This window comes from Chenopodium quinoa, unplaced genomic scaffold (genome assembly GCF_001683475.1).
Source record: "Chenopodium quinoa cultivar QQ74 unplaced genomic scaffold, ASM168347v1, whole genome shotgun sequence".
Classification (NCBI taxonomy): domain Eukaryota; kingdom Viridiplantae; phylum Streptophyta; class Magnoliopsida; order Caryophyllales; family Amaranthaceae; genus Chenopodium; species Chenopodium quinoa.
Genome location: NW_018743331.1, coordinates 1,950,065 through 2,022,153, shown reverse-complemented (window position 1 = coordinate 2,022,153; position 72,089 = coordinate 1,950,065). Strand labels below are relative to the sequence as shown.

General features: G+C 37.9%; 1 protein-coding gene and 1 long non-coding RNA gene across 3 annotated transcripts; both read left to right on the top strand.

The window, feature by feature from the left end:
- The first annotated feature begins 56,419 nt into the window (after nucleotides 1-56,419).
- LOC110737732 (RNA exonuclease 4-like) lies at nucleotides 56,420-62,658 on the top strand. 2 transcript variants are annotated; one of them, XM_021918063.1, is made up of 9 exons: nucleotides 56,429-56,733; nucleotides 56,835-56,907; nucleotides 56,995-57,073; nucleotides 57,716-57,800; nucleotides 58,627-58,735; nucleotides 59,151-59,239; nucleotides 59,345-59,409; nucleotides 59,591-59,669; nucleotides 62,234-62,658. In XM_021918063.1, exons 1-9 carry the CDS (start codon nucleotides 56,656-56,658, stop codon nucleotides 62,399-62,401), a joined length of 825 nt encoding a protein of 274 aa, XP_021773755.1. In that variant the 5' UTR covers nucleotides 56,429-56,655; the 3' UTR covers nucleotides 62,402-62,658. The 2 variants fall into 2 exon arrangements, with proteins under 2 accessions (XP_021773756.1, XP_021773755.1); XM_021918064.1 differs by lacking the exon at nucleotides 57,716-57,800 and having other exon boundaries at nucleotides 56,420-56,733; nucleotides 58,617-58,735.
- Nucleotides 62,659-64,501: 1,843 nt separating this feature from the next.
- Nucleotides 64,502-66,903, top strand: LOC110737499. The gene is made up of 2 exons (XR_002514414.1): nucleotides 64,502-64,733; nucleotides 66,479-66,903. It is a non-coding gene; the product is annotated as an uncharacterized LOC110737499 (long non-coding RNA).
- The last annotated feature ends 5,186 nt before the right edge of the window (nucleotides 66,904-72,089 follow it).

The following is a 72,089-nucleotide window of genomic DNA, read 5'->3' as shown; positions in this document are numbered from 1 at the left end:
AGACTAAACACAAGTTATGTATATGGCACATAATGAGGAAGGTACCTGAAAAGGTTGGAACTCAGTTTTGTAATGAAATTGAGTTCTTGAAAAAGCTAAGTGCAGTAGTACGTTTGGGATAGAGAAATGATCCCCATGTATTTGTTGATTGCTGGAACAGTGTTATGGAGGAATTTAACCTTGTAGATCATGAGTGGTTTGCATACATGTTCAAGATTAGGCATCTTTGGATCCCTGCATATTTAAGGGACTTGTTTGTGGGTGGGTTACCGCGTTCTACTTCTAGGTCTGAAGGTGAAAACAGTTTCTTTTGTAATTTTATAAACCCCCATGTGACCTGTGTTGAATTCTTTGTCCGTTATGAAACTGCTCTTGATGCTCAAAGGCATGAATAGGATGAGTATAACAGGCTTAATAAATCTGAGCCTCAATTGCTTACTCATTTACACTTGGAAAAGCACACTGCTGTTGTTTACAATCGTGCCATCTTTTATGATTTTCAAGAAGAATGCCAAGCAGCCTGTTTGCCATGTGGTGTTGAAAGTTGTAGTTTTCTATATGGAGATGGTGTGGAGTTTTCTGTAATTGTTGATCATGAGAAAAGGAAAAACTTCGATGTAAATTTTAACTTGGCCACATATGAGTGCAACTGTACTTGTAAAATGTTTGAGAGTCAAGGCATCTTATGTAGACACATTTTGTTTATTATGAAAGGCAAGTCTATACGTGAAATTCCTTATCTTTATATCATGAATCGTTGGAGAAAAGACATTCTGAAGAAAGCTTCAACCATAAATGTTTTTCTGGATGATGCTTCTAAGTATGATAAGAAGAAGCAATTGGTGAGTGATGTGTGGTCCAAGATTTTTAGTTGTGTGAGTTTATTTGAGCAATCTGAGGATGATTTATCTGAGCTTATTAGGACATTATTATCTTCATTTGAGGAGCAGATGCTAACAAAGAATAATCCTGCAACTAGTTCAAAAGAGGTTAAAGATGCTGATATTCAGGTTTTGGTTGGGTCAAATGAAGTAGATGTAAACATCTTGCCTCCAAATCAGTGTCTTAATAAAGGTTCTGCCAGAAGTTCAAAGCAGTTGAAGAGTGCAAAAGAAACAGCTTCTGAAGAAAATCCAAAAAGGGCAGAGTCTGTAGAGCTTGTGGGCAATCTAGTGTTTCACATGACAGTAGAAATTGTCCAAACAAGTAGTTCTTTAGGTATTTTACTTTTACATATGTTCCATTTACTTTAATCTGTTATTTATTTATTTAACATTTAAATTGATTTATTTTATATTTTTGTGAAGGTGTTATTATACTTGTACTTTTTTTTAGGTATTTTACCTTTGTACTTTTCTCATTTACTCTAAGTTGTGATTTATTTACTTTACATTGTAATTTTACTTTAATCAGTCACTGATTTTTTTTATGTTTATTTTTGTGCAATTATTATAATATTTGGAAATTTAAAGATGTTTTGGAAGATCAAGATTAAGATATACTGAAGAAATATTAATGTTTTTTTTTATGTAATATTTTTACATTTACTCTAAGTAATTGTACTGTAGAAATAAAGTTCAGTTTATTTACTTTTACCTATTATACTTTAACTTTATGAAATATTTCATTTACTTTATGATATTGTTTTTTCCTGCCTTTCACAATGAATAATATATCATATGAACTGTATTATCATGTAATGTCCTTCTTATTTACAAAATTGAAGATAATATCCTATATTACTCCCTTCGTCCCAGAATACTTGGCACGATTTCCATTTTCACCCGTCCCAAAATATTTGACACATTTCTAAAAATAGCATGTGACCACATTTATAACATTATTTTTTTAATACTCCCCCATGGTCCCATGGTAACAAAACTTGTTAAACTTTTTTCTTTTACTTTTAACTTCATGTCTTTACTTTAACACTAATTCGCTTTACTTTTAAATCGAACATCATATTTTTGACTATTTTTTGAACTTTTTTTCTCTTAAATTTGTTCCTTTTACTTTAATGATAATTTCATTTACTTTTGGATTAATTTTTTTTTACTTTAACAGTATTTTTCTTTACTTTAACAGTATTTTTTTTTACTTTAACAATATTTTTCTTTACTTTAACAGTATTTCAGAAAGACTTCATTTTCTAAATTTTTTCTTTTACTTTTAACTGAGTTCCTGTTACTTTAACATTATTTTCATTTACCTTTTGATTGATTTCTTCTACTTTTATATCTAGCACTATTTTTCACACAGAATAATTCTACTACTTCAACTCAGAGATATAATATGTATTCTTCATACAAACATACTACTTAAACCTTCAAACTAATGTTTAGGATTAATACTATACAACTTAAAGTACTCTAATGTCTATGATATATTCAAATTTATTAAAAACATTTACAATTCTTCACATGCTTTTTGTGCTTTCTTCTCTTTCCAATCCTTAACATTTGTTAGCAGTTTCTCTTGCATTTGATTGTTATCATTGAGAAGTAGGTCAAGTACTGTTTTTATATGATGGTGTGTCAATCTTTGAAATTCCTGTAAAAAAACAAAAGATTAACTTTAGTTTTAATAAATTATGCTCTAAGTAATCCATATAACTTAAAGAATTTAAGGACTTCAGAAATAAGTATGGTAACTTACCTCTTTTATGGTTCTTAATCCTATCCCATTAACACCATCATACACCTTCATGTGCAGCATTAGATAGCTTCCTGAGTAATTTTCTTGTCTTTCTTTTTGGAATGGAAGTTCAATTATTATCAGCTTGTAGATTAACATATCATTTGCCTTTGGATGCTTTCTTTTTTTAAACAACTTCTGCATTTGTATAATCTGCAATGGAATGAATATTAATATAATATACATTGAAAAATGAATTTAATGACATTTTGTTAATCTATTTATGCTTTACCGTTTCTAAGATAAAACTATGTATGTACAGGCTCATATTCATCAGTGCTCTCGTATAAAGTGTTGTCCAAATGATCAATTGTTTCATTTTTGAAGTTTATAAGAACAAGAAAATAATGACTTCCTGCTTCAGAGGTATAAATACTTGCACCTAAAAAATATTTACACATATTTACTTTAAAGCTGTTTTTATTACTTTAAACATATATTTTTCTACTTTAAATATTTATTCTATATCTTACACATTCATGTTGGGTTTCGTAGTGTCTGACACTACGCGGAAGAGAAACCCACCCAAGACCCGCCCACTAATTAAAGCAACTAAACATGCAATCACATAATTAACAACATAAGAGAGAGAAGGAGAAAAGACATTCTTACCCTCGACGTGTGCTTCGCTCGTTTCACGAGCTCTTACTTGAAAGTTTAACCTCGCAAGTGCGAAGCCTCCTACGACTCGCACCCTCGACCCGACCCGAGCGGTCTTTATCCCGAAAGTTAGTCGGGACTTGACCAAATAAAACTAGAGTATTACGAACTTAAAGGTTTTCTCACTAATGATGAGATACCTTATTGAGTTCAACTCAAGTGATTTTTCCCAAACCCAAAACTTGGGTATTTATAGGGAAAGGAGACTTGATCTCCCTTCTCCCATCAATGTGGGAGATTTGCATTTTTCCTCAATTTTATTTTAATAAAAAACAAAATAAAATGCAAGGCAATCAACAAGCTTCAAGTGTCACATGGAGGGAGAAGTTGGTGAGGACCACCAAAGAGGGGACCAAAACACCTTGCTCCCCAAGCCAAACACCAAGAAAATGGTCCCCTCCCTTGACCAGGTTGACCATGCCACTTGGCTGGCTGCCAAGGCTGCCAGCTGGCGCCTAGCACCAAGGCTGGGCAGCTCAGCCAGCCAGCACACGCATGCGTGCAGCAAGAAGGCCACACATGCGTTGCTGCAATGCTGTTGCTTGGTGCTGCTACGCTAGCACGCACAGCCCAACACGCATAGCACGCTGCTGGATGCACGTGCTAGCGAGGCCCAGCAAGCACTTGCGTGCTGCTAGCCTTGCGATGCTGCGGGCTGTGCTGAGTGATGGCGCTGCTGCTTGCATAGCTTGTGGCTAGTGCGTGGCCCAGCACACTAGCACGCTAGCATGCGCTAGCTGCTAGCATGCTTGCGGCCAGCAGCACTAGCCATGCTAGCATGCTTGGCCTAGCACACAATGCATGCTAGGCTTGCGGCCCGCATGCTTTGCGATGTGCTTGGTAGCTTAGGCTAGCCTAGCATTCGCATGGCTAGGCCAATGCGAGGCTACGACCTAGCTCGAACTTGTCGCTTCCTTGATTTCCTGTCTCGTCAAATTCTAAACTCGACTCGACTTGCGACGCTCGGTTTCGATGCTCTAAGCTCAACATCCGACGTCTTTGTTCGTAATACTCTAATGACTCATCTAATCCTTCGGATTGATTCGTCGTCTCGAATCGGTTATTTGATTGGGGTGCGACCCGAAGGGTTCAGTCAAGATTAAGCTGTAACACTAATTATACATTAATATTACTAATCGGAAGCGGCCTCCACCTATGTATTCCGATCACTTGACCTCACTAAAGAATTAGCTTTTTAATAATTCCGAACCCTCTATCGGAATAATACACTTGTTGGAAGGACACCATTCCTTTTAATTCAGCTGTATCCAAGTCTAATGATTTTGATTTTGTCCAATCAATCCATAGTTTTTGCAGACTTGTTACTCCCTTTTTCCCATGTGCATTCAAACACATAGTTAAAAGCATCCTGTAAAAAAAATTCCCAAGTTTATTTCACATATTTATACAATGCATAGTTTTATATTATAAAAGTAAACGTAAAAAACTTACCATAAAGTCAAGTCCAAAGAAGAATCTGACCATGTCATTTTCAGACCTCTCTTTTTGCCTTTCATTGTTATTGAGGTGGTTTGACCAAGTAGTGGTCAGATTAGTTGAAGCTTTCCATTCATTGTGCAAAGTGTTACAATCTTCCCTTATTCAATTGATTCTCCAAACCAACTTACTACTTCGCTGTAATGTTAAATTATATTTTAAATTAAATTTATGCCAAACAATTTAATATATTATGCAATAGGAGTATTAGTTTATTTGCAAGTATAACACATACCTCTTGTTTGGAAAGTTTTCATCATCATTGATTGCTAAGTAGTCAATCACTTGGTTACATTTTAAGCTCATGTTTTCCATGACTTTCTTGTGTGTTTTCAAAAAATCAGAAACATATATCATATCTTTCACCTCTTTATCCTGCTCAAGTTTTCTAACTACTCTGAACCTTGAAACTTTTTCCACAAGACTTTTTCTTTTAGTGTTTATCTCTGCCAAAGCAAGTGCAGCACAGATTTCTGCACGATACACCTTTCTCCTATTTGCTAAATCAAGGTTAGAATCAAAAGGGTCTCCAGTAAAACACAACATATGCATCATTGTAAAAACACCACAATCAAGTGTATATTTTGGTGTTTTCCACTTGAACTTAACTTCATCAAACTCATAATCTAGTATTTCATCAGCTTTTTCATGATTAATTCTCTTTAGGAAGTTTGACATTTCCTCTACCTATAACATTTGTAAAGCAATATATAAGTAAAACAAATTTATAGTACATTACTTTAAATAACATATGTAATACTTTAATGAGAACATCATTTACTTTATATTTTATCTTTTTTTTTTTACAGGCATAATAATGTATACTTTTAATACAAACTTATTTACTTTAATAGTAATGTTATTTACTTTATATTAATAATAATTTACTTTTGAGAAATTAAAAAATCTTACCACAAGAGATGCAAGAATTTTATAGAAAGGCTTATGCCTGTCATCATACTCCCTGTTATCCAAGTAATAAATTGTCTCTTTCAACAAGTTAACCACTACCAAATTAAACTATAGTGGTTACTTAGACAGATTGGAACAAAGATCTGTCATTAAAATTACACTTATTAGTCTACAAATCCAAAATCATAATGCCATACAATGTAGTTTAATTGACATGAATTATAAAAAATACCAACTGAGCTGTCATAATTTTCTCCTTTACATCACAGAGGCACATCCAATCATACCATGCCTGATTCACTTCTGCCGCGTGTGTTGAAGGAGATGTTATTTCTTTTTCATCTGTTTTTAGAGTTGGCTGGGAAGGATCTTGTGACATGAGAGACAGCTCTAGAGGTCTCTGTGTATTAATGAGGACATAAAACATGTTATTTAATTAGATCATATACATTTAATTATGTATTTAGCTAAACATCTAATTTAACGCTTACATTGTGGTCAATGCCAAAGAAAAAGCATGATGGATCTTCTTTCAATCGTGAATCATTCATAAGAAATGACCAACATTGAACTATATTGGATTTTATCATTTGAGGGGGGGGGGGGGCAGTTGGAGCTAGGGATACTGTGTCATCCCTTGTTATCATGAGAGGAGCTTCATATTTCATAAGCTCTTCACTGTGCACATTTAAGTGTTTATAAAGTAAATTAAATATTAAATAAAGTAGATAGAATATTTTTTAACTTAAAAAATTTCATAACTTACTGTTTGAATGCACTATATTTCACAAAGCAGTAATCAACCACTACTTGATACAGCTCTGGCATTTCATTCATTCTTGATTTGTTGCTTCTCATCGACTTTGAAACAAAATTAACTTCAACATCTTTTTCTCCACAATCTACATTGATGTTTATCTTTGAAGCTATTTCTTGTTGAATGTTCTTAAGCACAATGGTTTCTTCTGCAACAGGTTGTTTATCACCATCACCTGAAATAAAACAGCAGATTTAGTTTCAAAGAAATCATACACTATCTATTTTTAATTGATTTGTATTTACTTTTATACAATATTTACTTTCTTTTGTTAACAACTTACGTTCAATTGTTTTGTCTGTTGCTTTCTTTGTAAACATTTGGCTGCTTCTCTTGAACAACAGTATCCTTTAGGATACTCTCAATGATTGAGCTTACTACTAGGGGTGAGCAAGACCGGGTACCCGGTCATATTTGCAATACCCGGATCCGGAACCGGTTATAACCGGGTCCCAAGAATTGGAACTGGTCCCGGAACCGGTTAATACCAGATCCAAATTTCTTGGAACTGGTCCCGAACCCGGTAGGAACCGGTTCCAAAACCGGGTACCCGGTATTATTTCAAATCAGCTTGAATTTGAGACATAGTGAGATAGAATATTGAGTATGAATGCAAATCAGACACTTCTACATACTGTGAGTTTAAAGCTATAATCTTTTGGACTATAGTTAGCAAGTTTCTGCATCATACTATATTAAATTAAAGTAAAATCACATCATAATGCTATAATCACTCTCACGTTCATATAAATGCGCAATATCAAGGAATTAAAGTAATGCAATTTTTTATTTGTTAATTCTTCATCTGACCGAGAGAATTAGGGAGTTGATTCTTTAATAAGGCATTACACAAATACACTATACACACTAACTATCGCCAAAGAAAATGCAAGCAGCAATAAACAGTACCAGAGATCTACATATACAAAATGAAAGAGATCGTCGTTCGGTACCGGAGAACACCGAGAGAATCAAGGAGTTGATGAGAACGAAAGAGAGGATGAGATTTTGAGGAGAACGAAAGACAGGATGAGATTTTCAGAGGAGAACGAAAGAGGAGAACAGAGAAGATCGAGAGTGAACAGAGAAGAACGAAACACCCTAGAATGAATGGATGAAATGAGGAGCTGAGTGGCTGACAGAAACCCTAGCAGAAATGAATTGGATAAAATGGGCCTAATGTTGTACTGAACTATGGATGTTGGGTTTTTTTAAAAAAGAAAAAATTTTATAACTAAATCAGTACCGGTTCCGGGTACCCAATTTGTTAGGATCCGGGACCGGTTACCCAGAACTGTAATTGGCTTAAACCGGGTACCCAGTGGGTATCGGGTCTGAAATTTTAGGACCCGGTCCTGGAACCGGTTACAACCGGGTCCGACATTTTGGACCCGGTCCCGAAACCGGTGAGACCAGTTTCGGGTCCGATACCGGGTACCTTGGGTCTTTGCTCACCCCTACTTACTACATTAGTGAGGTCTTCATTTGGTTGTTCATCAATATCACCACCATCAACTGGCTGGTTTGCAGTATTTGCATCAACTGCTACACTAACTTCAGCTTCCTTCTCTTGTTGCTTTTCATCCTTCTCTTTCTCCTTCTCATCTTGCTCTTTCTCCTCTTTGTTTTCTTCCTTCTCTTCTTTATTTTCATCCTTCTCCTCTTCGTTTTTGTCCTTTTCCTTTTCCTCCTCTTTTTCAGATTCTTCATTTTCATCATTCAGATTAATAGCGTCATGTATAAAGTTTGAAGTAGCATCTGCACCATCTTAATTATCTCTATCATAATCTGGATTGGTGTCAGGATTTTCATGCTGCTCCTCCCATGTTGATAGAAACACATTAGATACATCTCTCAAATCATCGAAAATCTTCACTATTTCATCAATAGCCCTTTGCACTCTAGGGTCTTCTATCAGCTTTTGTGTTTCAGAAAATAGTTGAGAATCCGATGTAGACAAACTCGCTTTCTGCTTTTTAATCCTGTTTGTTATGCCAGTTTATACGCTCGACATGTAACATTGAAAAGAGTGTTGAATCTCTAGCCAAAAAATCAGATCTTCTTCAACTTCCCTCAAATAAATAACAAAAATTTATTATTACAATACTCTTGATAAATAATACTATTTACTTTTAAAGTTAATTTATTTACTTTGCAGTGTATTTTATTTACTTTTTGTTTAGCATTTACTAAACATTATTATTACTAGAAGCAGAACAAATAAATATATCCTATGAAATTGTGACCAATATCTATGGTATTTTTGGGTTTTTCAGTAACTAATTCTAATTCCTACAAGCAAGCTACTAGTTATACTATTCTTTTCAAGGTTATCACTTAAACAATCTTATAAGCTATTTTACTTAAAGCCTAACAAATACATAGCAAACAAAAATGTTCAAGCAAAATAGCATAGCAGCAGCAGGGGCAGAGCAGAAGTAGCCAAAGAAAAGCAAAATACATATCAAAGTAAATATAAAAAAACCTAACAAGTCAATATACAAGAAATCTTTGCAAGCTAGAATAATACAAGTTGGAGCTAGAAAAAATACTCACATCATGTGCAGCCTCAGTATCTCATTGTCTATCATAACACCATCTGGAAGGTTGAAAGAGACTAATCTTCTCTCTTTGTCAGCAAAATTCCTATATGCAGTCTCAATAACATCACCTAAGTATGATTGTTGACCTCCTTTTCTACAAACTGGATACACATCTTTCTGGATTTCTCCTTGACCAAATGATGCTTTTGATTCACTTGCAATTCTTTTTCTTACTTTCTCATCTGTCCAAAATGTTTGATCAAGGGCAATGTTGTTGGTTCAGGCTTCCCTCTAAATGAAAGGTGATGAAAGTATACAATCTGAAGAATTAGGACACATCCAATGATTCCTGTTCTTGATTCCTTATGCTTGTTTTTCTTGAAGCTCCCCACTGCTTTGCACAAGTTATTGAGTACATAACCCCACCAATCCAGGTTACGTATTTCTTTTACATTGTCTGCATAGTATATTATCTTGTAATCTATCACTCTATTTGCAACAGGGGCCAAGAATGTGCTGCAAACATACATCACAAAGAACCTTTTTAAAATCATCCCCTCCTTCCTTTAGACTCTTTATTTTGTTCTCCAAATTATTCACAAAGATGTCCTCACTATCTTGAATTCCTAGCTTCTTCTTCCATTCCTTTTGAATCACCATCTTTGCTATAGGTTGCTTCCTTAACTGATAAGTCAACTTGTTCTCTGTTACATTTGGAAGCATGAAAATATCTTGAACATCATAGGAACTTACAGAGAAATTTTTCATCATGTCAATCTTGAGCATACAACTATTTTCATTGAAAAGATGACAAAGCCATGGAAGCATCTTTGTTGAAACTTTTGTCAGTTTTAGTTCAAGCAGCCTCTTAATCCAACACTTATGACATCTAATCTCTATGTCTCACTGAAATCCTTAATCATATCAAATACTGAATTTGGTCTGCAGTGTGTTTTCTTGATGTCCAGATTACCATCATCATCGTCATTTCCTTCTTTAACCTCTATAACTTCTTGTACCTCCTTATCTGAACTATCAAGCTTCATTTACTTCTTTAAATGAGCTTTTGTATTTTTTCTATCTTCTTATAATGATCCATCAGATTCTTCATTCTTATCTTCTTCTGGTTCATAATTGATATCTTTAACTTCAGCTTTTGTTCTTTTTTTGGTTCCTATAATTTGTTAAACTAGAAGATATTAAAACATTTACTTTTAAAATTAAAATATTCAAGAACAAACAACCTAATTCACAACATATCAATCTAACTTTAAATCCTAATACAATAAAATTTTATAAACCTTCTGAAGGTTCTAGTTCCTTAAGCCTTCTCTTTATCAGTATTTGCTTTTTTGAAATCCTTTGAAGTGTAGCATCTAATGCAGTTAAGTTTAACAATGAGTTTATGTTAATACAAGGAGTATATACATATAAAACATGTTAAATAACTTTAAAAACATATATATTTACTTTATAAGCATTTTTATTTACTTTATTTAACTTATCATTTACTTTTATGATCAATCATGTAGTAGTATGCATCATAATATTTATATTGATATCATAGACTTATAAAGGCAAATGGTTTACTCTATAACTATTTCTATTTACTTTATAAAATGAATCTTTTTCTTCAAGATAATATACCTTTAATTGGAGATTGCTTTGAATTTGCAGGTTTCTTTGGAGTTATCTTTTGTGCTACAGGAGCAGCTTTCTTGGCAGCATGAACTTTCTTTGCTGTAGGAGATTCCTTTTGAGGTTTTTTTGCAACATTTTTCTTTGTAGTTTTCGTCATTTTAATCAGCATGCAATTCAAAACAAAAATGAATCATGCTTTCACGATACACTGCCTGATATATATACTTTCAAATCAACTCTTGTTATTATAATAACAACTACAAATGATTTCTATACATGCAACCTTTCAAAACAAAAAAACCAATCCTCCATTCAACCACATCAATTTCTTGATTTTTACACAAGCCATAATAGCTACAAATCATACAATAATTCATTAACTTTAAATCAATTTAAAGTTACTTTTAGCCAATTTCTATCTACTTGTAAAAATAAACCACTCAAAATTACTCAAAGGAAACTACTCTAAATTCATGATTTTATTTTGTTGACTTTTAATTATTTTATATCAACTTTTATTTGATTTCTTTTAACTATTAGCAACAATTACTCAAAAATTAACTAAAATTACTCGAAATTAGTAGCAATAGAACCAAATTTACTTAAATTTTTACCTATGTTCTTTAAAAATAATCTGATACAAATTTATACCGAAATTCATAAAAAAAAATAAAAATAAAATTAAAAAAAATCTAAATTTATGGCAAAATTCGTAAATAAAATAAAATAAAATAAAAAGAACCTTTGATTCAACTTCTAGTTATCTTCTAATTAATTTTAAAATAAATTACAACAAATTTAACCAGAAATTAAAAGTAAATCAAACGAAATTGGAACAAAAACAAACAAAATTCCGAAAATACCTGATATCGAACTTTGAAACACCAAAATTGAACTTCGAACTACTCCTGTTTCGGGGTTTTCTGATGTCCTGCGGGAGAGTTACAATTCCGAGACTGGAACCGGACGCCTGTACCTGCAAAATAACGGAGACTCCTGAGAGCTCCGCCTCCAACGGTCAAGTTAGTACCTGATTAAGGAGTAATTAATACGGAAATTAAAGTAATAAGGTCTCTCTAGGTGAGAGTGCTTAGTGTTGGTAATCTGCTTTGTTAGCGAGATCAGCCGGTTATTACTGTGTGTAATTAATGTATTTTTTTCTTCTATCTCTTCAACTAATGAGGATTAGTTAAGTATTTATAGCCTTGAGAAGCGTGCCACTCTCTAGGTTTAAGGTAAACCTAGGGCTGATCGGGCCTCTAGACTGGATTGGGCCTTGATGGCCGGTTTTCCCATTTGGCACGGGTGGACACGTGGCGTGTCTCAATTGGTCCGCAGAGGACGAATCTGTGATTGACACGTGGCAGGCTCCTATTGGCCTACGTGAAGGACACGTGGCGGAACCTGGTTGGTCCACTTGTCAGACGGTGATTGGAGGATAAAAATCCCCTAATCATTTGCCCCTCACAGGTGGCACGTGACTGGTCACGTGTTGCCTGTGACAGGTGTCGCACGATGACAGGCGACGGCCTGCTACAGGTGTCACCTTGCAAACGGCCGAGAGATTTTCCCGCCCAAATTTTGAATTTGTAAGCGACCCTTCGCCTTCTCACTTTGCCTATAAAAGGAAGTGTTGACTTCGGTCATTTTCACATTTGAGAACTTTGCGAGAACATTCGGACCCCTGAACTTGCTCTGACATTTCGGACCTTTTCTGCCTACCGCCTGTTCTGACAAGCCGACTGCACCGGATTTCCAGAACTTCATCAACCGTCACTCGTTCAGGTAACTCAGTTCTCTTACTCTTAATTTTCTTTTTATTTTTTGAAATGGCACCACGGAAGCACACGACACGACCTAAGTTAGTGATCAGCCGGTCACCGGGGACGGCTGAATCTAGGACTAGGAGTGCCGCCTGCCCTTTTCTGGACCCATCTTTGCCCTTTATACAAAGTCCGACTGTATCTGTGTCTATGCAGAACGTGATGGCCAGAACGAAAAAGACTGCTATGATATCAAACTCAGACGGCTCCTCCCAAAGGGTGCTCCTTAGTGAAACATCTGACCAGGCGCCAGATGTAGAACGAGGCGACTGTCAAGCTGACAGTTCTGAGAGAGGGACCAAGGTGTTCCCTTCCCACCTTACCGTGGACATGTCTAATTTTCCTTCTGCTCCTTCTAAGGGAGAGGAGGCGGGCCCCTCTAGGAGAGGGGAAGAGTCGTCCTCTTCGGACTCGTCAGGGGACGAGTCCGAATCCAGCTCTTCTGGCCACAGTTCTTCTGGCTCAGAAGAAAAACATAGCCGCCTACAAGAGGCGAGACGTTCTCATGCAGTTGAGAAGGGGGATAATTGGGCAGAGCCGTCCGCCTCTTACAGAGAGGAAAACGCCCCCTACTACTGCAGGGTACCCCGGGGCCGGATTGCAACCATGCAAGACAACGTGGCGAGCTTTATTGCTAACCACAAAATGGGCCCGGAGTTTTTACTGTTTGTGCCGGATCCAGAAGATACTGTCGTCTGGCCGGCTGGTACCAGCTATGGTGACGGCTGCTTTGGCTGCTATGTGGCGGCCATCAAAGCTGGACTGCGCTTCCCATTACATCCGGCTGTTCAGCGGATTTTAGATGGGTATGATCTGGGGTTATGGCAGTTAGCCCCCAACTCTTGGGTAAACGTACTCGGCTATGTGGCCGGGTGCGAACTGAACGGGGTGGAGCCAAGTTTTGAGGCTTTCGCCCACATGAACTATCTCAGCCGGACCCCTAAGTCGGGAGGTACCGGCTGGTATCAATTAACAAGCCATAGGGGTTACCTCATGACGAGAGGTAAGGCAAACAAATGGAAGGATTGGCGGAACACCTTTCTTATTATCGAGAGTTCAGACACGGAGCTGAACAAACGCTTTAACAAGTGGAATAGGGATCCGCCTCTTCTCGCAGGCGGCCGCAGCATGCCGCCTGTTCCCCCAAAGGCTAAAAAAGAGATCCTAGACAAAGGACTCTTCAAAGTAGAGACTAGGGTGAACTCTACTTCAGGGGTACGAGAGCAAGTACCCCTAAACTGCGTCCCGAGCTTCAAGTGGCTCTATGACGAGTACTTCTTGGCCGCCTGTGGCCTCAGCAGTCGGTGCTCTAGAGGTAGCCGGCCTGACGAATACTCTGTTTTTTCACGCCTTGTTTACTTGGGATTTTTACTAACTTTGCTGTTTATTTCTTTCAGCCGACGCCATGAGTAAAATAACAGCATCTAAGACTGCGGCGGCCATGCTGCGGGTCTCGCTAATGAAGCAGTCGTATGCCGACTCCCCCAACAAGGAGGCACCCTTGGTAAGCTTTGAAAACTCTTCTCCTTTTAGTTGTCTTATGCATATACTAACTCTTTTTGTTTTCAGTCTGGCACTCCAAGGGCTTCTTCCTCGCAACAGCCGGACCCCAAGGCCCGGAGGACGACTGTTGCAAGCTCTCCTGGGTCTTCCAGGAAAACAGTGGCGGCTGAGAAGCAGCCGGCCACTTCTTCAAAAACCCAGGCGGGGCCGCCTAGATGTATGGACACTTGCTTGTAAAAACTCACCCTTGCTTCCTTCTTGATTAGGTCTAACTTGTTTTTTCCTTTCGCTTAATGCAGCCGGCCCTCAGGGGCTTGACTTGGTTGAGGTAGCCAAGTCCATGGTTAAAGTAGTTCCTCCATCTGACAGGGAGACGGTCAGGGGTGCCGGCACCCTTGACCTTGATGGGATTTCAGGGATCCTTGCTGAGGTATACTTGGCATATTTTTGAGTTTTTGAGTTCTAGGACGCCTGTTAACTTTTTATCTGGAAACTGACGCCTGTTTTTCTTTGTACTTAGGCCCTGCTCCGAGTCAACAGCCTACGCAAGCCGATTGATCGGAAAAACAAAGAGGTAAAGGCCGCAAAGGCTATGGCCGCCTCCAGCTGTGATAAGGCAATGTTTCAAATTGCCCAAAATGAAGTACTGACCATTGATCTTCTTTATTATCAGGCGCAGGCGACCGCCGCTGTTCGGGCTCAGCTAGAGGCGGCCCAAAAGAAGGTGGACGAGCTGGAGGGGACCGTCACCAACCTTAAAGCCGAGCTGAAACCCCTTCGCCAAAAAATGCACTCTTACGAAGCCATGGAGAAATCTTTGGCTAACGTAAAAGAACGCCTGGTGAACCAGGAGAAGAGTCTTACCCAAGAGCTCTCGGATAAGGCCGAGCAAGAGAAACAAGAGCTCGTCCGGGAGATGGTGGAAGACTCCGCTCAAATCCAACGCATGACCTGGGAACGACTGTTCCCCAGTGCCGACTTCGCCTCGTGGGAAAGAACGTACCGCCAGTGTTCGGAAATATATAATCAACAGATCCTGGCGGCTGCTGAAGAAGAGGCGTTGGACGGTGCGTTGGAGGAGGAAGAGCCGGTTGTGGCGCTTGTGCCACTTGGGGGTAAGGCATCAAAAGATGGTGCAGCTAAGGCCGAGTCCAGCAAGAAGAGTGCTGACCAGGCGGCAGCTGCTGATACTGAACTGCCCCCTTCTTAAGCTTTAAGTATTTTTTCCACGGCCTGCGTGCCGTTTGCTTTTGTAATTACCCGGCCAGGGGGCCGGGGTTCTGAATATTTTTATCTGTTAATGAAATCATTCTTTGCTTGAAATTTGTCTAAGTGTTGAATATTTGATATTGCATTGTACACTATATCGACTGTTTTGCATGGCCGATTGTAGACAGGTACGGATGGTCCGCCTATGCCCCTGGACGACTGGTTGTCTGTTTCTAAGCTGGGCGATCAGTCGGCCATTTATTCAATCGGTCTGACCAAGTAAATAGAGTATTACCTAGTCGCCAAGGAATTAAGTAGGATAACAAGCGGCGGGTACCGGTTGTTTCCCTTTATTGCCAATGTTGGCTTTTAACTCGTAATTTGTTAACCTAGCAAGAGTAGTGGTCGAGAGCCCCTGTTTGTTAAAAACAGGCGGACGACTCATACCTTTTAGGCTCCATACTAAGTTTGAGTGACTATTAAGTTAACATAAGAGTTACTTAGTCTTCGTCACAATCTAGATTGAGTAGTAGAGGTACCAGGCGGCGTAGGCCGGATAGACCCCTTGATTCGCCAATGTTTGTTGGCTATTAACTCAATAGGTTACCTAGTAGGAATAGGGGTTTGAGTGCCCCTGTTTGTTTAAAACAGGCGGACGACTCCAACCTGTTAGGTTCCATACCAAGTTTGAAGGAGTGACTATGAGTTAACGTTGGAGTTACTCAGTCGCCGCCACTTTTGTTTGAGAAGTAGAGGTACCAGGCGGCGTAGGCCGGCTAGACCCCTTGATTCGCCAATGTTTGTTGGCTATTAACTCAATAGGTACCCCCTGCATTTATCCCAAGTAATACAGGCGGTTATCTGACTCAGATGTCAACTGCTACCACTGGTTTGGTTAGTGATAGAGTTATCCTTGTCTCAAAAACGGCTACGTGGTTGCCCTTGGGGACAGTCGTATAGGTGTCGTGTAGTTAGTTTATAGAACAATGTTCCACCCAAAAGGGAGCTGCTCTCTGCGACGAATTTCATCCGGAGGGATGCCGTCGGACGCCTGCTATGATGTTGGGACAGGTCGTATTAGTTTTGTAAATTGATCAGGTGGCTTGGCGCCTGGTCTGATCATTCGGCCGGTGGCCTTGGTAAGTTCTTGGTGAACGTAGGTGCTAAGTCAAAGAAGGGTAGCCGCCTGTTAGGCACAGGGTCGGCCAGGCCCTAATCTTTTTAGCTAAGTATTGTGAGTAAAATACTCAATGGAGAGTAGCCGACTGTAAAGGAACAGGCGGCATGCCCCTCTGAAGATAGAGTGAAAAACTCAATGGAGAGTAGCCGACTGTAAAGGTACAGACGGCATGCCCCTCGTAATACAATTAAATAGTAAGTGCAAACTTTATTAAGTAGCTCTTTACTTTACATCATTCAGAAGAAATATTTTTTGAGGTTATCTACATTCCAAGTTCGAGGCAACGGTTGTCCGTCTGGTGTTTCCAGACGGTAGGTACCGTCCCTGACTTCCTCATAGATTCGGTAGGGTCCTTCCCAGTTGGGAGTTAGTTTGCCAGACTCATTAGCCCTACCAACTGCTTCCATTTTTCTAAGTACAAAGTCCCCCACTTTGAGTGGACGCCTGTGTACTTTTTTGTTGTATGATCTAGTCATTCTCAGGCGATAGATCTCATGGCGCAAAACAGAATTGCCCCTCTTTTCAGGAAGAGAGTCTAATGCCAGGCGCATGGCTTCCCAGTTTGCCTCTTCGTTATACAGCATTACTCGAAGAGTCGGCTCGTAGTGTTCTATTGGAAGAACAGCTTCTGCACCATAAGTTAGGAGGAATGGAGTTTCTCCAGTCGCCCCTTTTTCAGTCGTCCTAATGGCCCAGAGAACATGTGGTAGTTCATCCGCCCATAGGCCGCCTGCTCGTTCAATCTTTTTCTTGAGACCGTCTGAGATGATTTTATTAAAGGCTTCTACCTGGCCGTTTGCTTGTGGACGGCCGACAGATGCAAAGTAGTTTGAAATTCCTTGGTCACCCAACCAGCTTTTGAGAACAGGCGTCTCAAATTGGGGACCATTATCAAAAACCATAGACATGGGAACCCCGAACCGAGTGATGACGTTTTTCCAAATGAATGAAATTACATCTTTCGTCTTGATTCCCTTTACAGCCTCCGCCTCTACCCATTTAGTGAAGTAGTCAACGGCAACAAGTATATACCTTCTGCCGCCTGTAGCAGGCGTATATGGACCCAGAATGTCCATGCCCCACTTAGCAAACGGTAGTGGGCTGTGAATGGTAGTGAGGTCAGTAGCCGGACGGTGAATTAATTTGCCAAACCTTTGGCACTTGTCACATTTTTTCACCATCTCCATTGCATCTGCTTCCAAAGTAGGCCAAAAGTAGCCCTGCCGCCTTGCCCGTTGAGCAAGCGTCCTTCCACCTATATGTGAAGCACAGTAACCAGAGTGGAGATCGTCTAGTATCTCTCGTCCCTTTTCAGGAGTTAACACACTTTAAGAAGGGTTGTAGGTACCCCCTTTTGTGAAGTTCTCCCTTTATAATTTCAAAGTTGGTGGCCCGTCTTTTCAGTGCTGCCGCCTGTTGAGGATCATCCGGCAGTGTACCGTTTGTCAGGTATGCCCTGATTGAATCCATCCAGGTTGAGCTTCTGTCTAGGACTCCAATAGGGTTTTCCTCGATGCTTCTCTTCTCCATTACTTCCCAAAAAACAGTTCGAGGAGTATCGGAGGAGGCGGATGATGCTAATTTTGACAGTGCATCTGCCTGGTTGTTTTCTGATCTCGGCACTTGGATCAGATGGAAATCCTCAAGGGAGCCGACTGATTGTCGGACCGCCTGTAAATATTTGATCATGGCCGGATGGGTTGCTTCGTATTCGCCATTGTACTGACTCACTATCAATTGTGAATCTGAACAGGCGTCTATTTTTCTTGCCCCTGCCGCCTTGCACATGCGGATCCCGGCTAGTAAAGCTTCATATTCTGCCTCATTGTTTGAAGCCTGAAAACTGAAGCGTAGAGCATACTCGTACCTGTCGCCCTCTGGCGACTGACATACGACGCCTGCTCCACAACCATTTGAAGTAGAGCTTCCGTCCACATATACCTTCCAGACTTGGTCTGGAACTTGAGAGTCAGGAGGACGAGTCATCTCTACAATAAAGTCAGCAAAGGCTTGCCCCTTCACTGCTTTTCTAGGCTCGAAAGTAACTTCGAGGCTCTGTATTTCTATGGCCCATTTGATCATTCGTCCTGACGACTCCATGATGGTAAGGGGCCGTTTGATTGGTTGGTCGGTATACACGACGACTGCATGCGCCAAAAAGTAGGGCTTTAATTTTTTAACAGCCATGAAGAGTGCAAGACCAAATTTCTCCACTAGGGGATACCTCAACTCGGCATTTTTCAGTACGTGACTGACAAAGTAGACCGGGAGCTGACAGCCGTCCCTTTCAGCAAGGAGCACAGCGCTTAACGCATGATCAGAGACGGCCAGGTACATGTAGAGATCTTCTTTGGGCAAAGGGCTGACCAGCCTCGGCAAGGAATGCAAGTGAACCTTTAATTTCTGGAAGGCGGCCTCAGCATCCGGCCCCCATTCAAACCTTGCCTTTTTCTTAATTGCCTGGAAAAAGTATAGGCATTTGTCGCCTGATCGGCTTAGGAATCTCCCCAAGGCCGCCAGACAACCTGTTAACTTCTGAACCTCTCGGACGGTACGAGGCGATTGCATGTCAATGACCGCCTGTACCTTCTCAGGGTTCGCCTCTATTCCTCTCTGATTGATAAGGAATCCGAGAAATTTCCCAGACTCAACTCCAAATACACATTTCTTGGGATTGAGCATGACACGGTGCCGCCTGAGTGTGGCGAAAGTTTCTCGGAGGTCCGTCAGATGATCTTTCTGAAGTTTAGTCTTGACAATCATATCATCAATATATGCCTCGACGTTTCTCCCAATTTGATCAAAGAACACTGTGTTTATCATTCGTTGGAAGGTAGCCGGGGCATTCTTAAGACCAAACGGCATGACCGTGTAACAGTATAACCCCTGATCAGTGACGAAGGCCGTCTTTTCCTGATCTTTCTTCCATAAGGGAATTTGATGGAAACCAGAATAGGCGTCCATGAAGCTCATCAAGGCATGGCCGGCTGTTGAGTCGACCAGGTTATCAATTTTAGGCAGAGGGTAACTGTCTTTGGGGCACGCCTTGTTTAAGTCTGTGTAGTCTACACACATTCGCCAGGTGCCATTCGGCTTTTTAACAAGCACCACATTTGCAACCCAGTCTGGGAAGTAACATTGCCGAATGAACCCTGCATCAAGTAATTTTTTAACTTCGGCGGCTGCCGCCTGACTTCTTTCTTCGCCATGGTTCCGCTTCTTTTGCCGTACCGGCTTCTTTTTCGGATCCACAGCAAGTTTATGTACCGCCAGATCAGGACTAATGCCTGGCATTTCATGGACTTCAAATGCAAAGATGTCCTTGTATTCTTTCAATAGGTTGTGAAAGTCGTCACCAAGGTTTCTCAGAGCAGTCGTCCCAACTTTGACTGTTCGGTCAGGACGTGAGTCGTCTAATATTAAGTCCGCATGCTCACCAGCCGGCTGAGGGCGGAACTCATCCGGCCGCTCCTCTGCCAATGATTGCTATTTTCTTGCTTTTCTTGCGGACTCTGTCTGGGACGCCTTTCTCTTTTTGTCGCCTGTTTGTTGAACAGGCGCACTCTCCTTGACATTGTCAAGGTCTGTTTTTCCTCCACTTGACCCAGTGGCCATAACAGTGGGCTTGACATCCGAGAGATAGCACTCTCGGGCCATCCTCTGATCTCCCCTTAGGGAGCCGACTGTTCCATTATCCCTCTCAAACTTAAGCAGCATAAGAGACGGGATTATAACAGCCTTGGAATTATTCAGGGTTGGTCGACCCAGAATCATGTTGTAGGCCGAGAGTTCCTCTACTACTAGGAACCGGACTACCATGTGTCGTCCTTCCCCTTTTTCGCCCAGGCGAATGGGTAAATCTACTCGTCCCAGTGGGTGGACGACCCCTCCTCCAAACCCTATTAAAGGGTGGGAGGCCGGATGTATGCAGTCCGTCTGATATTTCAGTTTTGACAGACATTTGCTGCTGATGAGATCTGAGGAGCTCCCGGTATCTATGAGGATTCGGCCAACTCTCTGGTTGGCCACTTTACATTCAATAACGAGAGGGTCGTCATGCGGCCCCCTTACCCCTCCTAGATCCTCTTCAGTGATGACAATCTCAGGAAAAGTATATTTGGACGGCCGTTCTTGATGAACGGAATTTACATCTAACCGCCTTATATTATCTTTGTTGCCCCTAATAGTGGGGCCGCCTCCTGAGAAGCCGCCTGCAATGGTGTAGACGACTGCATCATCAGTGTCGGAACTGTCGGCCTGTTGATTCTTTTTGGCCGACTGCTTTTTTGAGGAGGTGCTCCCCGTAGATTTCTTGACATAAGTGTCAAGATCACCTTGCTCAGCCAAGCGGTCTAGGTACCGCATGAGACTGATGCAGTCATTGGTGTGATGACCAACGTCATCATGATAAGCACAGATTTTGTCTTGGTTCCGGTTGCTTGCAGAACCCTTCATGGGGAGCGGCTTCTCAATTGAGAACCGTCCCTTTATTTCTTTTAGGATAAACTGGTTATCCTTGTTAAACACATACTTTGGGGAGTATGGTTTGAATTCTTTTTTCTTTTTCTGAGCCGGCTGTTTAGAGGAATCAGCCGCCCAGACCTCTTTTCTTTTCTCATCTTTGTTGGACGACTGTTTCTGTCGTCCCTCTCTTTTGTCGAACCTCTTCCCGTCCGACTGTTTTATCGTACACAGATCAGTCGCCTGTATATAGGCTTCTGCTTCAATCAAGGCCTCTTGAAGAGTCGCCACCCTTTTTCGAACTAAATCAAATTTGAAGGTAGACCCGTCTTTGAGACCTCTAAAAAAGTCAGTATAAGCTACCTCATCCGGTAGCCCTTGAATCTGTATTCTCATCAGGTTGAACCGCCTGATGTAAGAACGAAGCCCCTCCTTCTCGCCCTGCTGAATTGTTCCCAAATCAAGGGTCGTTTTCTTCGCAGGGATGTTCATAGCGAAGTTGGAGGCAAATAAGTAAGCAAGCGTCCTGAAGCTGTTTACACAACCAGTCGGCAGGTTGCCGAACCATTGCTGTGCAATTCCCTTGAGAGTCGCTGGGAAACACTTGCACCAAGTGGGATCATCCAACCCTTGAAGGTACATCAGGTTGGTGAATGCCATCAGATGGTCTTCTGGGTTAGTAGTGCCGTCATAGGCGCCTACTAGAACATTTTTTACTTTGGCCGGCTGAGCGGCTTCAGTAATTTCCTTGGAGAAGGCCGACGGCTGTTCACCAAGTCTAAGCAGCCGTAGCTGCCAGTCCATAGGTTGGACGTTTTTTGCTGCAGGTCCACCAAATGGAGGTGGCTGCATAAAATACTGTTGTTGCGGCACAAATGGTAAGTTTGGTACCGCCTGGGCACTATGAAAGCCGGACTGACGGGAGGTGCCGCCTGACTGACTCTCATGGTACGACTGAGTATGCCTCATCGAGGCATTTCGCAAACTGTCTTGAAAATTTGAAGTAGAAGCCGACTCTGATAATCGGTCACTCTTCTTCTGCTCTAGCAGGAGCCGAGCATCTGTGAACGTTTGCTTTGACCCGTCCGCCTGAATATGACGAACCGGTTTCCTGTTTCCCGTAGGATAACGGAATTTTGTGAAATCAAGAGCAGGTGTCTCCCGCTTTTTGGATTTAGGATGAGGAGTCGCCTCTCGCCCTTGAACTGGCTTCCTCTTCAGTGAAGTGGAAGGTTTCTTGGCCGACTGCTCTTTGACTGAAGCAGGCGGTTTTTTGTTGATCAACTCTTGAATCTCTCCCTTGAAGTCTCTCATGAAGGTCATGAGTTCGTTCCTTGTGATGGGAGCAGACCCATCAGTCGGCTGTTGCCGAGCAAGCGGTGCGCCTGCTGGCTCGCTTCCTGTTTGAAGATGCTCCCGTTCCCTCCTTTCGGTATGACGGGTACGTCGGGCCCTTAGGGTCCCGTCTGGAGCTGTATGAGTTTCAACTTCAAATTCACTTTCGGTATCATGGTCCGACTGAACTTGAGGGTCGTCTAGGGGACGCCTCTCTTCTGGAGTCGGTACAGACTTGGATGCCATCTCTGAAGTACTCTCCCCACAGACGGCGCCAAATGTTTCGGGGTTTTCTGATGTCCTGCGGGAGAGTTACAATTCCGAGACTGGAACCGGACGCCTGTACCTGCAAAATAACGGAGACTCCTGAGAGCTCCGCCTCCAACGGTCAAGTTAGTACCTGATTAAGGAGTAATTAATACGGAAATTAAAGTAATAAGGTCTCTCTAGGTGAGAGTGCTTAGTGTTGGTAATCTGCTTTGTTAGCGAGATCAGCCGGTTATTACTGTGTGTAATTAATGTATTTTTTTCTTCTATCTCTTCAACTAATGAGGATTAGTTAAGTATTTATAGCCTTGAGAAGCGTGCCACTCTCTAGGTTTAAGGTAAACCTAGGGCTGATCGGGCCTCTAGACTGGATTGGGCCTTGATGGCCGGTTTTCCCATTTGGCACGGGTGGACACGTGGCGTGTCTCAATTGGTCCGCAGAGGACGAATCTGTGATTGACACGTGGCAGGCTCCTATTGGCCTACGTGAAGGACACGTGGCGGAACCTGGTTGGTCCACTTGTCAGACGGTGATTGGAGGATAAAAATCCCCTAATCAACTCCGATTCAACTTTTGCTTCTTCAAATTCAACAAATTCAAGCAAAAAACACACAAATAAGTAAGAAGTTGTAACAAAATTAGACAAAAGAGTATGAACTTCAAAGTTTTGAAATAATACCTAATTTTCGCCAATTTTTGCTAATTATCGCAATTTTTATTTCGAAACTGAAGAAATGTAGATTATAGAACTTGAATTGTGCTTATATAGAGTAATTAAGCAGTTGGAAATTGTGGTTATGGTGGTTTTTCGAAGATTTTGAGCAGTTGAAAATGGCGGAGGAAAGAGAGAGAGAGAAGAAAGAGAAAATGGCGCCTGAAATTTTCGTGCCTCATTTAATTTGTCTGAATTAATTTGGGCCGTTAGATCGCGCGCCTCTTCTCTTAGATATGACAGTCCAGATTAGTTCCTAGTATAGATATAAACAAACAAAAAAAATAGAAGGAGTAACATAGCGTCAATGAACAACTTAACAATAACATATGATAAAAATAAATTTAAATTTTGTTGCAAAACTTTTGATTATAATGTAAAAAATTATACTACCTCCATTAATGGTTATTTGCAACAAAGGGGCTGCACACGGACTCCTACGTAAAAGTTTTTAAACATGATTATTGAAATATAAGAGCATGTACTTAATTATTAATCCAATTAAAAAAACCACAATTAACTAGAATCACTAAACCACCAAACCCATAACCCAGAACCACCGCCACCATCGAAAATCACCAACACCAAAAACCCAGAACCCACCGAAAACCACCAACACCCACGAACCGACCGAAAACCACCACCAAAACCCACTAAAAACCACCAAAATCCACCGAAAACCACCACCAAAACCCACCGAAAACAACCACCAAAATCACGAAAGCCCTAATTAAACCACCACCACCACGAAATGAATTAATCCTAATTAAACCACCACCACCACGAAACCCAACACCACGCCATCCACTACCCTACGAAACCCAATACCACGCCACCTACCACCCTCGGAAATCAACCACCAAAAAACCTAGACCTAGACCCAGACCCACGACCCCTGACATCTAGATCCACCCACAAAACCTAGACCACCATCCACGAAACTCGTGCCGCCCAGAACCACCACACCCACGAAACCCACGAGCGACCTCCTCCAGATCTGGACATAAGTTGGGGAAGATGAAGGATGAGTGAGATTTTGATGATGAAGGAGGAGAGAGAAATTTAATGAATAAGATGAATGTTGAGAGATTTGATTTTTATGTTTTTAATTTTTTTTTACAATTAGATGAGTTAAGTTAGGCTTATAATAGAGTATGGTTAGTGAAATGATTAAGGGAGTAAGTTGGTTAAGTGAGGGCAGTTTGGTCATCTCATACAAAAAACTTACTAAAAGAGGAAAAAAAACATTTGTTTGCACATAATAGATAGCATCCGTTTATGGCAAATGTTGCAAATAACTGTTAGTGGAGGAAGTATATGGATCATAATAGCAAAAAACATAATAAAAAATAAAACTGTCACGACACACAATAACTGTCGCGAGATGACAGGATCCATCGCCATGCGACAGTTTTATCGCGACGCGATAGAGCTGTCGCTGCGCGATGGCTCCTGTTTGCTCGTGCCGAGTTCTCGCGACATCTAACCAGGATTCTGCCTTCTTGTTTTGACCGATTCTAGTACTGTCTCGCCGATTCTACTTCCTGTTTGAGTTTTTTCCGACTTTTCTGAACCCATATGTGTTCAACATATGGTCTTAGCCCCTGGGAATTCACGCTCCATCTACCCAATCGAACGCTTCGATCCGTGCAACGACGGGTACATCCGAGTTTGTGAATTCACCAAACCATGGAAGCAAGTCTAACTTGTTGGGTCCCATCCATTCGCGCTAACCCTTCCAAAGGTAAGGCTTTCGTGCGATGCATCCGGACTCATAACCATGGACCCTCTTTTGACTACCATAATCCTTAAACTTTAGAGAACTAGAGTCATAGTTAGGTTACAAACTCATTGCATCATGGGTTGACTATTTGACTACTTGTGCATTCCTTGCTTGTGCCTACCTTACTTGTGATGAACTAACCTCTTGTGTTGACTTGTGTTTGTAAATAAAGTCTTAACAAACTAATCATTGACTAAAAGGAATTTGCTTGATTAATTGGTTAATTAATTTGAATTAATAAAGTCTAAATATACTTGACTTAGTGAGACTATAGGCTTATACCTTCGAAAGAATTACCGAAAACAAATTAAACTGACGCTCTAATTTTGGCGCGGAAATTTGGTTTGTGCCGCAAAACGCCAGCTTTATCGCGACGTGATAGTCATATCGCGTTACGATGGAGCCAGCGCGCCGCGACGACTCCATCGCCACGCGATTGTTCGGTCTTTTCTTTCCAAGTCTTCACATCGAGTCTAAATTTCATGATTAATTAATTTAATGTTTAACCGAGGTCCTAACCTAGTTCTTGTTTGAGCCTAATCACATATCTAGTCCATGGTCATTACACGAGTCTTGAGCTTGTCACTTTCACTCACGAGTCATTGCACACACTTTTTACATACCATGACCATGTTTTAGGTCCATGCATGAGTCGTACTTTCCGTCATTCGAGTTGAGGGTCCATCCTATTCTAGGATTTTTTTTCATATCCTTCCACATTCACATACTTTCCTTGCACACATATACCCTTCTACATATATTCCTTCTACATCACCTTCCATACATCACATACCTTACCATAAATACACTTTCTACATTCACATACCTTCCTCTTACATGCTTTCCCAAACATTTCATTCACCTTATACACTATGCTTCTTCCCCATCTATGCATGTTGAATCGAGTTCGAGTCAAGTCATTAAAAGAGTCAATGGTTTAATTTTACAGCGCTTGGTCAAGGAGAGAAGGGCGTTTTATCAAGGACAACACTTTCGTTCAAGTAATACTCTTAGATAAACCGATTTGACGCAGAAAAAAGTTCGTAATAATGGTCAGTCAAGAAGAAGTCGACCAACTTAAAGAAACAGTGAATGGACTTGCCGAAATGCTCAAGGGACTCACTACTCGAGTCGAAGACCCTAACAAGCAAGTACCCATTGAAACATCAAGCGCATGGAGGATAGCTTGAGTCAAATCTCTAATGACTATAATTATTTTGGAATAAGCTCTAAGGGAGTCTCAGTGGATAAGGAACTTCTTCCGCAAAAGTTCTCTGCCAATAACATTTCTAAATTCAAAGCTAATGACAACCCTTATTTCCACTTGAGGACCTTTGAAACAATCATGGAGATCAAGGGGATTGACAAGAAGGTTTTCCCCTCGCTCTACCCACTTTATCTTGAGCCAGTAATGTCAGCAATGGTTTTTTTCCATAGGCACTAAGAAAATCGCTACTTGGGAGTCTATTACACATGCTTTTATTGATAGATACAATTGTAATATTCAAGTAGAAACTGATCATAGGGAACTTGAAATGCTTAAACAAAAAGAGAATGAAGGTTTCACTACCTTCTACAATAGGTGGAAGGAAACTTCCGCTAGAATGATTGAAGTTCCAAGTGAGAAGGAATATGTAAGGATGTTCATTAAGAACCTCCAAGAGAAGTACTAAAACATTTGAAATATCAATGCAACCTAAATACTTTCAAAGCTGTCTACAACATAGGTAACGTAGGGATATTCACGTTGCGGTTTGGATCCTAAACCGCACCAAACCGCAATAATTTTTTCAAAACACACTTCTAAAAAAACTGCACCGTAAAATGCGGTTAGGTGCGGTGCGGTTTGGGGTTTAACCATACTTTTTTTATATTATAATTATTCTTTTTAAAACAAAACTTTTATTTTATTTTGTAATTATTCATTTATAATTCAAATATTAAACTCTTTTTTTAACCTTTAATTAACTAATAGTCAAAGAATTAGCTCATATATTTTAGCTCTTTTATATTTTTTTAATTTAAATATAGTATAAAAACCGCAAATTGCATTAAAGTGCGGTTTGCATTGCGGTTTGGTCTAAATATTTTTTGAAACTGCACCAAACCGCAAACCGCGGTTTGGTCATTTTCAAAAACCGCACCGAAATTTTCAAACCGCAAACCGCACCAACCCGTGAAATTGCGATTTGGTTTGCGGTTTGGTGCGGTCTAAACCGCACTCTGTACAACCCTAAACATAGGCATTGAAATTGAAGATGACCTTGCAAAAACAGAAAGCTACTAACAATAGTAACAATAGTGGCTGGAAAGGAAAGAAGAATGGCAATCCTTCTTCTTCCGAAAACACCCACTCTAATAACAATGTTAGTACCTTTAACCTCAATGATGTCTTAGCCATGGATAATCAAGCCGAGAAGGCAACTAATAAAGGAGTTCACCCCTATTGGGATGAGCTATGATACCGCCTTTGATCGACTCCATGCCAAGGGACTCATCACTCCCATTGGACCTATGCAGGATCCTCCACCTAAAAGGAGAACATCCAAGTGGAATCCAGATGCACACTACAAGCACCATCAAGGTAGGGGTCATACTACGGATAGTTGTTGAAAGCTAAAAGAGACCATCCAATATTTGATCGATAATAACAAGCTTCCCATTCCCCCTGCTGGCAAGAAGACCGAGTGATAATGTGACAAGGCACAAGGCGCTACATCTTTAGGATTTTCATGATTTTTCTTTCTTATTTTTTATTTCCCTTTTCCCTTAATAAGTCTAGCATAGGCACCCTTCATCTTCCTTAGATTTATTTCATGAGTTTGATTTCTTTACTTTTTCCATTTCAATAAAATGAGCATTTTATTTCCTTGCATATGATCATTGCATTTCCAAAAAAAAAAAAAAAAAAAATCTTGTCGAACTAAGCACAAGGTATACCAATGATTTGAGGCACCCCTTGCAGCCATATCATATCACCTTCACCCTTTCAGTTACATGATTCTCTTTTGACAAAACACTTTAAGCCTCATCTAAGGATTGGCCTTTCTTTTTTCAACCCTCATCTACCTAACCTTGGGATGGGATGGTGTGCGACTTATGCAATTTCCAAAGCAAAATATTGAGTGATTTTTACCAAAATTTCAAAAGTTCAAAAAGCAACAAAACTGTGCAAAAGGGCAAGTGTTCCAATGTCTTTGATATGAACACGTTTCAGATTGCGTCTCTTATCGAGTTCTCGACACCGTGCCTGAGAAACATGAATGCCAAGTGAGTGATAGACCGCATGATCGGGATTGCCCACACTTATCTAAAAAGATTCAAAAACAAATCTCAAATGCAAAATAAGAAAACAAATTCAAAAGCGAGAAATCTTAAGCGTACAAATACCAAGATTCAAATGCAAGGTTGCACACCTTGGGGGCTTATTTTGGGTCTTAAGCCTTTATCCTTTCTTCTTTACCTTTAGTCTAACCCCGTTACAACCCTTGAAAGACCTCCTTGAGATATACACACTTGTGCGAGGTTCGGCTAGAGCTACGTTGGGCCTGATTCCTAACGGATACGTAGGCAACCTCACATTGGGGTGCAGCCGTAATAAAAATGCATTCACTCATATTCACATTCGTGCGTAATCATATCAAGAATCTCCAATGCTCATCCCTATCCATTTAGAGCTAGACTTGGGGGCTTAATCCCTACTTCATTAGCCTACGAGCCTAAGAGTCACCATCATTTGACTCTTCTCAAAATATATATTTCCACACCCTTAGCCTTTGCAGCCTAACCTTAGTGTCACTTTCACACACGTCACACATACATAGCCAAATAATCCTTCCCTAAGGAACCCTCTGTCATGAAATCTTGATACAACCTTGAAGCATGCCTTATCATCTTAGATCACTCATTATCATAATCATCATTGCATCACAAAGTATGAAGTACTTAGCCTCCGCGCCTAAGTTACCTAAATACTTTCGCTATCGAGTAATCAACAGGGATAGTCTAGGATGCTACAATCCTTGCACTATGAGATACAACAATTACTGCATACACTTGATTAAGCTCATTCAACATGCATCATTACTCGATTCATTCTTTCATCTCTTCTTTCCTCTTGAGGAAGTTCAAAACTTCACCTACCTTCTACCACTTTTCCTTTTCACGTCTTTCTTTTCGAGAGAGAGTCGGTACCCTCCACAAAAATGACGAATTTTTTTTTGCTTTTTCTGCATTTTTGAGTCACACGAGCACAATCACAATACAATGCACACACAAGTCATGTACATTGAGTCATGTCATACCATCACATTGAGTCAACACTCTATACACACGACATACACATCGAGTCATATCACATCGAGTTGAGTTTGCACACACGTGTCAAAACACATTGAACCGAGTTGATTTAAACACATTGAGTCACACAATGAGTCAAGTACACCAAGCCTTGAGTCAACCTCAAGCTAACCAACCACAAAGAGTCAAGTAACACCAAGCCTTGGGTCAACCTCAAGAAACAATAATATGAGCAAAGTCTTATAGCTCAAAATGTAGATGAAATTACACCAAGTCCCTAGCGGACGAGTAATCTTTACAAAAGATTGAAGGCAATTTAATTGAGTACAAATGAGCAAAAGGTGTGAGCAACAACAAAGAAGCCGAACAATCAGAATGATTTTAAAAAACTCTAACCCCAATTCCAGCGCAGCACAACAAAAACAACGCAGCGCGATACACGAAACCTGACATGGCACGTTGGACTTGAATTCCTGCAAATCGATTTGCTGGATGACAATTATATACTCGAGCCTCGTGATGAGCAATTGATTCTTTCCAAAGTCTCGTGATGAGCAAATCGTTCTTCCTTAAGCCTCGTGATGAGCAGTTTACCAAAGATCTAGATTTGATTGATGATCGGCCTGATGACGATCACATTTTGATTACACATTGAGTGAACACCTTTGAAAAGAGATCAGCCCGATTACAATTTTGATTGATGATCGGCTTGATGACGATCACTTTATTGATTGAGTACACCTAAGCATTGGCTAAGCACCTTTGATAATGCCTAAGCATTGGCTAAACACATTTGATAGCGCCTAAACATTGTCTAAGCAAGTTCAAGAACGCCTAAGCATCGACTAAGCATATTTAATACACCTAAGCATTGGTTGAGCACATTTCAATACACCTAAGCATTGGTTGAGTCTGCCTGAGCATTGGTGGATTACATTAATTGAGTAGTGATCATGAAGAATTCTTAAGATGGAAGATTTCTATAAAAATTAATTTAATGGTCGGTAAAACCTTAAGAGATGGGGTTTTTACGTCAGATTTTCCAAAGCTAGAGAGGATGCCACTTTCAGGAGTGAAGGCGAGAAGATTTGCAGATCGCGAAGCACTGCGATCTTCGATAACATTCCCTGATAATTTGGAGGTTGTCCCCCTTAATTTGCAGATCGCGAAGCATTGCGATCTTCAGCGACTCTCCCTAATAATTTGGAGGTTGTCCCCCTGAATTTGCAGATTGCGAAGCACTGCAACCTTCGATAACATTCCCTGATAATTTGGAGGTTGTCCCCCCTTAATTTGCAGATCGCGAAGCATTGCGATCTTCAGCGACTCTCCCTGATAATTTGGAGGTTGTCTCCCTTAAATTGAAGATCGCGAAGCACTGCGATCTTCGACGACTCTCCCTGATAATTTGGAGGTTGTCCCCCTTGATTTGCAAATCGCGAAGCACTGCGATCTTCGATGACTCTCCCTGATAATTTGGAGGTTGTCACTTTGATTTGAAGATAGCGAAGCACTGCGGTCTTCGACGGCACTCCCTGATGATTTGGAGGTTGTCACTTTGATTTGAGAAGATGGCGAAGCACAGCGATCTTCGATAGCACTCCCTGATAATTTGGAGTTTGATTCTAGAAAAGTTTATGTTACCTAGAGGCGTGTATTCGACGGTGCAAGATACGCATTTCTTAACTCTTTTATCTATAGAACTGACAGTTTATGCAGGTACTGGCATTAAAAAGGATGATTTTAGGATCGCCAAACCGTTCTGAATCATTCTCCATCGCTATCAAATTACTTTGACTTTTGTTTTCGAAACTTACGTTTCTCCAAACTCAGTCAAAGTAGGGGCTTTTGTAGACACCTGATTATGTCTCCCCAAAAACCAAACCCAGTGATGAGCACCTTTCACGTCTTTGATTATCGATTTAGGTGAAGAGTTGAAAAGTCTCATGAATTTCCCTTAGGATTTAACCATTTCTAACCTTTCTCTAAACATTTTAAACCCAAAATCATTTATTTCGTGTCTTTAAACCCAAAATCATTCATTTCGTGTCTTTTAAAATCGTTCATTTCGTGTCTACTTTATAAAAGCGTCCAAACCTGTCTATTTTGGTCCATATACTGGTCCAATTATTGTGTAGTTGGATGGGGCTTGAAAAGAGCTTTCCAACGATATATTATAAGCCAAATCCGAGTTATAACGAAGAAGTTATGGCCAAAATACTAAACTGAGCCTTATCTACGACCCAATGACCGTGTGGAGGGTCCATTAACCTTAGCCACATTCCTAAACCAATTAGGATTTATTATGAGCTTCTAGAATCTTCTAGAAGGTTCTAATTTATCCAATTTTTGAAAAGATAAAGACTTAAGAATTTTACATCATATAAAACACTTGTTTTTCAATGATTTTATTTCTGATAAAATTATAATACGTACGGAAATTCGATTAATCCAATTTGCTTGGAATTCGGATTTCGTACGGATTCTATCTTCCAAAACCATCGCTAAGCGATAAGCCTGTCGCACCGCGATGGAACCTGTTTTACTCTGAGTCGAATTCTAACTCTTTTCTGAACTCCGACCCTTTTTTTTTCCTTATAAATAGAGGTCGTTTCACCCCATTTTCAATCATTAACAAGCTTGATCACCAACAATCATCATCTAATCCCTTCTCTTTCTAAGCTAAAAGCTTATTCTCTCTCTCTTTCTTTCTTAACCTAACCTAATCACATCCCAACACCATACACCATACCTCCTTCACGAGCTTCGAATACTCCAAGCCAAGCTCGAAGTTACCTTCGACCTCGACGTGAAAGGTTGATAGTTATGAGGGTTTGGTCCCAGATCTATATTTCAACTATTTGATTTATTTGTTTGATTTTAATTTTTCTTGAAGTTACTAACGTGTGCATTGTTTTGATAGAAAGAAGTACGAGGCATCAAAGTAAGTAATTCGATTACTTATTTATTCCTTTGATATAGAAAACGTGTTAGGATGTTGACTTTTCCTAGTATCATGTTTAGGGTATTTCTAATATCATGTTTCTAGTATCATGTTTAGGATAAAGCTTTGATCTTTGTTTTTAGTGACATGCTAGGGTTTGTTATTAATTTGTTTAGTATCATGCCTAGGATCTTGCTAATAATGTTTTGAGGATATTATTATGATGATAATTGTTGTGTCAATAATTATATGTTGCTTGATTATTCATGATTTATTGTTATTGCTTGATCACGCCCTTTTTTGCAGGTTTAAAGGGAATTTGTACTTGAAATCACGTCTAATAAGATAACTAATAATTTAATTTAGGGTTAATATGGTTTTAATTCAAGTGATCGCCAATAATAGATTTATTTGTGCATTAATAATCAACCAACATAGATTAAACGGGTTGAGGACTAACTTGTTGTATGTATGTTGATCGGAAAGCGCACATGAATACCATAAGAATTAAGTAGAGGCCAATTTAGGGCTGGTTCAATCTCTTTTAGGTTGGATTCGTACCATCGTCCCCGAATATTCAGTCATGTTTATGGACCACTATGGAGTTAGCGATCTCCGTGATCGTGAATGGGGTGTAACCTTCACCCCCGTGAACGGTTTACAAGTTCCTAAAACTTGTTGGCGACTCTTTTATCTCTAGCTTCCTTCCCTTTGGACGCCACCATGCTTAAATGCATGATCACAATGGGGCTCAAAGTTGATGTTTGAAATATTCCATACGATAGTGAATTTGAAAATTTTCATGGGTATTTGATGAATAAAAAAATTAATTAGGGGTATATGATGAAAAAATCCGTTTAATTTAATTATTATTGTTTTCGTTCTATTTTACTCTGTAGTTGCTTGAATCTATTTTGTGTTGTTAGTTAAATTGATGATAAGGCTCTATTTTGTGTAGTTTGATCTACCAGAGGATGCAAAATGAGCCTCAACGATGTTTCCTTATCTTCATTAATTATTATTAGTAAACCAGCCGAAGTTATAATTAGGTGCTATGGAGTTTGTATGAAAGGCTTTCAGTTTCAATTATGTACGATGATGCTTTTCGGCCATTGTGCCTCAACTATTATTTCATTAGAATGGACATTGTGCCTCAAATCATCCTATGCTGCGTTTCATTAGAATGTTCAATTGTTGCATCGGGTTAGAATGGAACATTTTTCAATTATTGCAGCACATCCATTTTTCAATTTCTGTAAATGCTTATTCAAACCATCACAAGGATTAATATCTGAATGACCGGCTCGAAATCGCTCTTGCTGAATTAGCTTCTGTAAAGCTCGGTTCACAAACATCATACATAAATTACCGATTAGAATCGAACGTCATACCTCAATTATTAAATTTTCTCAAAATGAAATTTAGCTAAACATCCCACTATTCTTTTAAAAGATCAACAAATTTTATGTAACAGTACTTAAAACTTAATTGCAACACATCCACATTATGAGTTGTTCGGATTGCTATTGTGGAAATAGCTTCTATAAATTCCGATTTACAATCATCACAAATATATTACCAATAAGACCGCGCGGCGCACACATCGCGCGGACATTATTACTAATATAATATAAAGTACAAAGTAGTATGTGATTAAAGAAAAATTAGATTTTGCATAAATTTTTTAATTCATTATTTATTCTTTAGACCTTAAACATGATTTTTTTTATTACTATTATTTTTTTTTATTTGGTGAAAGAGAGGGGCTAGGCCCCTAGACCTTATACATGATTGATGCATGTTATTAAACTTGAAATAAATAATTTACTGTTAAAATTTTAAATTATAAGAATAAATTTCATTCATTCTATAGAACCTTTCAACAATCTTAACTTTTAATGTTTCAATTAGTCATTCGTAATTAAAGCTTATAAGAGGGGTACTTATTCACAAGTTAGGGTACATCCAATTGATGTTATTTATACGCATTTTAAATCATGCGTGAATAAAAGACTAATTTCATTATTTTCTAATAAACAATAAATATGGCCCTTTAGCTCGGTCCTCCCTTTTGTGGGGCCCACCTCTTTAAAAAAACTAATATATAAAAAAAAAAAAAAAAAAAAAAAAAAAAAAAAACTCTAGAATAGACCCGATGCACAATAACTTATTGTGCATCCAACCATTTTTATTAAACATTTCACCTTTTAGATTCATTTGCAAATTAAACTATCTTCCCAACTACTTTCTCTTTCTTTTACAATGATCCAAAAAGTGATGATATCACGCAATAAGGTAATTATATCACCCGAAATCAAAAGCTAATTATATCATTCGAAAAGTGATTATATTATTTGAAAAGTGATTCGATTATAACTAGTGACGGAGCCAAGATTTAACAATGGTAGGGCACCGTACTACAGGAACACTTTTATCAAGGTCTTAAGTTTTTTTTTTAAAAAAAAAAATCAAGACACACCTACGTACAGCAATAGGACATTAAGCCAAAAAAAATAAAAAAAAATAGAAAAAATAAAGAAAAAAATAAGAACATTAAGAAAAAAAAATAGAGATTTTTTTTTTTTTTTTTATCAAGACACATCTACGTATTACAATAGGAATTAAGACAAAAAAAAACATGACCTTTGGTAGACAAAGTAATGTTCTAACCACTAAGCTGCTGGTAAATTTAAACATTATAATACACTTTGTATTCTATTTAAATAAATTTTTACTAACTTTTTTTTTTTTTTTTTTTTTTTTTTTTTGTAAATCTAGTAGCCAAAACACAAATTTTTTGTAAATCTAGTAGCCAAAACACAAAGTGGCTCCGCCACTAATTATAACATTTAAAAGATAAGTATATCATCCAAAAAGTGATTATGATGGATCCAAGGGTGGCCAGCTAGACCATGGCTCAACTTATGAATCAAACAAGTATAATTAATTGAAGCTGCACCCATAGATATGGGAAATAACTTGGTTGGATCACACTACTCATGCAACTCTTGCGTTTAGAATTTTTGAGGGAAAATTTTTCACAAAATTATGTCAAGTATCCTATCCGGTGATTACTTAAATATATGGTATAGATGGGTAATAATTATGAACAATAATTGAAACTTTCTAAGGATCGTATTTCAAATTCACAAATTCTAATATGTGGCTGGCCACATGGTGTGGTCAACCATCATGGGGTTATTTCGTTAGTGTTATAGGAGTTACTCGGTCAGTGTTACAGGAGTTACTTGATCAGAGTTTAAGGGGTTACTTTATCAGTATTACAAGGGTTACCTTGTCAATGTTATAGGGGTTATTCGGTCAGTGTTATAGGGGTTATTTTGTTATTTTAAAAATGGTCACATGGTGTTGTCAACCGCACACAAGACGAACTGTATCAAATTAGGGAGATGAGAAATTAGGAAGTAAAAGAAGTTAGAGGATTAAGGAAAAAGTAATCCATTAAAAAATTTAAAGAAGATGAACATGCGACTTTATATTTTGTAAAAAGTCTTGTATGGACCCGAACTACACTAAATTTACTGTAGACCCATTAATTTGACACTATCATATAATATAGTCACAATGATATACTGTAATAACTTTTTAGCAAGCCCGATCCTTAGCCGGTGCGGTCTGCACAAAAGTACAGGGCCCATTATTTCTTAGAGCCTCAAATTCTTACAATCTAATTATCAATAAATAAAGTTGGTCTCGTAGCCAGGTCACGAGATAGCGACACTTGATAGTCCAGTTTTTCGCCAAGTGTCGAGCCACGTAGGCAACAAATAGATATTATTATAACACATATGATGGTAAGGAAGAGAATTTTGGATAGATTTTTTAAGATAAAAATGTTGTAAAGAGTTTTATTATTGATATAATTCTAATATTTCACATATACAAAATTAATCATAACTTTTAATAAATATCATATAATTTGGTTCTAATTCCATCATAAAATTTGTTTTAAAAAGTTTTTTAAAATAAGATCCATTTATAATATTTTAATTTATTTTTAAAAATAATAGGAAATCAATAAAAGTAAGTTTTAATTAGTAATAATTTTAGTTTAGTAAAAATTAAATACTTTCAATTGAGTAAAAAATAATCTAAGTTCAATAAAAATAATTTCAAGTCTACACTAACATAGGTATTTATTTACAAATTAAACTACAAAAAGTACAATAAATAAACACAAATTCTTATAAGTGGCTGGCCAAACGGTGTGGCCAATCATCACGAGGTTTAATCGTTAGTGTTATAGGGGTTACTTGGTTTGTGTTATAGGGTTACTCGGTTAGTATTATAAGTGTAACTCGATCAGTGTTATAAGGGTTACTTTGTTATTTTACAAGTAGAACCGCACACAGGATGCGCTGCAATTATTATATAAATAAGCAATATGATATTGTATGTCAAAATATCTAGCATTATTAGAAGGAATTATAGGACCGTATTTAAAATTCAAGAAATAAAATATATCAACAATCTGGGCATCGTCCGGGCACAAAACTAGTATAATATAACTAATACATAAAGCTAAATTTTAAACCTGGCCACGAGATAACAAAACTTGACGTTTCAACTTTTCGCCAACAGTCGCACCACGTAGGTGACAATAAATTAGTATGACGTGTATGCTTTATTTGAATATATATATATATATATATATATATATATATTTTGTAATATAGGATAAAAAAATTTATAAAAAAAAATAAAAAAAAAAAGTTAGATAGATTTTGTAGCAAAAAAAAATGGTTAGATTTAGATAGATTTGAAGGATAAAAAAATATTTTATAGTTTCTTTTTTTCAATAAAATTTGGATAGATTTTTAAAACAAAACTTTGGGTTTAGAATTCTATTTTCAATAAAATACCAATATGTTATATTACAAGTGGCGGATCTTAAGGGGTATATAGAGGTACAATTGTACCCCATTTTCCTTTCCAATAAAAAAGGGAAAAAAAATCAAATAGACCTGTTATTACATACTATAACCAGTCTCTTAAATCTTAATATGCAACCAGCCTTTCTCTACCAACCGTTCTTTTTAGTTGTACATTATTACTCATACAATACTACATTACACTTCTGCCAAACCCAATATTCTATGTATTTGCTTTCTTTTCTTACTTTTTTTCATTTTTCTTTCTATCCAATACACTCATATCCAAAACACTTCTCCCATCTTAACTAAAATTAAAGACATTAAAAACCCAATTATCCTAGAAATTTCATCCAACAATATCTTTCTTACCATTCTACTTGTGTTACTTTCAAGAACTAGCGGATAGCCCAAACTCTTTCCTAAAACCACCCATATCTTTATGAGTGGTAGTACTATATTTTTTCATAATTTATTTTAAAATAAAATATTAAATGATATACTACATACAACGAATTAAATAATAAATTTTATCACATAAATACATAAAATATTTGTTTTAAAAAATATAAACAATTCGTTCATCGCACGAGCTTTATCTAATATATATATATAAAGGGGAGTTTTTTTCCTGAGTTTTTAGAGGGCCGTGTAGGATTAAATTTTCTTAATGCGCCATGTAGGATTATAAATTTTAGTTATAGCCAATTAAATAAAGATTTGTAAATTATTTTATAATTAAATAATTCAAATGCCACGTAAGCAAAATTGACGAATGATATTTTAAACTTAAATTAATTAAATATAAAATATTATCTTTTGAGATTAAATTTTTTATCTAAATATATAAATAATGAAAAATATTTGTTTTAAAAAAATACAAAACAATATATAGAAATTGTTGTAGTAAATGATTAGGGGATTTTTATCCACCAATTAGCATCCGACACGTGGGCCAGCCAGGTTTCGCCACGTGTCCTTCATGTAGGCCAATAGGAGCCTGCCACGTGTCATCAAGAGATTCGTCCTCCTTGGACCAATTACAATGTGACATGTGTCCACCCATGCCAAATGGGAAAACCGGCCAGCAAGGCCCAATCATTGTGGGAGGCCCAGTCAGCCTTAGGTTTAACCTAAACCTAGTAATGGCACGCATCCCAAGGCATATAAATATGCCCATTAATCCTCATTAAGGGGGATTACGCACATTTAACACTCTCACCTAGAGAGACTCAATTACTTTTATTTCCGCATTAATTACTCCTTAATCAAGTACTAACTTGACCGTCGGAGGCGGATCTCCAATCGTCCGGAGCATCCGTTTGTTTTGCAGGTACAGGCGTCCGGTTCCAGTCTCGGAATTGTAACTCTCCCGCAGGACATCAGAAAACCCCGAAACATTTTGGCGCCGTCTGTGGGGAGAGTACTTCTGAGATGGCATCCACGTCTGTACCGACTCCTGAAGAAAGGCGTCCACTGGACGACCCTCAAGTTCAGTCGGACCATGATACTGAGGAAGAATTTGAGGTTGAAGCTCACACAGCTTCAGACGGGACCCTAAGGGCCCGACGCACCCGTCATACCGAAAGGAGGGAACGGGAACATCTTCAAACTGGACTAGTGATCCAGCCGGCGCACCGCCTGTTCAGCAGCAGCCGGCTGATGGGTCTGCTCCCATTACAAGAAACGAACTCATGACCTTCATGAGGGGCTTTAAGGGAGAGATTCAAGAGTTGCTCAACAAGAAGCCGCCTGCTCTGGCCAAGGAGCAGTCGGCTAAGAAACCTTCCTCTTCAGGGAGGAGGAAGCCTGTTCGAGGGCGAGAGGCGACCCCTCATCCTAACTCTAGGAAGTGGGAGCCGCTTGTCCTTGATTTCACAAAGTACCGCTTTCCTACTCCAGGAAAGAGGAAACCTGTTCGTCATATTCAGGCGGACGGGTCGAAGAAAACATACACAAATGCTCGGCTATTGCTAGAGCAGAAGAAGAATGACCGATTGTCAGAGTCGGCCTCTACTTCAGACTTCCAAGACAGTCTATGCAATACCTCGATGAAGTATACTCAGTCGCATCATGAGATTCAGTCAGGCGGCACCTCCCGTCTGTCCGGCTTTCATAGTGACCAGGCGGTACCAAACTTACCATTTGTACCGCAACAACAATATTTTTTGCAGCCACCTCTGTTTGGTGGGCATGCAGCAAAGAATGTCCAACCTATGGGCTGGCAGCTACGGTTGCTTAGACTTGGGGAACAGCCGTCGGCCTTCTCCAAGGAAATTGCTGAAGCCGCTCAGCCGGCCAAAGTGAAAAATGTATTAGTAGGCGCCTATGACGGCACTACTAACCCAGAAGACCATTTGATGGCATTCACCAACCTGATGTACCTTCAAGGGTTGGATGATCCCACTTGGTGCAAGTGTTTTCCAGCGACTCTCAAAGGAATCGCACAACAATGGTTCGGCAACCTGCCGACTAGTTGTGTAAATAACTTCAGGACGCTTGCTTACTTATTCACCTCCAACTTTTCCATGAACATACCTGCGAAGAAGACGACCCTTGATTTAGGAACGACTCAGCAGGGAAAGAAGGAGGGGCTTCGTTCTTACATCAGGCGGTTTAACCTGATGAGAATACAGATACAAGGGTTACCGGATAAGGTAGCCTATACTGTCTTTTTCAGAGGCCTCAAAGACGGATCGACATTCAAATTTGATTTGGTTCGAAAGAGGGTGGCGACTCTTCAAGAGGCCTTGGTTGAAGCGGAAGCCTATATACAGGCGACTGATCTTTGTAGTACAGGAAAACAGTCGGACGGGAAAAGGTTCGACAAAAGAGAAGGACGACAGAAACAGTCGTCGAACAAAGATGAGAAGAAGAGAAAAGAGGTTTGGGCGGCTGATTCCTCTAAACAGCCGGCCCAGAAGAAGAGGAAAGAATTCAAACCATACTCCCCAAAGTATGCGTTTAACAAGGATAGCCAAGCTATCCTAAAGGAAATCAAGGGACGAATCTCAATTGAGAAGCCGACCCCCATGAAGGGTTCTGCAAGCAACCAGAACCAAGAAAAATTCTGTGATTATCATGAAGATGTTGGTCATCACACCAACGAATGCATCAGTCTTATGCGGTATCTGGACCGCCTGGCTGAGTAAGGCGATCTTGACTCTTATGTCAAGAAATCTGCGGGGGAACACTTCCTCGAAAAAGCAGTCGGCCAAAAAGAGTCAACAGGCCGACAACTCTGATACAGATGATGCAGTCGTCTACACCATTGCAGGCGGCTTCTCAGGAGGCGGCCCCACTATTAGGGGCAACAAAGACAATATCAGGCGGCTAGGCGTAAATTCCGTTCACCAAGAACGGCCCTCCAAATATTCATTTCCTGAAATTGTCATCACTGAAGAAGATCTAGGAGGGTAAGGGGCCGCATGACGACCCTATCGTTATTAAATGTAAAGTGGCCAACCAGAGAGTTGGCCGAATCCTTATAGATACCGGAAGCTCCTCAGATCTTATCAGTAGCAAATGTCTGTCAAAACTAAAATATCAGACTGATTGCATACATCCGGCATCCCACCCTTTAGTAGGGTTTGGAGGAGGAGTCGTCCACCCAGTGGGACGAGTAGATTTACCCATCCGCCTGGGTGAAAAAGGGGAAGGACGACACATGGTAGTCCGGTTCCTGGTAGTAGAAGAACTCTCGGCCTACAATATGATTCTGGGACGACCAACCCTGAATAATTCCAAGGCTGTTATAATCCCATCTCTTATGTTGCTCAAGTTTGAGAGGGATGATGGAACAGTCGGGTCCCTAAGGGGAGATCAGAGGATGCCCCGAGAGTGCTATCTCTCGGATATCAAGCCCACTGTTATGGCTGCTGGGTCAAGTGGTGGAAAAACAGACCTTGACAATGTCAAGGTGAGTGCGCATGTTCAAGACGCAGGCGGCAAGAAGAGAAAGGCAGCCCAGACGGGGGCCGTAAGAAAAGACAGAAAATAGCAATCATTGATAGAGGAGCGGTCGGATGAATTCCGCCCTCAGCCGGCTGGTGAGCATACGGACCTGATCTTAGACGACTCGCGTCCTAACCGAACAGTCAAAGTTGGGACGACTGCTCTGAGAGTCCTGGGTGACGACTTTCACAAACTATTGAAAGAATACAAGGACATCTTTGCATTCGAAGTCCACGAAATGCAAGGCATTAGTCCTGACCTGGCGGTACATAAACTGGTTGTGGATCCGAAAAAGAAGCCGGTAAGGCAGAAGAAGCGGAACCATGGCGAAGAAAGAAGTCAGGCGGCAGCCGCCGAAGTAAAAAAATTACTTGATGCAGGGTTCATTCGGCAATGTTACTTCCCAGACTGGGTTGCAAATGTGGTGCTTGTTAAAAAGCCGAATGGCACCTGGCGAATGTGTGTAGACTACACAGACTTAAACAAGGCGTGCCCAAAAGACAGTTACCCTCTGCTTAAAATTGATAACCTGGTCGACTCAACAGTCGGCCATGCTTTGATGAGCTTTAGGGACGCCTACTCTGGTTTCCATCAAATTCCTTTATGGAAGAAAGATCAGGAAAAGACGGCCTTCGTCACTAATCAAGGGTTATTCTGTTACACGGTCATGCCGTTTGGTCTTAAGAATGCCCCGGCCACCTTCCAGCGAATGATAAACACTGTGTTCTTTGATCAGATTGGGAGAAACGTCGAGGCATACATTGATGATATGATTGTCAAGTCTAAGCTTCAGATAGATCATCTGTCGGACCTCCGAGAAACTTTCGCCACACTCAGGCGGCACCATGTCATGCTCAATCCCAAGAAATGTGTATTTGGAGTTGAGTCTGGGAAATTTCTCGGATTCCTTATCAATCAGAGAGGAATAGAGGCGAACCCTGAGAAGGTGCAGGCGGTCATCGACATGCAGTCGCCTCGTACCGTCCGAGAGGTTCAGAAGTTAACAGGTTGTCTGGCGGCCTTGGGAAGATTTCTAAGCCGATCAGGCGACAAATGCTTATACTTCTTCCAGGCCATTAAGAAGAAGGCAAGGTTTGAATGGGGGCCGGATGCTGAGGCGGCCTTCCAGAAATTGAAAGTTCACTTGCATTCCTTGCCGAGGCTGGTCAGCCCTTTGCCCAAAGAAGTACTCTACATGTACCTGGCCGTCTCTGATCATGCGTTAAGCGTTGTTCTTCTTGCTGAAAGGGACGGCTGTCAGCTCCCGGTCTACTTTGTCAGTCATGTATTGAAAAATGCCGAGTTAAGGTATCCCTTAGTGGAGAAATTTGGTCTTGCACTCTTCATGGCTGTTAAAAAATTGAAGCCCTACTTTTTGGCACATGCAGTCGTCGTTTATACAGATCAACCTATCAAGCGGCCACTGACTACCATGGAGTCGTCAGGCCGGATGATCAAATGGGCCATAGAAATACAGAGCCTCGAAGTTACTTTCGAGCCTAGAAAAGCAGTGAAGGGGCAAGCCTTTGCTGACTTTATTGTTGAGATGACTCGTCCCCCTGATTCTCGAGATCCAGACCAAGTCTAGAAGGTATATGTGGACGGAAGCTCTACTTCAAATGGTTGTGGAGCAGGCGTCATATGTGAGTCGCCAGAGGGCGACAGGTACGAGTATGCTCTACGCTTCAGTTTTCAGGCCTCAAACAATGAGGCAGAATATGAAGCTTTACTAGCCGGAATCCGCATGTGCAAGGCGGCAGGGGCACGAAAGATAGACGCTTGTTCCGATTCACAATTGATAGTGAGTCAGTATAATGGCGAATACGAAGAAACCCATCCGGCCATGATCAAGTATTTACAGGCGGTACAACAAGCAGTCGGATCCCTTGAAGATTTTCATCTGACTCAAGTGTCGAGATCAGAAAACAACCAGGCGGATGCACTTTCAAAATTAGCATCATCCGCCTCTTGCGATACTCCTCGAACTATTTTTTGGGAAGTAATGGAGAAGAGAAGCATCGAGGAAGACCCTATTGGAATCCTAGACAGAAGCTCAACCTGGATGGATCCAATCAGGGCATATCTGACAGACGGTACCCTGCCGAATGATCATCACCAGGCGGCTGCGCTGAAAAAACGGGCAGCCAGTTTTGAAATGATAAGGGGAGAACTTCACAAAAGAGGGTACCTTCAACCCTACTTAAAGTGTGTTACTCCAAAAAAGGGACGAGAGATACTAGACGATCTGCACTCTGGTTACTGGGCTTCCCATATAGGCGGCAGGTCGCTTGCTCAACGGACAAGGCGGCAGGGCTACTTTTGGCCTACTTTAGAAGCAGATGCAATGGAGATGGTGAAAAAATGTGACAAGTGCCAAAGGTTTGGCAAACTAATTCACCGTCCGGCTACTGACCTCACTACCATTCATAGCCCACTACCGTTTGCTAAGTGGGGCATGGATATTCTGGGTCCCTATACGCCTGCTACAGGAGGAAGGAGGTACATACTTGTTGCAGTCGACTACTTCACTAAATGGGTGGAGGCGGAGGCTGTAAAGGGAATCAAGATGAAGGATGTAATTTCATTCATCTGGAAAAATGTCATCACTCGGTTCGGGGTTCCCATGTCTATGGTTTTTGATAATGGTCCCCAATTTGAGACGCCTGTTCTCAAAAGCTGGTTGGGTGACCAAGGAATTGCACACCACTTTGCATCAGTCGGTCGTCCACAAGCAAACGGCCAGGTAGAAGCCTTTAATAAAATCATCTCAGACGGTCTCAAGAAAAAGATTGAACGAGCAGGCGGCCTATGGGCGGATGAATTACCACATGTTCTCTGTGCCATTAGGACGACTGAAAAAGGGGCGACTGGAGAAACTCCATTCCTCCTAACTTATGGTGCGGAAGCTGTTTTTCCAATTGAACACTACGAGTCGACTCTTCGAGTAATGCTATATGACGAAGAGGCAAACTGGGAAGCCATGCGCCTGGCATTAGACTCACTCCCAGAAAGGAGGGGCAATGCTGTCTTGCGCCATGAAATTTACCGCCTGAGAATGACCAGATCATACAACAAAAAAGTACACAGGCGTCCACTCAAAGTGGGGGACTTTGTACTTAGAGAAATGGAAGCAGTTGGTAGGGCTAATGAGTCTGGCAAATTAACTCCCAACTGGGAAGGACCCTATCGAATCTATGAAGAGGTCAGGGACGGTACCTACCGTCTGGAAACACCAGACGGCCAACCGTTGCCTCGAACCTGGAATGTAGATAATCTTAAGAAATATTTCTTTTGAATGATGAAAATAGTCGAGGGCTACTTAATAAAAGTTTGTTGTTTCATTCAATTTTGTACTAAGAGGGGCATGCCTACTGACAAACAGTCAGCTACTCTCCATGTTTAATTTTCATTCTTACTTAAGAGGGGCACGCCGCTTGTTCCACACAACCGGCTACTCTCCCATAACACAGTTCACCAAGAACTATCAAAGGCTCATGGCTGAAATGATCGGACCAGGCGCCAAGCCAACTGATCCAAATATAAGTTTAATTCGACCTGTCCCAACATTATAGCAGGCGTCCGACGGCATCCATCCGGATGAAATTCGTCGCAGAGAGCAGCTCCCTTTTGGGTGGAACATTGTTCTATAAAATCATTACACGGCACCTATACGACTGTCTAACCAAGACAACCACGTAGCCGTTTCCCGGACAAGGATACCTCTCACTTAACTGACTAATCAGGTTAAACAAGTGTTCGCAGTAACCATCCGTGTCAACCAACCAACTGAACTACTTGGGATAAGAATAGTCGGTATCTTATGAGTTAATAGCCAACAAACATTGGCGAATAAAGGGGAACAACCGGTACCCACCGCTTGAAACCTCTACTACTCAGTCACTCGGCGACTAGGTAACAATCATGTTTACTTGGTCACTCCTTAAAAATTTAGTATGAAACTAAAAAGGTGTTCATACAGCGCCTGATCACACTAGATTAAATGTGGCGGGGAACAGTCGGCCTGGACCGACTAGAGTCTCTAGCCTAAATAACAAAAAAAACAAACAAGGCAGGTAGGAAACCACCTTCCTACTTGGTTGAAGGGGATCCAGTCTTTAAAGTGGCCGACTGATCGCTTTGCCTGGAAACAGACAACCAGTCGTCCAGGGGCATAGGTGGCGTGACTAACTACCTCGTACCTGTCCGCAACTATCGGCCATGCAAAACAGTCGGTATAGTATGCAATTGGATATCAGAGTTTCGATACTTAGCAAAGTCGAAACAAATTCAAAACGGAACATTTTGGCATAAATATTCATACCCCCGGCCCCTTGGCCGGGTAAAAGATACAAAAAGAAGCCAGTCATTAAGACCGACAAAATATTCAGAACCCCGGCCCCCTGGCCGGGTAAACAGAAACAAACGGCACGCAGGCCGTAAAAAGAAGACATAAAGCTTAAGAAGGGGGCAGATCTTCAATAATAGCAGCTGCCGCCTGGTCAGCACTCTTTTTGCTGGACTCGGCTTCAGCTGCATCCTTCTTCGATGCATCCACCCCAAGCGGCACAAGCGCCACTACCGGCTCCTCCTCCTCCAACGCCTCGTCCTCAGCAGCCGCCAGGATCTCTTGATTATATCTATCAGAACACTGGCGGTACGTTTTTTCCCATGAGGAAAAGTCGGCATTGGGGAAGATGCGGCCCCAGGTCAGGCGCTGGATCTGAGCAGAGTCTTCCATCATCTCTCGGACCAGCTCCTTCTTTTCTTGCTCGGCGTTTGCCGAGAGCTCCTGAGTAAGACTCTTCTCCTGGGTCACCAGGCGTTCCTTAACGTGTGCCAAGGATTTCTCCAAGGTGTCGTATGAGGACATTTTTTGGCGAAGAGGTCTCAGCTCGGCCTTGAGATTGTTGAGGGCCGGCTGCATCAAGCATAAACAAACGGGTTAGACCTAGTAGAGAAGGGAGCAAGTCTAAATTCATAAGGACAGCTTCATACTTCTAGGCGGCCCGATTGGAGTTTTTGAAGGAGTGGACGGCTGTTTCTCAACCGCCGCATGTTTCCTGGCAGTACCAGGAGAGCTCGCAACAGTCGTCCTCCGGGTCTTGGAGTCCGGCTGTTGGGAAGAAGAGGCTCTTGGAGTGCCCGTCTAAAAAAAAAAAAAAAAAAAAAAAAAAAGCACTCGGTCAGTATATGCATAAACCCAACTCCAAAAAGAGAGTGAAAGGTTCGGAGCTCACCAAGGGCGCCCCCTTGTTGGGGAGTCGGTTGAAGATTGTTGCATAATAGAGGCTCGCAACATGGCCGCCGCAGTCTTGGAGGCGGTAATTTTGCTCATGGCGTCCGCTGCAAGAACAAATAGCAAAGTTAATAAAAAGTCATAACAGTAACTCATGGCAAAAAAAAAGAGTATTCGACAGGCCGGCTACCTCTTGAACACCGACTGCTAAGGCCACAGGCGGCCAGAAAGTACTCGTCATAGAGCCATTTGAAGCTCGGGACGCAGTGCAGGGGTACTTGCTCTCGTACCCCTGTAGTAGAGTCGACCCTCGACTCTACTTTAAAGAGTCCTTTATCCAGGATCTCTTTCTTGGCTTTGGGGGGAACAGGCGGCATGCTGCGGCCGCCTGCAAGAAGAGGCGGATTCCTGTTCCACCTGTTGAAGCGCTTGTTCAGCTCTGTGTCTGAACTTTTAATGATAAGGAAGGTGCTTCGCCAATCCTTCCACTTGTTTGCTTTACCTCTTGTCATGAGGTAGCCTCTGTGGCTCGTCAATTGATACCAGCCGGTACCGCCTGCCTTAGGGGTCCGGCTGAGGTAGTTCATGTGGGCGAAAGCCTCGAAGTTTGGCTCCACCCCGTGCAGTTCGCACCCGGCCACATAGCCGAGTACGTTGACCCAGGAGTTTGGGGCTAACTGCCTTAACCCCAACTCATACCCATCCAAGATCCGCTGAACAGCCGGATGTAGTGGGAAGCGCAGCCCAGCCCTGATGGCCGCCTCGTAGCAGCCAAAGCAGGCGCTATCATAACTAGTACCAGCCGGCCAGACGACTGTGTCTTCTGGATCCGGCACGAAAACTAAAAAGTCGGGGTCCATTGTGTGGTTCGCAATAAAGCTCCCCACTCTCTCTTGCATGGCCGTGATCCGGCCCCGTGGGACAGTGCAGTAGTAAGGGGTATTTTGCTCTCGGTAAGAGGCGGATGGCTCCGCCCAATTGTCCCCCTTCTCAACTGCGTGAGAAAGCCTCGCCTCTTGTAGGCGGCTGTTTTTCTCTTCCGTGTCCAAAGAGGCATGACCAGAAGAACTAGACTCGGATTCGTCCTCTGACGAGTCCGAAGAGGACGACTCCTCCCCTCTCCCAGAGGGGCCCGCCTTCTCTCCTTCAAAAGGAGCAGGAGAGAATGTAGACTTGTCAACTGTAAAATGGGAAGGGGTCACTTTGACCCCTCCCTCAGAACTGTCGGCTTTCAAGCCGCTTTGGTTCACTTCCACATCTGGCGAGTGAAGTTGACGGAGTTCTGGAAATCCTATGTAGTCGGCTTGTCAGAGCAGGTGGTAGGCAGAAAGAGTCCGAAATGTCAGAGCAAGTTCAGGGGTCCGAATGTTCTCTCTAAAAAGTTCTCAAGTGTGAAAATGACTGAAGTCAACACACCCTTATATAGGCGAAGTGAGAAGGCGAAGGGTCACTTCCAAAATTCAAAATTTGGGCGGGAGAATCTCTCGGCCTTTCACCGAGTGACATCTGTAGCAGGCCGTCGCCTGTCACGGTGCGACACCTGTCACAGGTAACACGTGACCAGTCACGTGCCACCTGTGAGGGGCAAATGATTAGGGGATTTTTATCCACCAATCAGCATCTGACACGTGGGCCAGCCAGGTTTCGCCACGTGTCCTTCATGTAGGCCAATAGGAGCCTGCCACGTGTCATCAAGAGATTCGTCCTCCTTGGACCAATTACAATGTGACACGTGTCCACCCATGCCAAATGGGAAAACCGGCCAGCAAGGCCCAATCATTGTGGGAGGCCCAGTCAGCCTTAGGTTTAACCTAAACCTAGTACTGGCACGCATCCCAAGGCATATAAATATGCCCATTAATCCTCATTAAGGGGGATTACGCACATTTAACACTCTCACCTAGAGAGACTCAATTACTTTTATTTCCGCATTAATTACTCCTTAATCAAGTACTAACTTGACCGTCGGAGGCGGATCTCCAATCGTCTGGAGCATCCGTTTGTTTTGCAGGTACAGGCGTCCGGTTCCAGTCTCGGAATTGTAACTCTCCCGCAGGACATCAGAAAACCCCGAAACAGTAAAGGTGTAATATAAGTGTTGTGGCTCAGCGCTAAGGCGGAGATCTTAGTTATGCCACAAATGAAAATTTAAGAACAAATTTAGTGTTTAAATAATTTGGATAAGTATGACAATAATTAATGGCATTGCTTGAATTTTGAAGTTTATGTTGTCAAATAAATATCGATTCAATTTGATTGGTATCAGTGAAGCAAGAAAAGTGAAAGAAATGAGAAATGGGAAAAAGGAATAAGGGATATGTAATTTGGGTTTTTTTTTGTGGGATGTGTTGAGTAAAGAGGGGTTACATTTAGCAACTATTATTTTTAAACCTCCGTGAAAATCAAAGGCTGAGCACTTGATAAAAAAAAAACTTGAAATTATTATACATTTTATTTTTAGTAAAAAGGGCCTAAATTTATCCTAATAGCACAGAGCATCTATAATAGTTAGGACAACCCTCCTTTTTATTTGATGTAATTATCTTATTATGAGTTATATTTTGAATGATATAGTCGTAATGATATAATCGTATTTAATGTGTTTGATAGTTATGAATATTTGCTTAAAACTAAATTTTAATGTGAGAATATAATAAGTTTTTTTGAAGGTATATTGTTATTACTAAGTTCCTTCTTGAATTACAAAGCAAATAAAAATTGCATATGTTAACATTTTATTTAGTGTTGCATGCAGATATATGTTCTAGCTTATCTATAGTGGCAAATCTAACACTTTTTATAAAAGTTTAAATTTACATGAAACTAATTATATTAAAATTATTTATAAATTAACAAACTATGTATTTATATGTATATTATTTTACATTGTTGACGCATATAATTATGTGTATTGACAGATTACACATAATTTATTTTTGTATCATTGATGTTATTGTTTTTTTTTTTTTTTTAATATCCCTTAACTAGTTGATCCCAACCACAGTGGCACTGACGGTGCAAAGAATGATGATGTGAAGACATGAGCGCTGATGACTCAAAAAGGGTAGGTAAAGACTAAGTCGGACTTTTTTGGGCCATCAGAGATTGTTTTGGCGATGTTTGAAAATCAGAGTATGATTTCTCCATTACTCTGGAAAATTGGTCCTACAACGTATGAAGTTTTAGTCATAGAATTTTTTTAGTACGTGTAGTAGCTAGATCAGAAGTGAAGATAATCAACAGTGAATCCCATAGAGGTATTTTTCCCCTTATGAATGTTCAAAGAAAATAGTGAAGGAGAATTTGGAGGAGTATAACAAAGATCAGAGGAAAATTGATTCTGTAGTTCAAATGGTGACAAATTTGAACAATAAATTTCAGTCATATCTCGAGTTACGGTTTGTGTCATGAGATAAATTAAAAAGGATATTCATATCGAATCTGTAACAATAATGGTAAGGGATAAGAAGTACGTAGTTGAGAATTATTTCACCCACATACGTAGAATTTTGTTTTAAAGTAATTATTATTTGAAATTGTAACAATTTTTTATTCAACTTTATGATTGTGAAATGCAATCCTTATCATATTGTTTGGAGTCATTGTCAACAAATGACCACTCACTCAACAAGTGATGTCTATGATAAGAATTGATTATAGAAGATCATAAATAATTCTAATAATAGTGTTCTCCTTTAAAAAATAATTAATCATGTTATCATGCTTATAAAAATTCAAACTTTAATTAACAAATATAACTTACTTTTATATATAACACACTCAAAACAATAATTCATAAGCATTTAAATATATTTAAACATCCTTCAAAACCTTAAAAACATATACACTGCGTATTGTACGAAGTAATCTATACTAATATATTAAAAAGCATTCATAATTGAATATACGAGTCATGAATCAAGCATGTTAGGTAGAGTTGGTGGGGAACTCACCCTGTGACTTTGAGGTCACAAATTCGAGTCCCGCCAACTACATATGCTTGGAAATACGCCACATGAGGATTACCTTACCTCCCCCTCTACTTTTAAGTGTTGATTTGCATAGCTGGGTTGACTTAACTTGTAGGTACTAGTTTAGTAGGGTCCTTTATCTTACTTTAAAAAAAAAAAAAAATTTGAGTAGCTAGTAGCAACAAGTCACCTAAAACAGATGTACCAAATACGTTAGTTTTATTTTTTTGAAAAATTATCATTGATACATCCCATGTTTAGGCTTGTATCAATGATACACCTGCTTAAGTTTTAATTATCAGTGACACACCTGTACTTTCAACTAATTAAGTACAGTATGCATTCCGTTAATTAAACGTTAGTAATAGGATAATGACTTGCAATTTTGACCAATTTTTAACTCCCTCCTTTTTTTCCCTCCTTAATATCCCTCCTATATTTAAAGTAATCCACCCACCTTTGTCATTATATAAACGAAGTCCCCTCATTTACTCTGATATATGCTGTTTCATCTTCATTTGCCTTTATTTTGTTTATTAACTTCATTCTTCTTTACCGTTAGACATATCAATACAAGCGATCAATATATCTCTTCCACATCAAACTATGAAATAAAACATTCTGGCCTCTATATTTTCTGTGTGTAAATGTGTGGGTGGATAATTCAGCTGAGTAGTTTCACCTTGATCCTACCCCAAATATGAAAGACATAGCTCTAGTGAGACCCATATGTAGTGACATTAGACATTCAGTATGACAAGTCGAGCATATAGCTATATTCAAAATCCCATTCTATCTTAGACAGATGTTCTAAGAGTGTGAAATAAGATAGCAATATCCCTTAGCATGTAAGTGCACCACTGCACCCGTAACAAATTCCCATCTAATCATCATCTCCCATAACCTGAGAGGTCGAGATAGTTCTGTAGATATTCACGGTCCACCCACAAACTTAATGTGGATATTCACCTCCCAAACCAAAGACATAATCTATATTTGTGATCTAAATAAGTTCTCCCATTCCAACATCTCATTCCAAAACGTAGAACTATAGGAAACCAAATTCAAAATTTAGTTTTTAGTTATATAATAATATATGTAACTACCAAAATTTCGTCTAAATTTGGTATCTTTTCCTGACATCAATGTTAATCATAGTACAGTATTTAATAGAAAAAATAGAGAAGAAATAAGAAAATAATAATAAAAAAAAAAGAAAAAGCCAAATAAAGAAGAAGCTGCATAAATCAGAGAAAATGAGCGCACTTCGTTTATATAATGACAAAGGTGGGTGGGTTACTCTAAATATAGGAGGGAAACTAATGAGAGAGTTAAAATTGGTCAAATTTGCAAGTCATTAACCTACAACTAACGTTTAATTAACGGAATGCTTACGGTAATTAATTAGTTGAAAGTATAGGTGTACCGCTGATAATTAAAACTTAAGCAAGTGTATCATTGATAAAAGTCAAAACCTGGAGTATACCACTAGTAATTTCTCTTACTTTTTTTTTTTTTTTTTTTTTTGGTTTTTCAAAGACACTTTCAAGATAATTGTTAGATAATTAAGAAAAATGTTAATACTTGCTTATCTAGCTACACGAAATATTATCACAATTAAAAACCCCAAAAACTTATTCATGTTTAGGCCTTGTTTAGTTCACTTTATTTTTACTTATTTCAGAAAAAATAAGTTCAGATCAGATCAGATCAGAAAAAATAAGTTCATATGAGATCAGATCAGATCAGAAAAAATAAGTTCATATCAGATCAGATCAGAAAAATTAAGTTTAGATCAGATCAGACCAGAAAAAATAAGTTAAGTTCAGATCAGATCAGATAAGTTCAGATCAAACACAAATTATTATTATTATTATTATTATTATTATTATTATTATGATGATGATGATGATGGTCATTATTATTATTATTATTATTATTATTATTATTATTATTATTTATTATTATTATTATTATAATAAATAGCACAAACAATAAACGATAATAATTAAAATTTCATTATAAGCTCCAAATCATAAACGTTTACAAATATAATTTTCATTACAAGAAGTTCAAATTTCCTTCGTTGTATTAAGTTGTACTTCGTTCATTACACTATTTTAAATTATACCTGGAGGTGGATGAACATTTTGGGACTAAAATTTAGCCAAAAAGGACTATCAATAAGGGACGGAGGGAAATATAATACTTTGTTTTTTCCTAGAAACACCCTCTTCAAATCAAAACAATAATACTTGATCAAGTGGTTTTAACAAAAATATTTGAATATCTTCTTACAAAATATTACCTTTTTCCCTAAAAAAAAAAAAAGCAATAATAAACGAGCCTAACGTTCCCTATACAAAAAAAATTAATATCTTCGTACAACATATTATGTATATTTTCATTTTTTTTAATTTCATATTTTTGATAACAAGCCTAACGTTTCCCATAAATAAGATTTTTTAAATTTCATATTTTCTTTCCTCCTATTCTATTAAATACTTTTGCTTTATACATTTTTTTTTAATCTTCCACTTACCCCACAAGCTCCATATATTATTACGTTTACCAATTTGTCCTAAAACTCCCCACATGTAGAAATGGAGAAGGTATTTAAAATCGAAGGGAGTATAAGTATAAGGTTTTCAATAATAATAGCTACGCATTACTTTAATTACAATTAGTACAAAATAACATAGAAAATGTTGCTAGTTCAAACAAACGATAAAATCAAATCCGATACATCATAAATCCATATAATTATTTAAGAATTAAGGTATTTGAAAACAAGTCAAATCTCTTTTTTCTATATAGAAAAAATCTATGATAAATTTAATCTGTAATTTAGTTTTTTTAGGATCCCCATTTTAATACTTTCTTATAAAAAAAATTCTTTTATGAAGTGGGATATTGTAAATAATTAAATTATCAAATATTCCAATTCTATTACTTTATACGATCTAGTAACTTTAATACTTATAGGTTTCTATAAAAAATTTGTAGGTCTATAATAATAATAATAATAATAATAATAATAATAATAATAATAATAATAATAATAATAATAATAATAATAATAATAATAATAATAGTAATAATAATAATAATAAAAATAATAATAATAATAATAATAAAAATAATAATAATAAAAATAATAGTAATAATAATAATAGTAATAATAATAGTAATAGTAATAATAATCATAACAATAATAATTAAACATTAATATTGATTAACATGAAAAGTAGAATATTGAAATAATTAAAATAAGTTCAAATCAGAAAAAAATAAGTTCAGATCAGATCAGATCAGAAAAAATAAGTTCTGATCAGAAAATATAAGTTCAGATCAGATCAGATCAGAAAAATAAGTTTAGATCAGATCAGATCAGAAAATATAAGTTCAGATCAGATCAGAAAATATAAGTTCAGATCAGATCAGATCAGGTGAACTAAACAAGGCCTTACACTACAAGTTATTGTGCGACAATTCTGACAAACATGTGACACTAATAGTCACCTTTGTTGAAGACTACACTATAAATTTCATTTGTGATGTAAAGGTCAATAAGTAGGCCAACATGCAGATTAATTCATTGTGCTTGTGCCAGATTCATGCTAATGTTAGAAATGATATTTTGATCCATGACCCGACCCGCTAACCCGATCAGCCCGACCCAAAAAAAGTGCGGATTTGGAAAAGGCTAAAAACATTTTTGGTTCATAAACCCAAGTCTGACTTGAAAAAAGTCCAAAAAAGGCTCGATAAATCCAATACTATTTTGCGAATTTAGGCATAAGTTTTAGGATTTTTTGACAATTACCACCTACAATTGTTGCTGTTCTAGGAATTACCACCTACATTTTATGAAAATGATAAAACTTTCCACCATTTTGAAAGATGACGTCATGGTTGGGCCCATAAACGGTCTTCCCCTCATTTTCCCTCCTTTTCCTTCCTTCCTCTTTCGATATTCAGTTTTTCTTCTTCTTATCCTTTTTAATTTTACACCAATACTAAAATCAAATTGCTAAAATAAAAAGTTAGGATTTCAAAATTCATTGTTCTTCCTTCGAATCTCCAATGCAGTTACGAAAAAAGGTATGTCTGCAAAATTCATGTTCTGAACGACTTAATTTAGGAGTTTTTCAATTGATATAAGGATTTAACCAATTTGGGAATTTGATTATGTTGTTGAAATCAATCAATTGAAATTAGGGTTTAATTAATTTTCATTTATTTGTAATCAAATTGAAAACCCTAACTCCTAAATTAACTGCAATTGAAAACCCCTAAATTAATCCCAAACCCTAAACCAGTAATTAAATTCCCAAATTAAAAACCTTAAACCGATAATTAAATTCTCAAAGTGAAAACCCTAAACCCTTAATTCAATTAAAAACCCCTAAATTAAGTACCTCAACCCAGTAATTGAGCACCTAAACCCAGTAATTAAGCAAACATACCTTTTTCGTGGAATCATTGGAGTGGTGAAGTAAGAGAAATTATTGTTAAAACCTAAATTTTGTTTTTAGCAATTCGATTTCAAGCTATGCCTCAATTTAGATGGAAGTGGAAGAAGATGAAAGTGAGAATCGAGAGAAGAAGAAAGAAAACGGAGGGAAATAGCAAGGATCACGTCATCTTTGAGGGGTTGGTCAAAGTGGTGGGAAGTTTTAGTGTTTTGGAAAAATGTAGGTGGTAAATTTCAAAAGAAAAAAAAAACTGTAGGTGGTAATTCCTAAAGGGAAATTATCAATGATACCCCCCAGGTTTGGGCTTTTCTCAATGATACACTTCATTAAACTTTCATTATCACCGGTACACCTAAACTTTTCCATAAATACCTACCGTACCCTTAACGTTAACTAAACGTTAATTATGGTCGAAACCAACGAAACTCACCTTCCCTACTAATCCCCTATTCCACCATTCACACCAATATACCTCCCCTGCTCCTCTCAATTACCCACGCAGCACCACTTCACGCCCCCACAGCGCCACCACCATTTCAACCCCATCCACCAAACACAACCAGTAGCTCGCCACCTCACCGCATCACCAGCTCCAACTCCCACACATTCCCACATCCAGACCACCTCCAATCACCACCGCAACAACTACAACAGCAACAGCCACGCATCCCCTGTATCAACCTCAATTAATTACAGCACCGTCACTGCCTAGAGCAGCGCCTCTAGCTTCGCAATTCCCCACTGCAACCGCTACCACCATCTCCAACCACCGTCAACATCAATTAGAGAGAGAAAGTGAGAAAAATCATATAAAGATGGAAGATTTGGATGATTATTCCAGAGAAAAATAAGCAATAACCTCCCCCATTAATCCAAACCCACCCACCCCCCCCCCCCCAAATTTCGACCTTGCTGACCAACCTCATTCCCCGATTTCGGCGTCGCTGACCTCCCCCATCCTCCGATTCAAGCCGCGTCGAACTCCCTGCCCCGATTTCGCGTCGAACCCAATGTCGGGTTTGGTTTGGTGGGTTTTTGAATGGTTTTGAGGTTGGCTGGGTTTGGGTTAATGGGGTTTTGGGGTTGGATTGGTTGGTGGTTTCGGGTCTAGTGGGATGGTGGTTCTAGGGTTTGGTTTGGGTGGTGGTGGGGATGGTGGTGGCTGAATTGGTGTGGCGTTGGTGGTTTTTTAGCGGTGGTGGCTAAAGTGGATTCGGGGTAGGGTCGTGGTTGGGGGGTCGAGTTAATGTTGGTTGTCAAGTTGTGGGGGTTTTGCGGTTTGTGGTGGTGGTGGTGGTGGGGGTGGCGCCACAGTGTTGTTGGCCTAGGTGGTGGAAGTGGTTGGAGGAAGGCCATGGAAGGGAGATGAGGGAAAAAGAAGGTTTTTTCTTTTTAGAATTAAGTTAAAAATAGATAATTAATTTTTTTTAAGTTAAAAAAATTGAAAAAAAGCCAAAACTAACATTTTTTTTAACGGAAAGGGTACGGTAGGTATTTAGGGAAAAGTTTAGGTGTACCGGTGATAATGATAGTTTAATGAAGTGTATCATTGAGAAAAGTCCGGAGTATCATTGATAATTTCCCATTCCTAAAACAACAACAATTGTAGGTGATAATTGTAAAAAAAAATCCTAAGTTTTATGGTGTAATACTCATAGGCCCGATTTTTTGATCACCTCTTGCTGGTGTCAACAATCAAGTCCCCCTACACCAGTTGATGGACCATTTTAGTGCCATGCTTGACCTATTTATCGTAGTACCAAAACTTGTACTCCGTATTTCACCTCTAATTGGCAGCACCATCACTTAAAACTTTCCGACAAAGTAAAAGAAAAAGAAAAAAATGGGGAGTGAGGTCGTAAGGAAGAAGAAGAACCCTAAAATGGCGCCTCTAAACCCTAATTGGGCTCTGCTTCAACAGGTACAATCTCTCAATCTCTCTCTCCTTTGCATTCAATTCAATTCAATTCTTCGTATTTCCATTTCTACAAACTAATCATGTTTTTCTGCTATCTTCCATAGAAACTGAATCTTCAGGGTTCCAAACCCAAGCTTCCGTCGCACTCTAATGGCGGCTCCTCACCTACAATATTAGGTCACTTTCACTTTCTCTTTCTCTTCAATTTGTGGTTTGTAGTTTAATGTTATTGTTTGCTTTGCTTAATTGTTCTCTTTTTTGCAGGAAAACGGAAACAACGCTCTGTTTCAGAATCCGATGAGTCTCAAGTCAATGTTCTTGCTCCTACTTCCTCTGATTGCAGGTACCACTTTCACGCTTTCGGGTTTCTTTTACATTATTTATTATCGCCTACCAAACGGGGCTGTTATATGTTTACTTTACCCCCCTGTATATTAGAGATATTAGTGAACTTAGTTGACACTTGACTGTATGCATATCAATTGTAATGTGGATAGATGATATATTTCGACCGTTGTTGGACCAGTAGTTTGGATGTTCAAAACTATTCTAATTTAACTTCTGTTTCCCATGGGTTATATTGAATCCTTTTTCTTAGTTGAGAGTGTGTTAGCAATTCTAGTTCGTATGTGACAGTATATTAATGTTAATCTATATTGATATTTCTTAAGGTTGGTGGATTATCATTCATGTTCAAGCTATTTAAGTGAAACAGAAATTTGAATTTGATTTAAAATTAATTTGGAGAATTGATGGTATTGGTGTCAATTTTGTAGTCTTGTAATTTCCATGTATCAACTGATGATTTGTATTTCCTTCCTCACCTGTCAACATGCCTTTGTCTTTCTTTTTCTTTTTTTTTTTCGCTTGGAACTTGTTATAGTGATTTCTTCTCAAGGAGAACTTAGCTAAAGTGTATGTGTTAATTATTGACGGAGTTCTTATTCATTGCTGGTTTATGTTGTAATGATTTTTATTTTTGTAGTTTGACAGATGAGGTAGCCATGGATTGTGAGATGGTTGGGGTCAGTCCTCAGGGTAATAAAAGTGCTCTTGGGCGAGTTACACTGGTACTATATATTCCTCATTCTCACATTCAAGCTCATCTGTTCATTCATTCATATAAAGTTGTCTTCCTTTTTAAAGTACTGCATCCAAATTTTATTTTTGTGAATTTAGTAATTGAGCTGACATGACTGGTTGTTTGTGAATTTGTGTTATTCCACCCTAAATTTTTGTGGTTCCTTACTTTTGCAAAAAGTAGATTCACCTTTTGTTTTCTGTCTGGAGGAGCTATTAGGATGCATTCAATTTCCCATTGTTGTTTCATCTAGCTCTTTTTATTGTACACTTATATGCATTTTCCATTTGAAAGTATCAGCTATTTGCAGTATTTGGATGTAGTAATAATTTATTTGTCTGCCTATTACCATTTATTTACCATTGCACATGCAAAAGTTGACCTAATAGGCTAATACAACGGCTTTACTACCAATTATGTTATTAATGCACAAACAAAAACTGACCTAATACAATAGCTGTGCCTAATCATGCCATCTTAATAAAATTGCTTTAGAACTTTATTTGAACTTGAGGGATGAACAATTTGTTAGACTGGTTGCTTTATGTGAATTTCGAGTGCTACTATTTTAGACTAGCTACAGCTTCCAACTACGGTTTGATTCTTTGTTTGGATTTTAAGGTTCTCAAGTGCGTATATTTTTAACATAATATATCATTGGAGTAGAATGATGTTTTGTAGCTCATGGACTTTGTTCCTTGATCTATCATCCCCTCATATAGTCATATATGCCATCATGTGTCTTTCTCTTGTTCATATGTTTTCTCGTGTCTAGGTCCCCTATTAATGATTTAATGTACATCAGTTTCTGGCAGGTAAATAAATGGGGAAATGTGGTATATGATGAATTTGTCCGGCCTATTGATCGTGTTGTTGACTTCCGAACAGAAATTAGTGGAATCCGACCTCGTGACTTGAGGAAAGGTATGCTGGGCATTTTTTGTTGCATCACTATTATTTGTATTGAAGAGTTGAAGCCTTATGTCTTGTGTGGTTGTTTTCATATTTGTATCTAGGCTTCTTACTCAGATCCTGCTAGTGACTGTTTTTAAATAAACCAAAACCTTTGTGTTAAGTCCACAAAGTGCAATACAGGCACAACTGGGATGTTTGCATGCATCCAAGTTTGAAAAAAGCCAAAACCTTCATGTTACTCCTTTTGAACAGCATTAAGAAGTCAGCATAATTTTAATTGGATAAGAATAATATAATAATTGGAAATTTCTTTCAGATACTAATTATTGATTATGTGATTGGGTCTTGAATAAGTTATGGCATAATTTGTCCTGTATCTGTTTTTGTTGAGTGCTCCTCATTTTGCTTATGGATGATTCTACAGCAAAGGATTTTCCTTCAGTTCAAAAAAAGGTAGCAGAGTTGATCAAAGGAAAGATTCTTGTTGGCCATGCTTTGCGTAATGATCTAAAGGTTAGTTTCCCCCCTTCCCCCCACAGGCCCACACTTGTAATATTTGTTGATTTTATCTGCATCTTACATTTGAAACTATAACCTCAACTAATCATCTCTTAACAGGCACTTTTGCTAAGTCATCCAAAGAAAGATCTGCGTGACACTGCAGAATACCAGCCATTTCTAAAGTATGTCTCTTGCTTCATACTCTTTTCTTTTTCTAGGCTTTTCCTTTCATATAAGTTGAATTGCTCATCTTGAACCAATTTATTTAAAAAAGTATGCTCCATTGGAATGCATGATAAGTAATTAAATCTGTGAGTTTGATTTTGCTATAAAAGTTCTAATTGCTTTTCTTGAAATGAGTAGAGAAAGTCGTAGAAAGGCACTTCGGCATCTTGCTGCTGAGTTTCTTGGTGCAGAGATTCAGAATGGAGAGCATTGTCCTGTGAGTATCTTATCCTGAATTCCTGATCCATCCAATGACTTCTTCTTAGTTTATAAATTTATTTTTGACAGTAGGAACTAGGTTGTCAAGCTGTCAACACTCTATACATATAGTTTCTGATTATTATTCTATCGAGGAAAGGATTCTGTCAATCTGATGTTAATCTTGCTACTATCTCTCTTGTTGAGATGGAGTGATGTGCATCACGAACTCGTTGATTGTTCATTGGCTACGTTTTGGGTGCTCACTATTTACACTAAGTCACAATTGTTATATGCATCATAGACTTGCTTTCATCACCCTATTTTTACTGATTAAAACTTATATTTACCAATGCTATATTCTTTTTTTTTTTTTTACTGATTAAAGCTCTGATTTAATCTAATTATTACTAAAAAAAAAAAAAAAAAAAAAAAAAAAAAAACTTATTTTTACTGAGAAAGACTGATTTTTACTGAGAAAAACTGATTTTTACTTAATTTTGCCTTAGTGTAGAGTAGCTATGTTTTTTTGGTTGAAATACTTCTGCTTCTTCATCTATATAGAAAAAGCATTCTATATTACAGTCAAACAGTGTGGAAACTGGGATTGTGATAAGGATTCTGATTGCCTATTTGACTCTCGTTTGAGTCAGTTCTCGTTTCTGGAAGAAAGCTGTGATTTTTTTTTAATTATATTATTAGCTTTGTAACTCCATGAGCTGTTTATTCAGTCAAGCTATCAAACTTCTATAACTTTACTTAGAATTTAATCAAAAAGGTGATGCAAGGGTCCCTGTAGCACTACTGAGCTCAAACCACTAGGGCTCTTCCAAGCCCAGAAGCCCCCTTGTGAAGTAGGTGTGGTTTAGACCTCATGGTGGTGGAGTCAGGTGAGGGGAGAATCTATTGACATATAACCCTAGCAATTCAGCAAGTTGTGGGAGTTATTGATGATTGGAGTTCTACACAATACATAATAATTCTTTTAGTTCTAAGGCATTGTGATATTACAGTGCAAAATTCTAATTCTTTTAGTTCTAAACTAGTATGTGACCCGAGCAATGCTCCAGGTGATACTTTGAATAATTTCAATTTTATATTAAGCGCTTTAAAAGACTTATTAAATTTTTAACGTGGGTAAATAAGAATACAATGACGACAATAGCTTATTTTGGATTTTTTTTGGGTTTGGATTCTACATTCTAATACATGTATGTATTTATATATAAATGTGGATTAATAGTGCATGATTTAATTCTATCTAAGATGGTAATGCATGTGGTTTTATTCAATGAGGTTTGGGGTTCAAATCTCTTTGTATGCATTTTTAATTACGATCATTGAATGAGGATGTGGCATGATGCTAAAGGTTGTTAAATGATGATGTGGGCGTCATACTTGTAAGAAGGGATACACGTGGCACATACACAATTTTATAAACGCGTTTTAATATATAGTATAGATTTCTAATTCTCTCCCTGCCGCGGCGCTGCCTCCCCCCTCCCCCCTAAAACCCTTAAAAACCCCTCACCGGCCGCCCGAAACCCTCAACCGTCCTTTGATATCATTGTTACTCATTATATTTGCAACAAAGTGTATACTGTATAGGGAGTATTTGGACCATTTGATGAAAAGAAAGTGAAGGCGAGCGCCTTTGAACTTGTGATTTAATGAGAAATTAATAGGCTCATTGTCGTATGGATGTAACGAGGTAAATTGAGATTAAAAATGACAAGGAGGGGATTCAAAGGACTTTTCTCCTTGCCAAGTTCAATTTGCTGAGTTGGCAAAAATATTAGGAAGTTTGACTTTTGATTCTTAAAGATACAACACCAATTATGGTGCATATGAGTGCTTCAGGTTCTTTATTGAACCCGTATTGGTCTTCTATTGCTATTATAATAAGGTAGCTTACAAGTAGAATGATTCAACGGACTGGATACTGCCTCTTTGGGTGCTTGTTCCATGAACAGAACTGGAAAGTTTTATAACACAAGGTAAGAGATAGAAGATATCAGTAATCCAGTATACTAGGTGCCTGACTTATATTCGTATGAGATAGAAGATTGCATGAAAAATTATGTGGGTGGGGATAATTCATGATCCATCTGCTGATGCTCCCTGCTAGAGTTAGCTTCATGTTATCAAGTTTTATGCTGATATGCCCTCTGCTCTGTATGGACCCTCTTAAATGCAAATGTTTACTTTTATACACATCTCTTGGGCTGGACTTGTTAAAATATAGCCTTCTTAGGTGGGGAGGGCCTTTATTTATTTTTTCTGAGAATGCTATTCGCTACTATCAAATGGGCTCTTTCTGCCTTTCACCCAATTTCCTGGATATGACTTTGTGAGAGAAAAAAAAATTGCTGTTGGAAGCCAAGTCTACCATGAAACTGCAATATTGAATCAGAATTGTTAGAGTAGGATTATAAATAGGAATCAGAATAAATTTTTGGATCGGATTCCTTGATGATGCTTGCTAGAGCATTGTGATTTCAATCCAGCTGTGTATGAACTTTCTGTGGTTACGTGTTAGGTGACAATCTAACTTGGGTTTTGCTCCTATCTGTGGTCTCTCAGATTGAAGATGCTCGTGCAGCTATGTTGCTGTACCAGAGGCACAAAAAAGACTGGGAGAGGAGTGTCAAAGATCGTTCAAGGCTTATGGAAAAGCAAAAGAAACGCAAAAACAGGAAGAAATCAAACAAGAAAGTGGCCACAGAGGTGAAAAATGTTCCAGTTCTGTAGAATGTATTAGTTAACTAATTTTTATTTTCTGGTTCATAGTTCTAAGATAATAGTCCATTCACCATAGCTTTTTGAAAGAAGAGCACCATATATGGTTGTAAGAATGTTTTTAATGCCTTTTGATTATTGTCCTTTTTTGTATGATTTAAATTTTGTAATACGGAGTAGAATTTATATTTGGTAAAAGAATGTACTTAGTTATTATACTTGAACAGAGTTGCCTAGTTCAATATAAAAACAATAACAATTTAATGCAATTCCTCTTAAAGTTTTAAACCTCCATATATGTTCAGAATTGAGTTTGTAAAGCCGTAGCCCCTTCTCAAGGATGAGCTTAATCGTCTAATCTCGTGGGTTTGAAATCTAAAGATATCATCATAGTTGGTCTTGAAAACTCAAAATTAGTTTTAGTAAAACATATCAAAAATTTGCCCACGAGATTGTCTATTCAACTCATGCAAGAGATGGGTTTATCATCCCTCCATCCAGAACATAGGATTTCCAAGAACGTCCTAATGGGCAATAACCTCATTGAGTCGTTTCCATTCATTCAGACCATAGAATTTCATATTTAAACGTCCCAACAACTTTGTTTCCTCGGCTCGAATCCACGATACGCATCTGCAACAGTTCCATAGCAGTAAGATGCTAAAGTACAGACTTTTTATTCACAATAAACAGACTCATCGCACTCCACTCAAACAGTGAAGAAAGGTGTACGCCACCTGACTGCATAACCATTGGCTCTTTTTGCGCTTGAAAGATGATCAATTTAGGGACCAAGAGAAGTGGTGACCCCAGAAAAGGGCGTTGAAAACTGAAGTTGGAAGCAGCACTATATCTATATATTTTATACCAAGGATAGCTGATTAGTTAGCTCAAAGATGCCAGCAAAAACTATGCTACAAAAAACAATGTGTGAAGTGGAAAGTTGTTTATTACTTGGTCAATATCGTTTTGATTCTGTTGATTATTATTGGTGATTCTTCTAAGTGGTGGTTTAAGTGACTTCCTATGTAATGATTAATTGAAAGTAGGCAATGGCTTTTTGTTCATGTGGCAGCATAACCTTAACTCCCTAACAACACCACAAAATCCTTCTAATGCTTCATCTTGTTACTTCTAGTATGAGATTGCTCTGTTGGTTAAAGCTTCACTCCCAATTTCAGGGGATCCTGTGATCGATTCTCATCACTTGCTCTTACGACTCTCTAAAATTCCAAAAAAAATTATATATGATCTTCAGTGAGCCTTATTGCCATTCTTCCTTATCAAGAATCAGTTTTCTTGTATGTGACTGACTTACAATCGAGTGTAGTTTAGTTTCCTTATCGAGTCGTATCATTGATGTCAAATGGTGAACGAGTAGAAAGTTGGAGAAAAAGAACATAACATGTTACATCGAAGTGATGATTTCTTAAATTATTAGTAGGCGGATTGGTGTTATCAATTTGTAAATGTTACACGAGTGATCGATGAACAATAGCCTAGTATAGGGTATAATTTTGTTAAACACATGCCAATATGCATCATTCATGATTGATTAAATGTTTTTTCTTTTCATTTGAATTGCATATATAAGTTATAAGAACGAAATATTAGTTCAAATAAGGGCTATAAATTATTGGTAGTTTTGACAGACAAACTAAAAAGTACAAAACGCAAACAAATAAGGCGAAACCTTAATGCCTAAAGTGCAAAGTGGGAATGGAAAGAAACAAGCACCTAAGAGGTGCACATAGAGACTATAGAAGAGTGGAGATGAAGCGCAACAAAATAGCAATAGATGGTTACTCTTTGTTTCTTAGCTTATCCACATCAAATTATCAATATTCTACTAAGTGATTTTCAAAGAAACGACGAAATGCATGTGTATGACTAGGACATCCTAGAATTTACAATAATCATTTAATAGAAAACAACAAGAATACAACAAAGGTTTTACCAATATTAGGCACTTAGCCGCATAAATACCACAATTATTGTTATTTATGCGACCTTTTATTAATTAGTTAATTTAAATTAAAAATTACGTTTATGATATATAGGACCATATCATGCTACTAACAGCGCACAAAGTAGGTCTATCCAATAGTCTTAAATCCACAAAACTTCCTTTTGTATAATTTAATTAGCCTAAGTGCACAAGTGCACAACCATTATATGAGTAATTATGAGCTACTTGTTATTTTTAGTACATAGTTCTTTTTCAATTGCTATTTATAGCTCAAACAAGAGGAAAAATGTAAACAAAGTGAATCTATGTTTCCAAAAATGAAAACCTCTTCTATAGCAACACTCCTCTTTCTTGCTATCTTCCTATTTTCATTTGGTAAGTTTCATTTTAATTGCTATATATAATTTTTTTTTATAGCTTTTCTTTTTTCAAGCTTCTTTTGTCTACCCAAATTCCTTTATTTTTTATTTTTTTGAATAAATCCCAAATTTATTTATTAATATGCTACAAAGTCCATTTTTTTTTTTTTTTTTTTTTTTTTTTTTTTTTGGGAAATTCTCTTTGGTAACACTCAAATTTTCTTTGATAAATTGCAAAAATTTCAATTCTCTTTGGTAATCTTGTGTTATTGGTTACCATTGATAAGTGTTATTTTAATAAAAATCGTTAACTATAGTTAGTTTTTTATTTTTTTAATAATTAAATTATTATAATAATAATTTTTAAAAAAATCTCAAACCCCTCCCCCACCCCACATGCCACCAGCAACCCCCTCCCTATGCTGGTGGCTAGGCGCCCCACCACCGACTGGCAACGCCCAGCCTCCCCCACCCTGTCCGACGACTCCTTAGCGTCCCCGTGCCGACCACTATAGAAACCCAAAACCACCAGAATACTCAAACCTGTTCTCTAGGTCTGGTTTTAAAACCCTAAACGAGTTTGGATTTTGTGGTTTTTTGGGTGTGGTTTAGGGATTCCGGATCGGCAAACAAGGGAGAGTGGTCGTTTGGGAGGGGGCCGGGTTTTAGGGGTAGTTTAGGGTAGGGTCAGGGTCGCCGATGGGGCATTGGGTGGGGGAAATGGGAGGTTGTGGGGTCGCTAAGGGGGGAAAAGAGGAGGTGGGGGTGAGGGAGGCTAGGTTTCGTCGGCCAGGGGTGGGGGAGGTCGGGCGTCGCGAGCCAGAGGTGGGGCGTCTGGCCGCCGGCACGGGGAGGGAGCTGGTGGTGGTGGCTAGGTGGGGAAGGGGTTTGGGTTTTTTTTTTACAAAAATTCTTTTTTAAAATGATTTATTTTATTATTGAAAATTGATTAAATTAACCAAACAACTCTAACTATGGTTAGAATTTTAATAAAAGAATAATTATTAATGTTATAAGCAATAAATTAATTATACAAGATTACCAAAAAGAATTGGAATTTTTGCAATTTACCAAAGAGAAAAAGAGAAAGTTGTGTGTTACCAAAGAGAATTTTCCATTTTTTTCCCCTTAATATGTTATTATGTATATATATTGTTTGCAAATATTTTCTAAAGTAAAATAGATGTGATATATTGCTTTTATATCATTTTGTCTGTCTAATGTGTAGCTCGTATACCCATGAGGTAACACATGTTAAAGTACAAAAATAATTTTTTTTTCGCCATAATTAAATGAAAAACTATAAAATAGGGTATGAGAATGATGAATCTTAAAGGAAATTTATATAGTATGAGGAATCTTTTAAATGTTATTGTGTGCCCATCAGAAAATCTTTTAATTGTTTAGCGACTTAGCACTTGCTATTTAAGGTTCACATAATTTGAGCATCGAGAGGCAACTATTTGGGACATCAGTTGAGTCAACAAGGTTATGTTATGTTCATCTTATATCATTTTAATAGATACTGGCAAAGGTCGATAAATTCTACAAACTATAAAAAAGTTCAAATAAAGATTAATAAGGAATACTAAAATCCAACCTATACAATAAGGTAAATTCTAATAAGTTTAAAAATGAAAATCATGTGAATATAACACACTGTATCATGATTTTAACTAAAACAATGAAATAGTAACTACTATGTATTCTAAATTTCTAATATAGTGTGGTTTATTTATTTTTTTTTCACATCAAAAATAGGGTTGAAATCAGGAGAGTGCCAGTTATGTGCATTTGGAACAGTGGAAATGGAGAGATGCTCAATCCCTCAATGCTCTTCAGACTGCAGGAACAAAGTTTCACATTCAACTGGCAGATGTATTGCTATTGACACTTGTTGTTGTGTTGCAAGAGCTCATTTCCATAATTAATTACTTTTCTTTAATTATGTTGATGTTTTCACTTATTATCTACCAATTGTCATGCCTGTTTTTTTTTAAAAAAAATCGGGAGTCTTATGCTTTGAGCAGCAAGTGAGTGAATAATGTAGTACTTTAAAGAGGCTTTTTTTGTTTTACTTTTGGGCAACTGGAGATTTGTAAAGTAATACCCAAGAAAAAAGGTATTGTAAGCTCTTGATACACCACCTATTAAGGAGAAGAAATTTTTATCTTTTGCCTGCAAAATTTACATGATTCTTTAAAAATGTTTGATTATAACTAAGATATTTTAATTTTAAAAGTAAAGATGACATTAGGTTGAGTTGACACGTGACATGACATGAGCTAACATGAAAAAATACAACACAAAAACGAAATAGACATGATACAACATTTAAAATGTGAGTTGGACCATGATAACAAGAGTAAAAACATGACCCAACACGACAAAAAAAAAATGCTCATTAAAATAAATATATGTGGACTAGGGTTATACTTAAGCCACATATTTAGAAATTTAGGCATGCTACATAGCTGCTGGCTCGACTGTGGACCAAGCCTAGCCTATCTGATGCTGCATCATGGGCTTGGCATGAGACACAGCAATCCACAATCTTCTTTACTACACTGTAAAAGATAGTGGTACCTGTGTACCACTCCAAATTTGCTTGCTAAATCATTGTGTTTTATATTTTTAGATACATCATCAAGTTGATGTTCAGTTGCAATGTAGCTTAAGCTGCTTAACCCAATGCTTTTTCAATAGCTAGTAAAGTTACAATCCACTGTATGTGTTCTTTCATGTAACACATGAATTTTAGCTACCACGTATTTGAAAAACTGATGGATTGTCACAACTCACAAAGTCACAATGTATCCTTATAGGCTTTAGCCTTTAGGTTTATTATTCACATCCAATTCTTCAAGTAACCTGTTCAATGGGTCAAGGGCCCATTAAAAGCCCTGTCTAAACTTGTTTATAAACGGATTTTGCCACTCCAACATATAAATGGGGCGGGCTTTTAAAGGATTACCAAATCATGGACTCTTAAAAAAGGGTTACCTCATGAGCCCTTTTTATCTAATATCCTCTAACTTTTCATTCTGATTCTCGTATAACTCTTACTCTTTACTCAAATTATAAACCCTAAATAATTCATCTTGCAACTTGAACTATTGCCCGAAATCCATCTTTTGAGGAAACCTTCAATATATTTCCTCGTTTCATGGATTTCCAAGAGATCGCAAAATTTCCAAGAAGCAATACAATACCTAATCAGTTACTTATATTCTAGAAATAAATTTTTTAATGATTAAAATATACAAATTTTTATCTAATTGGGTGATAAAAAAACAACCTGCAAGTTGGGTTTTTATTTTAAGGTGGTAAAAATAAAAAAAATCTCTTTTAGTAGTTTCAATATTTTCTTTTTTGAATAATAAACAAACAAACAATAATTTCTTGTGAAAGTGATTACATATTTTATTCAATTAATCACTCGCTCTGGTAACATTTAAAGTTTTGTAAAATTACTTCAAAATTCTGAGCATTAAAGAGCTCGTTTTAGAGAGAGAAAGAAAATGAAATTAAATTACGTACATTATCTTATGTATAAAAAAAATGAATTCTAAGTATATTACAAAGTAGTATTGTTATTATATTATGTTATATATATATATTAATTAAAATTAAAAAAATTGTAATTAAACCTGGATACTCAGGAGCTTGATCAACAAGTTTTTATGTAATTATGTGGTATGAAACTATGAATTAAATAGTCCCAGATTCACTTTCTCCTGTTGATGCAGCATGCAGCTTGCATGGCTTTTTATTATCCTTTGAGCTAAGTTAACAATCACTCTAGCTATTAATATTCCAACATAAAGATATCATGTTCTTGAAACATATACTCGTATATATATTACGACAAGTTATGTGACACTGATTTGCTATCTTATTTGACATATATTAAGCATATGAGCTCAAAGAAATATAAAGGAATAAGTGAAAAGTTGTACTACATTTTCCTATACTTATCTGAATTTTATCCCTTAAAATTGTTTCATCACGCTATTAGGCATGTTCTCTTCACCTTATTTTTGCTGAATTAAAATTATTTTCACTCAATTGAATTATTTTTACTAAATTTAAATTATTTTTATTGAACTAAAATTTATTTTACAACTGAAACTATTTTTACAAATTAAAACTTATTTTTATTGATTCTCTATTACATTTTCTCTTTAGAGGTACTAAATTAACTACTATAAAAATTATTATTATTATTGAAATGAATTATTTTTATCGAACTAAACTTATTTTTTATTGAACTGGACTAAATTTATTTGCATATTATTTTATTAAGGTAAAGAAAACATGGCCTTAGTAGAAAATTTAGTAGTTGGGGCTAATATATACAAATTAAATCAATGGACAAGTATATACAAAAATCTCATCCAAAAAAATAAAATATAAAGTTAGAATATTAATTTAGGGGATTTACTCAAGTGAAAGGAATATATTGTGCGACTTTTAGCGTGTCATCACTAGAACTTTGATTACCCTTGAAAGCATTCATAACTTAAATGTGCATCAAATATAATGGATCTATAAAGTGAGCATAAACCAGCACCAAAGTAATGACATTAATTTTATTTTGTATTTGAAATATGCTAGCATATCATAGTAAGACTAAAGATTGGTTAATTAGTACACTTGTATATTTTTATACATGTACTTGATGTAATATAAGATTGGATGTAATTTTATGACCGAGCATCCCCCTCAAACTATTATCATAACACAAGACTTTAATAAAATATCAAGTCTTGGTATTAAAACTACCAATGGGTATGATATGTTATTATATATAACTGGTAGTAAATATCAATTTTTTCATCTCAATAAAATAACTTAGGTTCCTTAATTATGATCAAACTAACAAAGAATTATATAGTGAACTAAAAAGCTAGTCTACACTAAAGCTTAAGCATTGTTAACTTCACTTATTATTGCTGAACTGAAATTATTTTATTGTTTAAAACTTATTTTAACTGTTTTCCTATTATATTTGTTCTTCAAAGTTGCTGAATTTTACTAATTAAAACTTATCAATAACATAATACTACAACAGACACTGGGAGTGACACGTGTCACATCCTGGTGCTGTTTTTTCCCTCCAAAACTCCCCCTTCCTTTTTAGTCAAAATCGTTATTTTTTGGAATATTTTTCTAATATCACTATAATAATATTTTTCCAAATCTTTTATATTATCTTTATAATAATTGTATTCTAATTTAATTGGTGTCCTTAAATCTTCCATACACATTTACGTAAAATGTTATTCCAATTTTTTTTTATTATCTTTTAAACAGAGTATTAAAAGGTTTAGCCAAAAAAAGTAATAATTAAATTGATTCATATAATCATCAATAACATAATACTAAAACAACAGACACCAGGAATGACACATGTCACTTCCTGGTGCTGTTTTTTCTTTTCAAAACGCCTCCTCCCTATTTAGGAAATATCTTTTATTTTTGGAATATTTGTATAATACAAAAATAATAATATATTATTCCTAATCTTATATATTTATTCCTTTTTATTTCATGTTCAATTTGCTTAAAATAGTTACACAAGATTTTGAGACCTTTTAATTAAGGGAGAATAAGCTATAATTTAGAAGGTTGAAATATGGTGGAGAGTATAAAATAATGGAGCCAAAAATACAATATTAACATTTAAATTACCATTATATAATTGTACAATAGTAGGGTTCAAAAAAAAAAAAAAAAAAAACCCATTTCTATTCATGGTGTTGATTTGAAATCTTATGATATAATAATAGTTTAGTTAGCTTTCTGCTAAACATTTCTGAAATAAATTTACCAACTTATAACTTTTTTTTCCTTCAAAAAATCTATTAACTATTTCTAAAACAAGTCATGCTTACAACGATTATTTGGACATATGTCAAGCTATCATTAAGAAATTTTCCATCGATACAATATATGATGTCAACTTTTAAATTTTTTTAAAAAATTATTCTACTTAGCTTATTTTTGGAATTACGCTGTATAGTATTTTTTTTAACTAAATTAATTATTAATAAAAAGTCATACGACATCTACATTGTATAGTTTTATTGGGAATAACATGTATCATTAATGTAATATAATGTATACGATTTTTAAATATTTTCAACACAACTAATCAAAAATAATTTTTTTCTCAATTGTAGTTTTAATAATATTTGCCTTATTATTTCATCTTTCTTATACGCATTGCATTTGTTTATTCCACATGAGCTGCCTCATTTTTATATTAATCACAAATTAATTATATTGTTGAAAAAAATATTATTACTACCATGCATCGCACGGGCACTAATCTAATTTTTACTGAAGTATAGTTATTATTGCTGAAACAAACTTATTTTTATTGAATATTATTATTTTATGGTGAAGAGAAAAGAGCCTAACAATACTAACACGGTGGAACATAATTATATGTGCATAGATGATACTCCGTACATTACAATTGGATTGTTTGGCTATCTCTTCAGAGAATTCCTTCCTTTTATTACTTTTTTCTAGCAAAAAAAAAAAGTAAAACCACTCATAAGTAGCCACACCTATGTTTAGGTTAGGATCAATTGTCTGTTGTTAAGAAGTATGGGCAGTTAATAATCTATCAAAAGATTCGGATCAATTAGAACGGCTAAGTGCATGCGTATAAGTTTATAGCTAAATTAATATATGGTCATAGATTAATTAGCCATTCATTATCTCTTTCAAACTTTGAGTCTAATTTATATTGATTGGCCTTTTCTTGACTAATTTTGAGCTTAATTTAGTTTTTCCAGCATAGGCAAAAGAAACAAGACCAACATGCATGGACTATAGGGTTGGGTTGTGTTTTCTTCATCTGAAATAATGAGTTTAGGTTTAATTCTTTTAAAGTATGATTGTTCCATTTTTTTTTCGGTATAGTCTGTTTCGGTCGAACATTGACCGTATTTGCATGTTAACATATAAATAGAATATAAATCAAGTGAAATCTTTTTAGATTTGTCTTGATTTATATTATTTCAATAACAAGTACAAATTTTTGGTAATAAGCAAGCACAAATAATAAGATTTGGTCTGAATTTTTCTAGTTTGATTTGATCTATATGAATCTAATATAGTTTTAATAATAGTCAACGAGAACATAATAATCTAAGTATGATTATAGAGTATATGAAGTATATTTATTTTTAATAAATTCTCTCTTTTTTTTTAATTTTTAATTTATTTATGGATTAGAATAAAAGCATGTTTGGAATAAAAGTTTGAAACCCCCCCCCCTCCTTTTCATGTAAACATTAAGTGAAATGTGTAATACCAAATCCAACACATTAATTAATTTTGCCAACTTTTTAAGGTT

Excerpts from the sequence above, each read along its gene's own strand:
- LOC110737732 (XM_021918063.1), top strand. The coding sequence starts at position 56,656 with ATGGGGAGTGAGGTCGTAAGGAAGAAGAAGAACCCTAAAATGGCGCCT. Across the intron at positions 56,734-56,834 it reads ATTGGGCTCTGCTTCAACAG|AAACTGAATCTTCAGGGTTC; the intron begins GTACAATCTCTC and ends TATCTTCCATAG. Across the intron at positions 58,736-59,150 it reads ACCTCGTGACTTGAGGAAAG|CAAAGGATTTTCCTTCAGTT; the intron begins GTATGCTGGGCA and ends ATGATTCTACAG.